We start from the raw sequence: 72,089 nt of genomic DNA, 5'->3' as shown, positions 1-72,089 counted from the left end.
CATCAGTGAAAAAGTACATTCGCTAACCACAAAACACCAAATATTATATCCCAGTCAGAAGTAAATTATTTGGCTTAGCGACTTCAAATTGTCTAAAAAAGCTGAAATTCTGGGTTTTTGATTGCAAAAGTGAAGCCTTTTAGCTCAATACTTCTTATAGATTTACAGGCTGGCTTCACAATAAGTGTGTTTTCTGTGCTTGTGGTGCAGCAGAGACATTTAAAACTACTACAACATCAACAAATGGCCTATGAGACAAATGCATAAGGAAAAATATTAAGAACAAACCATGAGCTCTGAAAAGAAAAGTCGTATTGCTTCGGCTTCGCTTTAAGTTAGGACTGATGCAGAATTTTACAAAGGCACTTGACAAACAGGTTGAAGCTTTCAATCATTTGAAACAAATGAAATGAAATGAAAGGTCTGTGAGATTAAGTTTTAAGAACGTATATTCATCGGACCGCAAGTCAGAAAACTGTCGATCGATGAGATGCTTGATGCTAAATGCCCGAATGTTGAGTTACATGCTTGATCTTACTTTCAAGGACATTGGTCTTGACTTGTCGGCAACAGAAGAGAAGAGAATCATGTTTCAAGAGTGACTGCGCTGTTGGACTATTAAAAAAAGGAGGTGTAGAAGGTCATGAAAAATAATTTTTTTAGTTTCGCACCTCAATTTTTTGCCTCAAAACTATGGTGCTCTTGCCGATGAACAGGGTGAACGCTTCCACTAAAACTTTCTTACCATGGATCATTGCTATCAAGCATTGAGGAAGATTCGTCTACAAGCCTTATTGTATAAATGATGAGTGTTTTGATGTTTTATGTAAGTATTTGAATTATTTTCCGATTTTATGTATCAGACATTGGTTTTATTAGTGTTTATCAGTTTTTAGAAATAAAATCGATGCGACTAGTATCTCAGAAATGTGACGTCACAGAGAAAATCTATTTGTGCTTTTGAATTCAGCTTCCCAAAATTAGATAAATCCACCCTTTTAGAAACCTGATGCTTACAGAAGTTTCAATTTGTTGATCTTTGTATTCTTTCAAGTCACCGCATCTTCTTTATTTTCGTCCTCACAGACTCGAATTTAATTTCAGCGAGTTTAATTAAAGTCATACGTATCCTTGTGGTACGTCTGCCACTAAATCCATTGGCGAATTGGTGCTCTGACCACACACTCCTTGGTGGGAAAAGCTCTGGTCGTACGGTTCGAAAATGATTTATGCAATCAGCACTTACAACCAAAGTTTGAGGCAGTCCTAGAGACATCTTCAAAAGCTGAATAGCTACGTTATAAAATCTAAAATAACGCTCCTCGCTCACCACGAAGAGTAGGCTGCTTGGGTGCGAGCGAGAAGAACAAGGTCAGAATTTCTCTGACATGTGTCAGTTAAGAAAATAAACTTTACATGTTAAAAGTTGGCTTTTATCTGGAGCTGATAGAATTAATGTCTTTAAAACTGCCAATCTGCTCACACACCTCCAATCCTGGACGCCCAAAGAATTGGTGGGAGGAATGGTACGGGGACTCTCAACCTCGAGATGTCAGCTGAGGAGCTACTTCACCGAGTAGTAGCGGCTGCACCGTCTGGAAAGTCTGCAAAGCGGCGGGAAAGTGGTGTGCTGACCATACGCCCCTCCATAACGCATCCGCATGACGCCTCAAAACAGAGGATGAAACGGCGGTCGGTAGATATTCCTTGGACCTTCACATGCTCAACGGTATATTATACCTAAATGTTAATACCTGATGTTATTTTGCGATCTCACTGTGTTCTGTACGAGTTCTTTCACGTGTGAAATCTAAAGTTCACGTTCTCTCAGAGAATCAAGAAATTCCAGAGAATAAATATTTTTCTCTGCTCGTAATTGTTTCTCAACTTAAAAATTAAACTATTCTGCATATTAAACTGCAAATCAACATACACGGTTCCTAATTATCAAACAAATAATATCCATCTGCGATAAGAACGAAGACACTGCAACTGCCATAACACAATTTCCGATTATATTCTGACCCTTTTCATACCACACGCACTTCTCCAAATTTTACCTATCTATACTTTCAACTATTCACATAACTATTCATGTAACCTCGAAGGGAACGATCTATTGATACGTAATCAGCATGGTTTCAGAAAACATCGTTCTTGTGCAACGCAGCTAGCTCTTTATTCGCACGAAGTAATGGCCGCTATCGACAGGGGATCTCAAGTTGATTCAGTATTTCTAGATTTCCGGAAAGCTTTTGACACCGTTCCTCACAAGCGACTTCTAATCAAGCTGCGGGCCTATGGGGTATCGTCTCAGTTGTGCGACTGGATTCGTGATTTCCTGTCAGGAAGGTCGCAGTTCGTAGTAATAGACAGCAAATCATCGAGTAAATCATCGAGTGATATCAGGTGTTCCCCAGGGAAGCGTCCTGGGACCTCTGCTGTTCCTGATCTATATAAATGACCTGGGTGACAATCTGAGCAGTTCTCTTAGGTTGTTCGCAGATGACGCTGTAATTTACCGTCTAGTTAGGTCATCCGAAGACCGGTATCAGTTGCAAAGCGATTTAGAAAAGATTGCTGTATGGCGTGGCAGGTGGCAGTTGACGCTAACTAACGAAAAGTGTGAGGTGATCCACATGAGTTCCAGAAGAAATCCGTTGTAAGTAGGCTGTTTATGTTTTCTTTATGTAAGTAGGCTGTTTATGTTTTGTTATCGGCAACGTTACGTAGCGCTCTATATGAAAATCACTGGCTGTGCTGTGTGCAGTCTGTGGCTAGTTTGCATTGTTGTCTGCCATTGTAGCGTTGGGCAGCGGCAGCTGGATGTGAACAGCGCGTAGCGTTGCACAGTTGGAGGCGAGCCGCCAGCAGTGGTGGATGTGGGGAGAGAGATGGCGGAGTTTTGTAATTTGTCATGAACTGCTATATATATTATGACTATTAAGGTGAATACATTGTTTGTTCTCTATTAATATCTTTCATTTGCTAACTATCCCTATCAGTAGTTAGTGCCTTCTGTAGTTTGAATCTTTTATTTAGCTGGCAATAGTGGCGCTCGCTGTATTGCAGTAGTTCGAGTAATGAAGATTTTTGTGAGGTAAGTTATTTGTGAAAGGTATAGTTTAATGTTAGTCAGGGCCATTCTTTTGTAGGGATTTTTGAAAGTCAGATTGCGTTGCGCTAAAAATATTGTGTGTCAGTTTAAGCACTGTCGTGTATAATTGTTCTACTGGAATTTGATTACTAGATAAATAGTACAATTCTCAAGGCTGTCAATTCAACTAAGTAGCTGGGTGTTAAAATTACGAACAACTTCAGTTGGAAATACCACATAGATAATATTATGGGGAAGGCGAGCCAAAGGTTGCGTTTCATTGGCAGGACACTTACAAGATGCAACAATCCACTAAAGAGACAGCTTACACTACACTCGTTCGTCCTCTGTTAGAATATTGCTGCGCGGTGTGGAATCCTTACCAGGTGGGATTGACGGAGGAAATCGAAAGAGTGCAAAAAAGGGCAGCTCGTTTTGTATTATCACGTAATAGGGGAGAGAGTGTGGCAGATATGATACGCGAGTTGGGATGGAAGTCATTAAAGCAAAGACGTTTTTCGTCGCGGCGAGATCTATTTACGAAATTTCAGTCACCAACTTTCTCTTCCGAATGCGAAAATGTTTTGTTGAGCCCAACCTACATAGGTAGGAATGATCATCAAAATAAAATAAGAGAAATCAGAGCTCGAACAGAAAGGTTTAGGTGTTCGTTTTTCCCGCGCGCTGTTCGGGAGTGGAATGGTAGAGAGATAGTATGATTGTGGTTCAATGAACCCTCTGCCAAGCACTTAGATGTGAATTGCAGAGTAATCATGTAGATGTAGATGTATATGTAAGTGCAATAAAAGCCTTGGCCAGGCGCAACATAAAGTATTACATCAGTCATTCAGTTATACAAATACAGGACAGCTTTTAATTTCATAATGTCTTCATAGTACCAGTGGCGTTCTGACACTCCGTGGCTGCCAGAGTGCTGCACTCTGCTATGTGGCGCACGCAGTCCAGGCCGGATACTATGCTCAAGAAATTAGTCATCCCTAGAGAAATCAGTAAAAGCAGCGTTTAATACCGTGTAATTCCGTCCCTGTACTTGATAACCGCCTGGATTCGGTTATCAACTGAGACCACAAGATTGTGCAGCTGCGTCGCATTCAGGAAGTCACTTATTAAGAATTTGATTGTGGAATTCCACCAAATTGTGCTAATGCTGATCTCGGTATTTTACCCACTGTTCCAACATATCCCACAGATTTTCTATGGGGTTTAAGTCAGGACCAAAATGAGATATAATTGAGTGGGAGAGTGTTCAGAAAATCAGTCACATATTCTTCCAGCCCGTGAGAGCAATGGCCTTTTGCGAGGTGACCGATTCCAAATATTCATTGCATGCAGTTTTCGTCGCAATGTTCTGTAGCTTCGAATGGACCTTCATTCACTGCCTGGCACAATTCCTGTCGGATTTGGAAGCGAGTTTGATTCACAAGCCGTGAAACGCGTCTCCGGATTCTCTCAGTCAGGGTCTTTTCCCGAGAGCAAGTCTGACATCGTATGTCGTGGCCACGAGTGATATACCACTACCTGCAGACACGACGAACAGTCCGCCACGAAACACAACACATCCGCCACCTTCACACACCTTATCACCACGGGCAAGGCCAAACACGATTGTACCTTTTTGCTACTCCGTCACGTCCATACAACGCTCGCTTGAAAGATAAATGTCTCACCCATTACTTACGCATTATGCACAAGCAGCGGCAGTGTCCGAATGGCTGAGCACGTCACTGGATTGCTCCGTCTACTCTTAAGGCTCAACGATCTATCTGTGTGTGCACAGAGCGGTCAGTAGTTTTTTATCCACTGAGCTTATATCTTCCACAGCACTTCCAGTCACTGTAAGGCATCGCTAATATTTCTTCTACAACACTTTTATAGTAGATGAGCACAAAAAACCCAATACTTGTGATTTCGCTTGGCCACTCAGCAATGTGTCATTTGTAAGAGGAGTGAAATTAACATACTAACGGTCGTGATAGGCCAACCGTCACAAGCTCTATACATGAGGACCATTGTATAAAAGATGTAGCTTCATAGATCACCCAGATAAATGAAGCATTTACTTCCAGAACATACAGCATTCCTTATCACCGATCGTGAAAGTTACAAATCGGTAAGAATAAAAGGAATTAACAACAGAACTCATAATAAAATGAGAGGGATCACAACACAAACATGTCATAGAGTTTCCTTGTGCAACTAGTTATTTTTGCAGCGCAGGAAGATATCACTGCCAAATATCCTTCCCCCCTCCCATCCCCCTCTAGAGTGTGGAGCACTGTAAATGTCTTGGTACTTGGACTTGATCCACCAACTAGCTATTGTGTGGGTTGGGTGTAGTGGAAGCAGTGACACTGTCAGCTGCGGCTCCGATACGTCCATTAGCTGTGGAGAGGGGTCTGTTCGTGTTTGCAAAGTATGACTCATCTGCCCTGACTTGTTGTGACTTGACATGTCGACGAGGTGTCTAAGGTTGTTGCTGGTAAAATCCACGCCAATCTGACACGTTCAGATGATATTTTCATCAGCGTGCCGTTGCACAAAATGTCTATATCTCTGCTCAACACCGGAAAAGGGCCAGTGTACGATGGCTGAATGGACGACCTGATTGAGTCCCTTCGCAACCCCTCATGTGAGCAGCTCTGCAAGTCCTTATGTACAAACAACTGGTGGCCGCTGTGACGAGAAGGGGACGGGCAACATACGTAGCTGCAGTGGTGTTTTAACTGCTGCACCAGTTGCCGAAGTTCCTGTGTATCTGGCAGTGATGCTGGTACTAAATAGTCTACTGGAACCCGTAGACCACCATATACCATTTCTGCACGGACGACCTAATGTCCGGTTTTTATGCCATTCGAAGGCCTAACAGCGCCAAAGCTGTCCATTTTTCTTGGTCAGACATATGTGACCCTTTCAAGGTTCTGTCTCAACGTTCTACCACACCTTTACAGGCAATATGGTAGCTGTTTGTCTGCTATCATTAGAAACCACACAGCCTAGCTAGCTGCAGGAACAGTATGAACTCAAACTGGCGTCTTGATCAGCTGTAACATGGAGATGGCACACAGAGTGAACAATGCACGTACTCATATGTTTTTATTGTTGTTTCAGCTGATATATCTGTTATCGGTGTTAGCTCTGCCCAACTTGTACGTCTGACTATTGCTGTGAATAAGCACCTGCATCCATCCGATGGCGGAAGAGGACCTACCAGGTCGACGTGTATGTGGTCGAATCTAGCAGGTGCACCTTGAAAGTTACCGATCTCGGCGTGTATGTGATGGCCCTTTACTTCGTTGGCATAGAACACAGAAATGTGTTCACTTGTGTGTCTTTCTTCATAGTAGTTAACTCGAAACAGTCCATAAGTAAAATGACTGCAATATTGGCTCCAGAATGAGATAGCCCATGGATGCTGTCGAAGGCTGTCTTTCAGAACTTTTTCAGAATGTGTGGTCGTGATTTGTCCCAAGAAACGTCGCACTACAGCTTCGACTTAGAGCTGGATACTGGAATTCGTTCGAGTTTCAGTCCTGTACATGATTCGTTTAACAGTTGTAGCTGTGGTTCGTTGGTTTGCTCCACAGCAAGTTCTCTATAGTCTTTAATCTCTGACATTCCACAAATTAATCAGCCACAAAATTTTCTGCCCATTTTATGTGGTGACAGTTGTTACGAATTCAAAATATTGGAGCTGTCTTGATGAGCATTTTCCAATGTCATTTTTTGATGCAGAGGTAATGGGCTTACGACCTGTAAAAACTCACCAGTCGAGACTCCTTTGGTGGATGCAAATAGCTCACTGCTTCGTATGCTGTAAAAAGTTGTCTGTCATATGCACTCCACTTGTGTTGGGCCAGTAGCAGCTTCTTGGAGAAAAACTTCAGTGGTTGAAATTGTTCATTCACTTTTTGGTGGAATGCTGCACTGATTTCCAACCGACCTGCATCCACTGCAATAGCCAGTTGTTTGTAGAGAACTGGGTGAGTGAGCATAGCATTGTCTGGCTTAAAATCGCCTGGAGTTCGCTAAATGCTTTGTACATTTCTGGTGTCCACTTAAGAAGTCTGTATCCCGTGGCATCATGTCATGCGAGTGCTTCCATGAGTGGTGTCTACAGTTCGGCCATTGCCAGAAGATGTTGTCAGTAAAAATTTACCATTCTCAAAAAATGTCTGAGTTGTTGGTAATTTTCTAGTTTTGGCAGAGATTGTAGTATCGTAACTTTTTCTGCCAATGGGTGGACGCTGTCAGCTGAAACACTATAGCCCAGGAAGGTGACTTGAGTTTTCACCATGACGCCTTTGTTTTCATCGAACACCACCCCATGATCAAACATCTATATTCGTACTTGGCACAGGTGTTCCTGCACTTGAGCGTCACAAGAGAACACTAAAATATAGTCTAAGTACTCAAAATAAAATGATAGTCTTTTGAGTACCTCATCGATGAAACATTGTCATGTCTGTGATGCATTCTTGAGGCCAAAAGGCATGAATAAAAATTTGAATTATCTCAATAGCTTAATCATAGCCAGCTTTGGAACATCGAACGCTGGTGTCCAATTATATGTTTTTTTACCGTTGAGAATACTAACAACTTTTGGTCTGACCAGTGTACACATGAAGTCTTGCATGTTTGACACCGGGATCCTCTCCAGGATTGGCCTTGCATTTAATGCCCAGTAAGCTGCACATGGTTTCCCCAATCCATCTTTCTTGCAGACTAGCCGTAGGGGCAAATAACATATGCTGTCCAACTGACAAATAACTCCTGACTGTAACATTTCCTTGAAGATCTTCTTTGTCTCTATCAGCCTTTCAAGAGCTATTATGTATGTATGTATGCATGCATGCATGCGCGAGACAGCTATCCTGGCGTTGAGTGGATGTAATTTACCGCACTGTGTTTGATTTCATTGTGGTAAATCTGTTCTTTTGATCCATTTGCTGATTCTCCTCTATAGGCGCCTGAAGACTTACATGTTTCAGCTGTGTTAAATTGCTTTGATGAGAACTTATTGTCAGTTGTCTATAATACTGCATAAGTCAGATGACTCTGAGTCCCTGACACTGTACCATTGTCCATTGAGCTTAACAAATGTGCTTCCTGTACATCAAGTGCTAGCACAAAATGTGCTAATAAGTTGGTTCTTAATATAGTTTCTGAGATATCAGCGATAACAAAACACTAGGTGAACAGACTAGAGAAACCCACATCGATGATGAACACTTTTGGTCTGTAAGTGTTGCCTGTTGTCTTCAACCATTGTTATACATACTGTATGTTCCAAGGCGCATGACTGATATGGAGCGTGCTGATGTTGCAGCCAGTGTCTAGCAAGAACGGTATGTCCGTTTGGTACATATACTTTTCTTGACGTTGTAGAACGTGCACATAGGGGTGGTTGTTGTCAATGGCATGTAGACAGTCCACTCGTACTGTAGACCCGTTTGTCCTTTAGCTGAGGGCAATATGATCTGCAGTTTGCAGCGTTTCTGCCAAAACGTTTGTGATACCAACACACTTCACGCGAGTCTTTCTGCTAACGTTACGTTTTGCGCATCAATGTGCTTGCTTTGAACTGATCTTGATTTCTATTATTTGCGTCTTGTCGTCACTGCTGCATGCGCAACTGCTTTGTCAGTACCTCCATTCCGGCTCTCAGGTCCCTCCTAATCTCGTCTGTAACGCTCGGTGGACGTTGCGACTTGATGGCCGTGCATTTAGGAGTTATAGATTCAATTGGGTTCAACTGACTGCCGTCAATTTCGTTAGACAAATCCAACGATGGCACAGCAGCTGTTGCGGTTTGTAACGTCGCGAGTCTAACCGCAATAGCATTTTATTGCAGTAAGCTACCTTGCAGTTCGGGCTCGTAGCTTCGGAGTCGGTGGCGGTGACAGCCGCTTGTATCTCGGCGTGATTCACTCGCACCTGTCGCTAGCACGACCGTGGGAAGCGCTTCTTTTGTCAGTTCCAGCGACAGAATATTCGAGCCCGTAAGAATCTAAATATAAAATGACGTAAATGCTTCTTCGAATGTTGATCGGAGTGAAACAGTTTAGTCGCGAATATGATCTTGAAAGATTGACCTGATTGGCTGTTCATTTGATCAACCAATCAGAGTGAAGTCTTTCCCGCGCTCTATCAAATAGGATGTGCGCTGTGAGCAACGGCATTGAGGCAGTCGTAGTCTCGCTGTCGGACGCGCAGGTCATGTTGAATGTGTACGAAAAAATTGTATGTAAAATGAAGAAGGTACTGTTATTTCGCGTTCGGTTTATATCGCCGTGAAAGCAGATGCATTTACGGACAGATTGTGAAAATTTGAGCTTTTTGAAGGAATTATTTGGAGAGATAAACGCGTGTGAACTCTCGGCCTTTGTGAAGAATTCCGCGTGGCATATTTCGTAATCGTTTACGGAATAGTTGGCGACTAACTTCTTTTAAAGAAATCCACTGAAAAGGACCGAATGTTTTAGCTGAGTATAAACTGTGAAAATCGCGTAACAATTCGGGTTGAACTTTGGTACATTTATGGCTGTCTTGCGTGTGTACCAGATGATATGAGCTGTGAGATGAGGGCAGTGGTATTAGCTATTAGTTTTAAATGCGGGCTGATGACACCTATTTCATTTGACATCTGAAAATAAAGAACTATTTGCCAAATTTTGACATTTTTCTAAGAGATGAAACAATCGCCCTCCACCCGAAAATTGTTATAAGATATTTACATGACATTTAGCTACAGAGGTAATGAGGACTGTGCCAAAAAAAGTATTGACGATGTTTTTCTTAACGCTGCTTTTAACATCGCCAGAACAGTATTTAGGTTGCAGAGAAGCGGTTTTTTTTTTTTGACATTTTGACATTTTTCTAAGAGATGAAACAATCGCCCTCCACCCGAAAATTGTTATAAGATATTTACATGACATTTAGCTACAGAGGTAATGAGGACTGTGCCAAAGTAAGTATTGACGATGTTTTTCTTAACGCTGCTTTTAACATCGCCAGAACAGTATTTAGGTTGCAAAGAAGCGGGTTGGTGACCAGACGCCGTACGGAGGTAGGTGGAACTTTTGTGGTTGACAATACGACGAAAGAAGTAGTAAGCAGCTACGCGAATTTTAACCCAGCGACGCCCAAGGTTGATTCGAGTATTCCATACACTCTGTCTGTGGTGAGCACAAATTTGTTGGGTGATCTCTCTTCATATACTGCAAACGCTGGCCGCACTTTGGCCTGAAGTTGTTGCTGCCAAACGAGTAACAATAAATTGTCAGTCACTGCTGAGCTGTCTGCCAAGTTGTGCAGGTGCCGCCAGAACTCCGATGGTGTCCTTTCACCTCGTTTCTTCTGATATGACACCCGCCTGACTCTTGAGGTCAATAGATTTTGTGCAACGGGTAGTTCGCTCTTCTTTTATCTTGCTGTAAGCTCCGTGCACTGTAATGTCCGATATCATCGTTGTGGTTTCCTGATCTAAGCTGCTTATCACCAAGGTGAGTTGCTCGTGGTCGGTGGTCACCGTCTGTTGTAGGTTTTCCCTCACAGCAAAACACGTGTGCGGTTGAGAGAGCGTGAATGGCACTGCAGAGGCGAACCGCTGAAAATGATGGGCAGATACCTTCTTGCTACAAACTGTGACCTGTGCTACAGCATTCGCCGTTACATCTGGTCGAGACGCAGTATGTTTTAGTTAAGCTTGCAAATACTTTAAATCTTGCTTAGCATCGTCCTGCGCTTCGTCGAAAGTATCCGGCGTGTGGCGATGCGTGTGCGTTCCCTGTACAGGTTTCATGCTCGAATTTATGTGATGGCAAGCCTAAAGCCTCTATCTGGTTCCGCAGCCTGCTAATTTCCTCAGAGATGGCGTGGAAATGCGTGCCGTCTACACTCATTATCTCGTACGTAACTCAGCTACTCGCTATTTACAGCGATCGCCGAAAGGTACTGTACGAAAGCTTTTGGACGGGGTCACCAATTATGTAACTTCAAAAATCACCCACAAAAATGACGTCACGTAGCTCCAGAACGTACAAAATTCTTTATTACCGATCATGAAAGTTACAAATCGATAAGAATAAAATGAACTAAAAACTATCAGCAACAGAACTCATAATAAAGCGGCGAAGATCACAATAAAAACATGCCAGAGAGTTTACTAGTGCAACTTGCTATTCGCACGCCACACAAGTATGCAAAGAAGGTGTCAGTGCACACACCTTTCAGTTGATTACAGAGAGCACAAATGATCAACAGATACGTGCTGAACAAAATTTATTATATCGCAACCGCGTTACCTAAACCGAAATCCATATCCAAATATATCTTAGCTGTTTTATGTTGGTACGACTGAAGAAAAAACACATTCACCGTTTTCTTCCATACTGCGATCGAATGAATAACAGATTAGACACTGCAGAGGCTCATAGACAGTGTCCAGCAATTTTTATATCTAGCACATGTAGAATACTATAAAACTATCAGGTGGGAATCATGAAAGAGCTTTTCTTCCTGAGGCCAGACTCAACGACTCGCCGATTTAGGTGTTCCTCGTCATACTGCCCATCAGGATCAACTCGTAAGTAAATGTTGTGAGAGGTTTTGGCCTATAATGCTTCTGTTTTCGAAAAAAATCGAGGCAGAGGCCGTGACGAACGAGCCGTTTTGGACCCTGTCTAATCTATACAAAGCTGGAAAATAAGGAATTCTTGCTCGAACATATTTGGTCCGTAACTTTATAGGTTCCGTGAGATCGATAAATAAATAACTTCGATTCATTGGCCAGGCTTGACGCCTGAAGCCGTGCGTATGGGTTCAAAGTGCATTTCATGAAACATTTTTTCGTCTTTGTGAAGAGAATGAAAGCTGTCCCGAAATTTGCAGAGCGTTGGGCGGTGTTCGTCGTAGAAGCAGACCAGTAGGGAAATCTTATCTATTTTTCTGCAGACATAGATATGCTTAGTTTAGTAAATTTTTGTTAATGCTTTAGTGTATTTATCTGTTGTTTCGTCAACGGGCCTCCAACAGATATCGTGTGCGTAATTTCTATTGTAGATTTAAAATAATAATAATAATATCTTGATTAAATAGATAGGAGTTAGAGAAATTCCAGCAATAATAGCATAATATTTATATTAGCTTATTCGTCTTCCCATTCCCTAAAAGAGCATAATATATTTCGTGAGGAAAAAATTTTTCAACAACAATAAAATAATGTGAAGCAAAATTTCGTTGACATGTTGGCTAATCACTTTCCCTCTTGTTCACAATACATTTCTTTACTTTAAAATGAAAATATACATTAACTGCAAGAAACTTCTCGTTCTGTTACTAAAGAGTAAACAAGTTGCATGAAGTTCGATTCAAGCTACGCGCAAGGAAATTGATATAACCATAGGCCTAAAGCCTTCCCATGCCTTCTTCTAGTGCACGTCCATCACTATTTCTTCCATTTCTCGGGGTCTATTAGGTTATGAGCCTAGTATGTGTAAATAATAATTCCTCATTTTACAATGTTCAAACAATTCCACGTGGTCTTACACGGATCCTGTGACACGACCTTTGACATCGATTTTTTTTTCGAAACGTATGCGTGGTGACCTAAAGCCCTACACAAGAATTACTTTCGTGTTGTCCGCGACTAGTATGCAGAATCTCGTCGAAATCAATGGCTCGCAGGGTTTGCCCAAAAGTGCCGTAGGTTAATTCAGTCCCTAGTCTGTCTATGACCGCACGCATAATTTGGAACTGTAGTCATCTACGAGATAGTACGCGTTGTCCGAACACGACGACGATGTAGTGTGGATTCACCACATGACCATCACAAAACCCAATATAGAAGAAATGCCGAAATAATTACTGGAAGAACATAGCGGGACATTATATTATTAGCCCTACCATTTAATTTAAAGTCATTTTCATTGTGTTACGAAGTAACCAGACAAAGTATTTCCAACAGGGCCGCGACTACATAAAATTAGGTTAAAACCTATGCCACTTTGTAAACCTTATCACACACACCTTAACTTACCAAATCCAAAATCAAACTTGAAGCTGGACAATAAAAATATTGGCTTGAATCAACAGAAATTCAAACACTACAATAAGCATCAACCGGGCACATCAACCAGACTTGAGGCTAATTTCCAACGCACAAAATAAAACAATTGCTATGCATATATAATGAGACATTACATATGCTATTAGTTAACGATGAAAATATCAACTACACAAGACTCCATGATACAGGTAGCAGAAGAGCACCACAAATTGAGAGATCGAACTATAAAATCTGGTTTCACAACTTCCTTAAAATTGCGTCAACACAAGTAAGAAGCTAAATTTCACAATTTCTTTTAATTTTGCTGAGGAGAGATTAAAGTTTACCTATAGCTCTATTCATCACAAGCCGACCGGTGTGGCCGAGCGGTTCTAGGTGCTTCAGTCTGGAACCGCGCTGCTGCTACGGTCTCAGGTTCGAATCCTGCCTCGGGCATGGATGTATGTGATGTCCTTAGGTTTAAGTAGTTGTAAGTTCTAAGGGACTGATGACCTCAGATGTTAAGTCCCATAGTGCTCAGAGCCATTTGAATATTCATCACAAGGGAAGTTAGTTACTTTAATTTTCCGTTATGAAAAGCTTTTTAGTTTCACCGGAAATCGACAGTAAGAAGATAATTTTTAGTTTCTGTGGAAGTATGTGGCCACTTTGTAAAGTACCTTATTAGCAGGAATTTTAGTTTCATTTCTCTGAAGAAGTTAGTATATTTTTAAATGAACTTAAGGTTCCAAGAAGATTCGTTGAGAGACATTTTAGTTCTTCAAGAATTTTTATATTTGTAAGAAGATTTTTCAGTTGCCTGTTTTAATGTTGAAAATATTTTCCTTTTAATTTAAGTTGTAACCTTCATTAAACATGAGAACACTTCTGAATGCACTGAAGAAAAGACAACGGCTCGCAGGAGACGGTAAATGGCAAGAACAACATTTTCTTCTTTGGAGTCAAACCTTAAAAAATGAAAAATAAAACCAATGTGATAATGTATACGTTTTCTTGTTACATAGTCACATCGCTGCTTTTGATAACCAAATTCTCGTACAAGACTACAGGAATATTTTAGAATAACACAGCTGTAGGTAAAAAGCTGTCTCCGTAATTTTAAAGTCCGTAATTTAATTCAGAGCGTCTTATCTGCAAGTTTATTGCCTTCTTTGCAGCCCCTAAAACAATATATTTGCTGAGGTAAGTGATTTAGTTATGTCCGCTGCATTAAGGTACGTCCATCACCGTCATGACCCGCTGTCTGTTTAATAATAATCGTTGATTCACTCTGTCATATGTTTCAATGCACATTATCTTTGTTTTGTCTTTCGATCAGGGAAATATCTGCAAAATTCTTGTATTGTAATCAAAATTTATTGTGTGTGGAAACCAGGAAACCATGTACTAATCACAGAGAACCTGATGAACAATATTCGGAGATGAATATTCGGGCTTAATTGCCCAGAACTGCTTTTTTTACTTTTTGGGTGTCTAAATATGACCAGGTACGTATAATCACGTTACTACGTCAAATACTCTACTTTCTGTTGCAAATAATCGCAAGAATAGAGATGAAAATCGAGATATTTTTACTTATGGTGATCAGTGGTCTGTGTTATTCGTAACTACAATTAACATTCGTCTTTGTTAACTCACTGATATTTAAGAATCTTTTTATTATTTAGCATTTTTATACTGATTTAAAGTGGTCAGTATTTGCAAAGATCTTGCTCGCACAAAATATATTTTTTGGTATATTAACCAGTCAATTACTATAGTATTTATTACAAACGTGCTATAGTAAGTGCAAGTTCCATGATTTGAAGTAATAGATATAATTCTTGTCTACAGTTCAATGTCATATGTATGTATGTAATACATGTCCATGGCTCGTAATAGCTTTCGGACTTCCGCTGAAGTTTTACCATAGATTTCCAATCGGATTTAACCTTAGGGACTATTCGTTCCGTGGCAGGTTTATCCGCGCTACTAAAACTTACCATCATGAACACGGAGCGTACGTTGAAGAGAATATGACAGGCTTTGTCACTAAATTAATTATATATTCGAAAATCGTCTTGGCAAGGGTTTCGTTATGCTCGATTTTCGTTGAATATCGTATCCATTATGTAATGGACGATGTCACGCAGTTTTGATAGAGATTCCTGCATCCAAACAGCTCATTTCCGAAGTATATTGTGTCACCGGTTCTTGAATATTCATCTTGATAGAGTTTCAGATAACAGAACCGTGCGTCTTCTTGCACTTCTGAGAATTTTTGTGTGGTTGTCTTGATGTTAGTGAGTAAAATATTTACGGTATGTTCGAATCCTATAGCAGACAGATACAATACAAAGGTTGAAGTTTCGTATGAATATTTAGGATATCATGTTATCTGTTCCTAGACTAAAAGAGCTTAGAATAAAACGTTCACTAGACTGAGGAATGAACTCTGTTGCTACTGTCATGCAATAAAACCATTTTGACCAAGACTTTAAACAGGAAGTAAAGCTGTGAGGATGGCTCGTGAGTCGTACTTGGGTAGTTCAGTCGGTAGAGGACTTGTCTGCGAAAGGAAAAGGCCACGGGTTTGAGTCCCGATCCGGTACAATGTTTTAATACTCCAACTTCTGTCTTCCCATACAGCTTCCCGAAGCGCCGTGCAAGTTATTCGTGGATGTCTTAACACGCGTACTAACATTCTATTCTTTCTTGATGTCAGTACTGCCCACATGTTCCTCTCTGTGGAGAACTTCCTCATTTCTCAGCTTCTCGGTCCGCTTAATTTTCGACATCCTTCTATATCACCAAGTCCCACACTCTTCGATTTTCCTCTTTTACAGTTTTCCCACATCCTATAATTCATCTTTTTATAAGTCTGTGTTAAAAACGCACATTCGTTAAAATTTCTTCCACAAATTAAGGCCAATGTTCAACATTAGAAGAATTCCTTCGATCAGGAGTGGCCCTTTTTGTCTGTGTAGTCTGTTTTTCATGTCGTCCTTGCGTTGTTCGTCTTGTGTTATTTTGCTTCGAAGGTAGTAGAATTCCTTCACTTTGCCCACTTCGAGGTCCACCATTTTGACTTTTAAGTTGATCGGTAATCTCAGTTTTGCTTCTCCTCATTACGTTCGTTTTTCTTGATTTACTTTGAATCCATAGAGTCTGCTCATTAGGCTGTTAACTCCATTCGATAGATACTACAATGCTGCTTCACTTTTACGGAGGATAGCAATTTCTTCAGTGAATTCTATCATTGATATCCTTTCACCATGGATTTTGACCCAACTCTTGATTCTCCCTTTTATTTCCGTCATTCCTTCTTCCATGTATAGAATCAACAGTAGGGGCGCAAGGTTGCACCCACTCTTACACATTTTTAATACTAGCACTTCGTTTTTAGTCTTACATTATCGTCGTCACCTCATGGTTCTTGTTCATATTCAATATTAACACTCTTTCCCTGTATCTTACGTCTATTTTTCTGGGAGTTCAGAATTGTTTGCGTCATTTTACATTGCCGAAACCTTAATCTACTAGGTCAGCAAATCCTATGAATGTGTCTTGATTTTTCTAAAGTCCTACTTCCATTACCAATAGCAGGGTCAGAATGTGTTAAGCTGATTGTGCGATGTTACTGGCAGTTATCTGCCCTTGCTATCACCGAGAGTGGGTGGATGAAATTTTTCCGGATGTCTGATGGTATCTCTCAAGACCCATAGTTCCCATAAAATAACTGAATATTCATTTGGTCGCCACTTCCCCAATGAGTTTAGAAATTCCAGAAAAATGTTACTTCTACCTTATTTGATCCCAGATCTTCCGAAACTCTGTTAAACTCTGACTCTGATATTGGATCTTCTATGTCTTTCACATCGATTTCCATTTCTTTTTCTGTCACTTCATCAGACAGTTCCTCCCCCTCTTAGAGGTCTACAATGTATCCTTCCCACCTATGTGCTATCTCTTTTGTGTTTAACAGTGGAATTCCTCAATGTTGAAGAATATGCTTTTAACTTTGCTATATACTGCAACAGTCATTCCGACTACCATTTCATTTTAGATTTCTTCATATTTTTTCTGCAGCCATTTCGCCTTGGCACTTCCTACTTTTTTCATATCTATGTAACTTACCAGTATCTTGCTGTGTTCCTCTTATTAGACACCGGAAAGACTGAGAAAAGCAAATATCTTCTTCAGCACCTCTCTCGCTGTGACGAGATACGCCAACTACTGTCTATCGGCCTTCGACTATTTGCCCATTCCTTTGAATTTTATCCATAGTAGATACTCTTGGAGCCATGGCAGATTTAGAATATTGTGAAACATAAAGAAATGAACGTAAGCCATCAGTTGCATACTTGATCTTCATTAAAATCGCGATGCATTTCGAGACCTGAAGATCTTTTGGTGTTTACGTGTTGTTTTGTTATTCGAATGTTCGAATATGTGTGAATTCCTAAGGGACCAAACTGCTAAGGTCATCGGTCCCTAGACTTACACACTACTTATACTAAATTATGCTAAGAACACCACACACACACACACACACACACACACACACATGCCCGAGGGAGGACTCGAACCCCGGCGGGAGGGGCCGCTCAATCCGTGACATGGCGCCTCAAACCGCACGACAACTCCCCGTGGAATTTTGTTATTACTTTTACTTGGCAGTTCGTACTGGTTATACAAATTTTAAAAAATTTAGCCTTATACCAGAACAAATGTGACTCAAATTTTTAAAAAAAAGTCAAAGATAACTTACTGCTTCTGTTACTGCACTTCACATACTACAAATGCTAACAGGAGAAGAAAACTGTCTTATTTTAGACACATTTCTTTCTTCGTCAGATTAAAGTGTACTTATTTAATATACGCAGGGGGTTGACATGTAAAAAAAATAAGTTAATAATATGCTAAGCTCCTGAAGACGATGCTATAAGGTTCGAAATTGCGTTATCCCTGCTTCCTCAATTCCTTATAATTACTCCTCTCTATATCGTTACCATTACTTGATGATCTGTTGGGTGGTGTTTATTAAGTACAACTGACTGTAATATCATTATTAGCTTTTTATATCCTTTGTTGGAACGATTGTTGAATTATATTAACAAAGTTACGCTATGAGAGTCTAATAAAAGTTCAACAATCATAAAACCGTCTTGGACAACATTCCCCATTGTCGAATGACGGTTTAGTACTATTATTAAATTTCGCCTGAAAGGCGACCGTAAAGTTCAGTACCCTACCACTCGACTGCATCTTCCGATCGACTTTTCACAAAGCATCCGTATCTATAGAATCACTGCTGCACTGGCACGCTCTCAAAACAAAGCAGTCGCCAAATTCATTGTTGAACCCAGAGATGCTTAACCATACGTTGTTGCGCCTCACAACCTTCATATTTAACTTTATTTTAGTTCTGCTCCTATATACACTCGTTATCATGATCGTCAGTTATTTTGAGAAGAGGAAAACCGCGTGCGCCAGGTTTCTGAGAATCGTGTAAACTCTGTCCTGCGTATGTTCATATTTAATTTCTGAAGAGAATGTAGAAAACAGTCCAAGTATTTGCTGAAATCGACAAGCAGGTTATCCACTGTACACAGGATCTGTTCGAAACCGTGTTTCCACACAAGCGTCGTATCATCGGCGCCCCATCCCTCACTCCATCTCCCTCGCACCCCGAATCTTTAGTTACTTCTTCCTGTTCTTTTACTCATTTTACTCATGTCACAAGTATAATAATCCCTCTTCCACAGCTGAATGGCATCATCCCTGCTTTTCACGCGGTGGACAGGAATTCGATTTCTGGTGACAGCATCAATTTCAGCTGTCCCACCCATCACAGAAATGTCATCAGTGAAAATATGTCGACGGTTCTGTTAGTCACAAGAGATTTAGGAGTATTACTCGCATTTACTAGCTGCACCCGTCCACGTGTTGCTGTGACTAAAGCTAGTTAAATGGAAAAAAAAGAAAAGAGAAAGCACACATTTCTAATATGATTTCACAAGGCTTGTGGATATACAGTACAATATTTTTTGTTGTCTGGTTTGCCGACTCTAGGACATGCTACATATAATCGTCCATGTGAGAAGCAATCTGTGTCTAGGTCTAAACCGCGCCATTCTAAATATTGGCCCTGAAATTTGTTGATGGTGACTGCAAACGCCAATGGAAATGTGAATTGCAATCTTTTAAATCGAAATGGCATATCCTTTGGAGTAATAGGAGTGCGAGGAATGAGGACATCTGCACCTTTGAATGGTCCTTTCAAGATAGTTGCTCCAACTACGTTGCTCTTTCTTTTTAATTTTTTCATTTATTTTATTTATTTATTTTTACTGCAAGTCGCATATCATTGAAAATCTTTGGCTGGTTGATATTTCGCAATATGATAATTGGCGCGCCGAATTTCAGTTGCAGTACATGCGGTAGCATCGCTGGCAGATCGACTGAATTCGAAAATTCTGTTAGATAATTAACCGCTTCATCCGTTTCCACGAAAGTGTCGACGGATTGGTATGTGAATGCTTCATTCTGCCAATCGTGACGTTTATAATTAGTCTGAATACTGGAAAATACTGCGTCAACAATTCTTCTTCTGACGTCACTAAAATACAGAAGTTATGACACAATGAAATTTGTCACAGTTTCCAACAATTGGCTTGTGAATTTCTCAGCTGCTCGATCAGGTACACACGCATATTTGTAGTTGATTTCAACGTCTTTATGTGTCGCCACAAAGTAGAGTAGTTCACTCAAGCATATGTTTCGTCTACTGGTGACGATCGAGGAATTACAGGTAATGTTAACCTGAAATCTCCTGCAAGCAATAATTATGCGTTCCGAAATGGTCATATGTTTCCATACAAACTTTGCAGTGATCGATCAAGAGTCTCGAGCGATTTTTGTCTGCCATTGTGCTTTCATTTCAAACAGTGTGTTTGCATTCCTGCGATACTGTCCCCATGCCAGATGCTTTGGAAATATTGGACGTTGGAGCTTCAATGAATTGCGTGTTCAAAGACAATTTCAGAGCGGAATGAGCAGTTATTTCACCTGGTAGCAATGTCGCAGCTATTCCGAACGACGCAAGAGCTAAGGCTTGCGTCATTTTGTTATCGAATTACTTCCAGGACCAATGTAATTAGGAACATTTGACCAGTTCCTCCTGGCGGATCTAAGAAGATTTCTCCAACCTCGTAATTAACAGTTTGCATTATTTGATCGTCAATGCCTTTTTGCTCAAGCGTTAGCTTAGCAATATTACGACAAAAGATCATCCGTGGCGTAATTTTGTTCGCGACGCAATTGTACATTGAACGATGTGGGTGTAGATGTAGCAGAACGAAGCAGCATAAGACCGATTCGGTGATCTTATTCCCAGTTGGTTAAGAACTTTCTTTGCGATTTCTAAGCACAAATCTTCAGTCTTTATCAACCCTTCGTTTTGGATTTCTGCTGTGAATTTCAAGTTCGTATTTGAATTTCCGTCGCGTAGTCGACAGAAAATATCTTCAGTCATATGTAATTTTCTGTTTCTCCCATAACTTTATGGAGATGAAGAAGAGCAAGTAGTCAATATCATGATAAAAAATGCACGAATTTGATTTGTTTGTGATGTGTTGCTCGCGTCGTTAATGTATACATTGTCGGTCTTTCTCAAATAATTTCAAGAGCTCGGCATGCATTGCGTTGCAGAAAATGGCATGCTCAACACCGTTGACAATTTTCAATTTCTGGAAAGACGTTGTTGGACCAGGCACATTTACCAACAGCATGCGAAGGAAGAAGTATTTATCTCGATTCGGATGCAAGGTGTGTAGTGTGCCTATAGTAGTTTCTTTCAATATGCCAGGTTGTCCTTTGATTCGCTCTCCCGGTTTATGTAGTTCACATGATTCTCTACTCGCATTCCATATGCAATACATAGACATTCCCGAACGCAGCAGTGTTTTCACAAACACATCATTTTGACATAACGTGAAAAAAGCAGTTAACGTTGTTGCAACTAAGAAGTAAAACCGTTGTCCATTTTCTAGATGTACTGCTAAGTGAACAACAGCTGGACTTAGTTCGTGATGGGAAATCAAGGAAATCGCCATACAACTTCAGTGCTGCTTCTATATCTTCTAGTCCGATACTGTGCGATTTCGTCGATATGTATGACAGCATTCCTATCAATTCTTTTTGGTTGCACTCCGAAAAGTGTCATGTTGGTGACATTATTCACGGACAGAAAAATGTATTTGATCGCGTTACAATATTCTACGTTTATGTGCACTTTGTATGTTTTAGATAGCAAAGGCAAATATGGAACAACCCGCCGGTTGTCTGCATTAAGTGTACCATTTCGCATAAGCATACTGCTTGTTTACTGCTGTTTTCTTCTGACCTCCGTCTGTACAAACGATATCTATTGTTTCCTGTAACTGTATTAGATGCTAATGGTCGAGGATATCGGCCCATCAAGCCTTGTGCATTTGGATTCAGTGTACCGCAACGTTAATGTATCATATTTTTCGTCACAACTTCATCCAAATCCTTATCGGCGTCGGCATCGGCTATTTCAGCGGATATTGCATCGTCGCTTTCGTCTGAGGTGATTTTGTGATAAGATCCAGATTAGTGTATTGCCATTGCAGTGAGTACATCCAGCAGCACACAGACACAGAGTTTATGTTTTATCATGAAATCCATCAGCGATTCCAGCTTCTGTCTGAATACATGTGCTGTGATGTCATGCCTCTCCATCGGCGATTGCCGATGAAATAAGAGTTGTTGCGTATCGTCCCAAGCTGAATTACATGTGAATGTAATGAACAGGTCTTGAGCGCACCCAGGCATATGACATAGACTGCCTGTATATGAAGATGGCAAAATCGTTACTTGTATTACCATCATTTACAACTACATCTCGCAAAAGAACGTATTTTCCAGAGCGAAGCTTGGTATGATTAAAAGGGATAAATGTTCTGTTAGTTTTTTGCTTACGTATCTACGATATATCGGTGAAACAATTGATGGCATTTAAAAATGTGATTGTCTTCATCCTCTCGAACCATTAATCGCTACAAATAATAGTTCATCGTGCTGTATTTCTTATTCGTTTCTTCGCCTCTGACTGGATTTATCATCATTACGTTGAAGTAATATTCATCGGCACCATACCAAGAAATAACTGGATATTGCAAAGTATCGTAGCATCGATGAGTTTTTTCAGCTTTTGTCACTTGGTCTTTTCTCAGATGAAAAACATATCTATAGTTTGGAATTGGTCTCCGACTATAACAACTGCCAGCTCGTGTAAAGTCGAAGTACTGAATCTTCGCACATGTTCTTCAGCAGGCGTTTTGACAGCATCAATAACAATCTTGTGTGCATCAGATGGTATCATGTCAACTGCTGTTTGGAACAAATTCACTCAGTCGTTTTTTTCGTGAAGAAGCTCGTGCAGTTGGGAAAAGATGGAACATTTTATGCTGGTTGAAATTTCGCGGCGTGTATTCATTTCATCACTGCCATCACCAATGAAATAAATTTATAGGAATTTACGTTGGTCGTTGATCATCTAGGAGCGGAAGTTGTAAATTTGTCCCTTTACTTTGAAAGTTGGCATCAATTCAACTGTTACGATTTCTGTGCCGAACGACGTCATTTGGAAGCATACATAGTATTTCCTGATGAGAGATAGGAAATGATTTGATTCGGTGGTATATCCGGCAAAAAAAGTTTTTAATGGCTCTGCCGGTTCTTCAGGTTGATTCAGTTTAATTCTTCCGGTTCCACAACGCAATGGGGAACACTCTTCAGTTGTAGTTACAGTTTGACCTGGCAAGGTCAAACTGTAACCATCAGTTGGGTTATATCGGAATGCAGGACGATTGTGATCGCGTGATTGTTGAACATGACGTCGTGTTTGGCGCTGATCTGCTGTTTCTGTTGACGTCTTTCAGCCACACTCTGTCGCGTTCATTCTGCTGAGAACGAAGCAGATCTAAAACTGCAGAAAGCAATTAGCCTGCTCGCAGCCGTGCATCCTCAAGTCTTACTGCACTCGCTTACTCAGCACTTTTTGAACCATTCTTTGTCTGTTTCGCTCGTTCGTGATGCCCGTTCTTCCTCAGTTTGATTCGCAATTACTCGTCGCACTGCTTCCGCTCCGGGAGAACGACAACCTAAGTTTGATCTCCTACGAGGTATTATTTTGATGAACTGAAGCAGATCCACTGCACTGGTAAAGAATAAAGAAAGTTACAACAAAAACATTAAAATTGCAGAGCATTAAAAAAGAAAAAAAAACAAGAGCTAAAACGCAAAGAAAAAATTAAAAACACTAACGAAATATTTCAGTTCAAACAAAAAAAACAATTGACACGTGTCTTTTCCACCTCAAACAGCACTGAAAAAGAAAAAGAGTTAATGAACTAAATGAAAACAATGAAACACGAAAAAATAAGCTGCACTCACGAAATGAACGCAATGGTAAACGGCGCAGCTGAAGTCCAATGCAAAACGAAAATAAATTTAAATCTATGAAAATTCAATTTAACAATGCGATCGGAAACGCTAAAAATGTTTAGTGACAGCTGTCTGGCATGAGCAATGTTTGGTATTGCGTGTGCTGCTGTTACGTTCAACAGATGGTGCTTCAGTAGGTGTATAGAAACATGCGCATATTCGAATGCAACGTTGCGTCAAAATTTCAAAGCAATCGATGAAAAAAATATTTTGAACAATATATTCTCTATAGAAATTATGATAACATTTTTGTTAATATGAGTACAAGGTGGATCACAATCAGTGAAGACACTATTGTTTGGAGAAGCGAAACACCAAGATGTAATTACAATGAAATTTATTCCACCGGTTAAGGATATGACACTACACAAATGATTGGCATTACAGACCGGTACATGCACTGTGACTATGGAAATTCAGTACAGGAATCAGTGCAATCAGAGCTGCTAAATGTCGTTGCGTGGAATCAAAGAGCGCCTGATTACGCTGCTGGGAATACTCTGTCACGCGGTTTGTAGCTGCGTCCACGAAGCATCAACTGTGACTGCAGGAGGACCTGAACGAACAAGTTGCTGACCGAACATATCCCAGACATGTTCCACAGGCGACAGGGCAGGCGAACGGGCAGGTCAGGGAAGCAGTGGTACCTGTGGTTCTTCGAAGAAGTTTTTCACATCCCTCTCGACATGCTGCCGGGCGTTGTCCAACTGAGGTTTGCCATGTGCAACGGCCTGCAGGAGTAAAACCTCCCTGAAGTAGCGGTAGCTCTTCAGATTGTCCCCAAGACGTAGGAGGCGAGATCACTTGTTATACACAATGGCACCCCCAAACCATCACATCTGGCATTTATCTGCTATTCCGCTCATCAATACATTGTGCCCGATTGCGTTCACCATGGCGGCCATCATTGTAGGACAAGCTGAAGCACGACTCGTCCGAAAACACTACATTTGCCACTCAGCACATCCGTGTCAGCGTTCATGTGCCCATTGCACTCCGCACCGTTGGTGGGTTCTGGTCAACGAAAGCCGACGCAATGGCGTGCGTGTCACTAGTCCAGCCCACAGAAGACAGCATCGAATCATCGATGCAAACATGTCCACACTCATTGCAGTGCTCCAACGTCACGCCAGCACTGTGGACGAAGCTGTTTGTCTGTTATGGCCAAGCGAACAAGATGGCGGTCCTCTCGCGCTGTGGTCACGTTGTGTCATCCAGTACCCTGTCAGCGCAGTGTGCGGTCCTCTTCTCTCCTCTGATTCGAAATATGACCCATTGTTGAAGCTGTATGCCCTGTACCAACCGCAATGTCACACGGAACGACCGACCCGTCTCCCATAGACGAATCATTCGAATGCTCTCACATGCCGATATTTCATTCTGTGGTGTAGGTTACGCATAGTGGCACTTGGTTACACGTTTCCATTTCGTATGACGACTCCACATGAACTGAGCATTGCGTAACACTGATCTGTCCCGTCGTACAAAATAGGGTGCTGTTGGGCCTCTGCCATTTAAATCAACTGTTATGGTTCCGCTGTTCTGCACATCCTGTCATTGTGGCATGTTGCAGACCATTGTTTCACAGCGTTTCACTTTTTACAAACAGTAGTGTATTATATATTAAAGTTCCCATAACGTTTTTCTGTCCACATATCCAGTTAATTATGTCCCCTTATTGCATCCTTCCTATCCAACGGCGCCATCTTTATCGCTGGTAACAATACCAATTCCCGTACCTTCCATCCACTGTAGAACTGCCCCAAAGCTTTGGCCTCTCTTCTGTCCTTCATATCCTCAACACTGCTGAGACCATCTCCATCAGTCCACCTCCTTCAGCATCCTTATAACGCCGTATTCCTCGCCCTCTACCTACGCTTCAGAAATTCTACCAGCGATCCCTCCACATCCTCCTCAATCAGCTTACTTCCCAATGTAACCTTCACAAGGTCAACCCCTCCAAAACTCAGGTAAAAATTATACGGTGAACCAACCGCATGAATTTTACCTTACCATTTATGACCGTCCTATCTAGTTAACTAATACGAAAAATATCTTGGCCTGACCTTCGACTGTTAATTGATGTATAAACCTCAACTACTAACAATCCAACAGAAAGCCCACAATAGACTAAAACTTCTAAAACTACTGACAGGCCGAATTTGGGCATTACACCCCTTTGCTATTATCTGCATCTGCAAAGCCTTGATCTGACCCTTCCTCTACCCCACCCCTTCACAAGTTCTACAAGTCCCTCCAGATCCTCGAACGCCATACCTTTCGTCTCACTTTGCACATCCATTTATCTTCCCCCTCGTGGATCTTCTCCGATCTCATCAACCACTAAACCACCTCACCCACACTGAACACCTGTGGATCTCCTACACTATCCGCAAACTAGATTCCAGTAGCCCCATTCTCACCCCTCTGATCACCACCTCTGGTTTTACAAACTGTCCTTACACCTCCACACACTCCATATCCCCTCCCAACTCAATTTCAACCAACTCCCTCTCCCACAATAAGATCTGCCCCCATATTTGTCCCTCCTACCAACTTTAAATCTTCCCACTCCATCTCCCTCCATAACAGGGATCCCCTTCCCCTTTCCCTCCCCATACATCCCCACTCCTTTCCTCTTGTTACCTCTAACTTACCCTCGTCCTCACCCTCTGTCATTCCAACCTTCTGTCTTCCCACCAACCATCTCAGGAGCTACCTTCATCTACATAGTTTTCTTACCTAACAGACCCCTGTCCTTTCTACCCGCACACTTCAGCCCCACAGAACATATTTTCTCATCCCGAAATACTTCTCTCCCAGTGCATGTCTTTCAGATTTTAAGTGAGAGTGCAGTGCTTCAGTGCACGTCCTTCGAAGAATTTCACCATTCTATGATGTGGTTTTAAAATGTGTATATTTTCGTTTTTTAACTGTTTTTGATTCTTAATTAAAATAAGAAAAAGCTTAATATATTTTTTGTTATTTTCGTTATATTTTTAAATAATTCTCTTGGCTAAAGAGCAGAATATTTGACCGCTGACCCCATACCCGTAAGCGGTGTGCGGGCTGCACTAACAATAAAGGAAAAAAATAAAAATTTCTATCTCTATGTGAATTAAAATCTCAGGAACTGCTGTGGAGATTTTGATACGATTGTCACTAACAGATAGACTAACTCATGAGAAAGTTTTTGTATATAACTTATTACTGCTATGCCAGACAAATCGTCTGGTCGCAGTTACTTGATGCTCTCCGTGTGAAGCCGAGGTGTGCCGCTTGTTAATAGTATACGATAGCAGAAGCAAAAAAGCCCTACTAGAAATTGGTCTGCAAAAAAACAGTTTGCGAGATAATTGTGAATGCGTGACTGCGAGCCAGCACTGTCTTCTGCATTAATTATTGCAGTATTTAGTATATTTGAAATGATAGCAACGAGGGTTGCCCAGAAAGTAATGCAACGCATTTTTTCTCAGCTGAAAACAATGCTACAAAAGCGAAACGTTACGTATGTACGTATTATTTGAGGACTCCTGAGTGAGCGCGCCAAGTTTCTGTCACTTCCGACAAATAACAACAGGACAGTTTCAAAATGGTGTCTACAATGTACGTCACAAGCAATGTGCAGTCATAGAATTTCTCACTGCAGAGAAAAAACTGGGGAATTTTCACAAACTCTCGTGCAATGTCTATGGAGCATCTGTTGTCGACAGAAATACAATTAGTCGCTGGGCACGGAGGGTGAGGTCATGACAAGGCGGTCCAGCGGAGCTCCACTATTTGCAGCGTTCGGGGAGACCATCCACGGCTGTCACACCTGACACGTTGCAGCGAGCTGATGTTGTCATTCGCGAGGACAGACGCATTACGACTCGGCAGTTGGCGTTGCATCTGTTAATGAGCAAAGGAAGCGGCCCTAACAAGTCTGAGGACTGCTGAGCACATCGCAAAACAAAGCTGGACAGCGTTACCCCATCCACTCTGCAGCTCTGACCTAGACCCCTCGGACTTCCACTTGTTTGGGCCATTAAAGGATGCCATACGTGGAAGACATTTTAAAGACGATGAGGAGGTGACTCACACAGTGAAGCACAGGCTGCGCCACCAGGACAAGGATTGGTCCCGACTGGCATACACACCCTTGTTTCGAGCTGGAGGAAAGCCGTAGATCGGGATGGAGATTACGTGGAAAAATAGGTTGTGTGGATAAAACACTGTTCTTTCGCGTGTGTAATTCTCATTATCTTTAATAAAGAAATGTTGAAGAAAAAAATGCGGTGCATTACTTCCTGGGCAACACTCGTATTCGGTTAAGTCCCTATCTAATTGGGCTCAAATTTCACCCAACACCTATCTTATCTTGCGCAACGTTGCAGAATGTGGTACATGCTTGATGTGCACAAGCACATTTTGCTGTTGATGAAAAGCGACTTCCAATATGACAATATGATCTATTATTAATAGGTTGAGTAGGACATATACCTTGGGCTTCAGCATCACCTGACCTCAATCCTCGGGATTTTTCTGTCTGTGGTCATCTCAAAAGTGAAGTGTACTGCTCTTCCGCTGATAACCGGCCCAGCGAATTGTATGGTTTTGTCAAAATTTGCGAGACGATGCTGAAGTTTGAAAGAATTCGTAACTCAGTGCTGAGTTTTTTTACCCTGTCTACGTCCGGTACTTTAATTATTACATTCTGTCCAACTGAAAGTTTTGGAATTTTGTTACATGAGCCTGCTTTAATTTTCTTGGCCTGCAATTGGAGACCTTCTTTGGCAGCTTCTTGTATCCGTTTCACATTATTTACACTGTTGGAAGTTGTCAGCGTCTCGTCACAACCGTCAGCTGGTGCCGGTGTCTCGTTGTTTACTGTCGTCAAATCCCGTGTCTCTGGTGCTTCCTCACCTGCTGCAGCCTCACTTTCTACCTCCATTCCTTCTGTTCCAGTACCTGATTCACTGGCCTCAATTCCTTGGCCGTCATTTTCAGTTTCTTGTGAGTCAGTGGAAGTGGTGTTTAACATTGTTTTCAAGTCTTCTTCAGCGTTTATACCTTTTATTAAATCACGTGGAACAACTGAGGTCGCAATGCCCATTTTCATTGGAACCCCAAACATGGCTTCATATGCTGAACATCTGATCCCTTCATGATAAGCCCTATTTTTCGTTACATGCACAAACCTCAGTCCTTCAGACGATTTTGAAGTTTCATTTGTTTCCATCCAAGTTGTTAACATGTTTTCGATATCTTGATTTGCTCTTTCGACTGGTCCCTGAGATTGACTGTGCCTCAGTTTCCCGTGAACTATCTCTATATCATTCCACAACCCTCATAAACTTTGAATGACTTGGTTATAGAACTCTCTACTATTATCAGAATGAAGGATACTTGGGACAGCAAAGGTGCTAAAAATGTCCAAAAGATGATATGCTACGACATCAGCCCTTTTCGAAGTTAGTGCGCGGGGGATAACAAATTTTGTCAAATGCTCTTGGTATACAAGTGTGAAATTCGACTTATTGTGTGCATTTGCCCCTATGTCGATTAAGTCAATTTGCCATCGTGAATTCATTTCACTGTGTATGATAGGCTCCACTACAACACCCCCTTTCAATGTTTTTTGCTTTTTCTGAGATGGTTCACATAATCTCACATAAGTAACGATTGACTCAACAGTCACATTCCTGTACTAAAGATTCAGTTCCACAACCATCCGCGTTCGTCCGCCATGGTTTATAGCAATGTGGGTCTCATCAAAACGAAGTAATTAAGAATTTCTTCTTTTCAGAAGACACTGGTGCTATGAGTTGCTCTTCACCTCCGATGTTGAGAACATCATATCGCTTCAAACGTCTGTAGCGAACAGATTTTTTATTGAAAACGATTTTTGCATTTTTCACTTCAGTTAAGAGAGTATAATATTGCTTAGCAGTTACATAAAAACTGTTGTCCTTCTTCTTATTCACTGATTCACTTAAAAATTCGTAAAATCTGTTACGCATAACATCAATCATTCTGATGCAAAACTGCAGAAGAAACACCACAAAAACGAATCGCAAAGATGACCGTACGCAGGATGCTCGACACTGACTGAAACTTCGCAGCAGTGAGCGGACTGAGAACTCATAACTGCCAACAAAGAAACTTATCTTAACACAAAAGTGGCAACAATGAAACTTGTCTGACCCTGTACGACGTAGGCGGGAGTCTTCGATTCAGCTTTTACCAGTTTGCATTTGTAAATCCTAAGATTTACCAATGTTTGTTGCATAAAATGAGAAATTTCGGACTTTTACCAAACCGCGATGGTAAATCTTAGGTTTCGCCGCTTAATTCTAGGATTTACCAATTATCTTACTTTTACAGTAGCATATACATTGAGAGGCTAATTCCAGAATATCCAGACTAATGAAGAGGGGTCGACAAGAGGTTCGCGAACTTACACCACTTTTGCCCGACCCGCCCGGTTCTGAGCCAAAAATATACGCGAATGAAAATGATCAAAGCAGACTACTTTTCATGTTGAACTAGCACTTACTTCAGAACGTTCGAATAGTAAATATGGCAGCATTAAGTCTTTGAACAACATCCAGAATGTGGGCTTTCCACGACAGTCTACTATCTACCTGAAAACCCAGAAATTTGAACTGATCGGTTTCACTAATCATATGCCCAGTCTGTGAAATTAAAACATAGGCTTTTGTTGAACTATGTGTTAGAAACTGTAAAAACTGAGCCTTAGCGAGATTTAGCGTTAGTTTATTTTCTACAAGCCGTGAACGTAAGTCATGAATTGCACTATTTGAAACAGTGCCAACGTTGTACACAACATCCTTTACTACCAAGCTAGTGTTATCAGCAAACTGAAATATTTTAGAATCAACTGTAATACTAGAAGGTATATCATTTATATAAATAAGGAAGAGGAGTAGCCCCAACACTGATCCCTCGGACACCCTCCACTTTACGGTACCCCACTCAGACCCCACATCACAGCCGTTATAAACATTGTGAATAATGACCTTTTGCTGCCTGTTACTAATGTAAGAGGTGAAGAAATTGTGAGTTACTCCCCGTTTCCGTAGCCACGCTGTGGCTAAGCCATGTCTCCGCAATATCCTTTCTTTCAGGAGTGCTAGTTCTGCAAGGTTCGCAGGAGAGCTTCTGTAAAGTTTGGAAGGTAGGAGACGAGGTACTGGCAGAAGTAAAGCTGTGAGGACGGGGCGTGAGTCGTGCTTGGGTAGCTCAGTTGGTAGAGCACTTGCCCGCGAAAGGCAAAGGTCCCGAGTTCGAGTCTCGGTCCGGCACACAGTTTTAATCTGCCAGGAAGTTTCGTATGAGCGCACACTCCGCTGCAGAGTAAAAAGCTCATTCTAGACCTTACAATACTGTTTATAACGGGCTACTGTAGCTTGATTGTGACCGCTTCTAACATTTTGATATAGTTCCCACTTTGTTTCACACGATATTCTTATCCCATTAATCAGCTACACAGGCTGCCTTTTACTGCTAGTACCGAATTTAGAACGTTCTAATGGAAAGCAGCTCGTTATTGGCACTATAAAAATCCTGCCACTCTCATTCCTTAACAAGGTTTAAAAACCTCTCTATTGCCGTTGGATTAGCTTTCCTACATAGTTTGTAATTATATATAACATTTTTTTGAGTACAAAAACCTTTCAGTGTTAAAATTTGTGCATCATGGTCTGAAAGCCATTCATCTTTTTATTAACAGAATGTCCATCTAGTAATGAATAATGAATAAAAATATTGTCTATAGCTGTGCTACTGTCCCCCTGCACCTTTCTGGAAACAACACAGCCTGCATCAGATCATATGAATTTAGGAGATCTTCCAACATCCTACTTCTTGCACAATCACATACATACTTAATATTGAAGTCGTCACATAAACTAATTTTGGTACTTCCTATAAAGTGAACCAAGAACCCTCTCTAGCTTGAGCTAAAATGCTCTGAAGTCAGAGTGAGGCGACCTCTAAATTACAACAATTAGAAGTTTAGTTCCACTAAATTAAACTGCCCCTGCACAACATTCATGCCTGTGCATTGCAGTGCCGTGATACGTCTACGGACTGAAATGGTATACTGATTTTTACTCCGCAAAGAACTCCTTGAAAAACAACCAGCCAATCTGTGTCCTGTTAAAGGAAGCCTCTGAATTGTTAAATTATTTAAGTGGTGCGTCGAAACACGAATAATGTCAGAGTCAATGTAAAAATGTATCAGTTTGAGGTAAGGGACCTTGGTCTGGAAACGAACGAGTTATGAGCACTTGTTCAATGTAAGAGCTGTGTCTCAAGGTAGCAAAGATGAACAAGTGCTCATAGCACTTAAGGTGTGCAATTTATGTATGTAATCAACTAGCAATGGAATATAAAAACTGGGGTACAAAGATTAATTACCAAAAAACTAGAATATCTTACTAATGATCTGAATGAGGTGTACATAATGTAGAAAAATATCAGAGATGTCAACAATCTTTTGCAATGTGGAACCCATTTTAGAAAAAGAGGAAGTTTAAATTAGATCAATATTGGAAGATCAGTAAAGGAAGCAAGGTCATTGAGATGCTCATTTCAATATTATGGAGCAGGAATGTGATAAATAGAACAAAAAATCTCACATTCAAATCGATTTTACACAGTACAGTCCTGTATGGAACAAAGAACTGAGCAACTAATCAGAGAAAAATAAACAGGCTGAAAGTATTACATTTGAATTTCTGGAGAAAATCTGCAAGGATCTCATGGAAAGACTACATGTGGACCACCAAGTGATAAAGATAATGGTATTGGAAGAAGGAATATGTGATGTGATGGATCGAAGAAAATTACAGTGGTATGTACATGTGTGAAGGATATAAGAAACAAGAATACAGAATTGATACTGAGGTGAGAAATTGACGGGAGTAGAGGGAGAGGGCGACCGATGACTTTCTGGTTCCAAACTGTACACATGACAATAGGATGATTTGTTGTGGAAGATGAGAATTCACAATACTGAAGTACCTGGAGAAATATCTCGAAGAGATAGTGCTCAGTAGTTGTGTAATACTCATTGAGAGGGCGCTCAGGGTATGGAGCCACTGGATGCATGTCTCTCAGTAAGTGAGTACCATTGGATCCACGAGTTCCCACGTGACTGCTATCAGTGTCAGATGGAAATTTGCAATTCCGTTGCTATGATGCCCGTGCAGTGGTAAGGACACGTAATACCACACAATAAATTATGTATCAAAAGAGAGAGAGAATACGTTTCTATTGAAACCAACTTTGTCAAGATCACCACTGGAAAAACGTAAATAGACACCGTCTACTTCGAATCTGTACCGTTTCTGTCTACTAAAATGCTACTGGTCCGTTAAGAATCACAGGGGAAAAACTATATTGAGGAAGGTAAAGAAATTTATGCTGTCTCTATTGGTTTGGAAAAATGTTTCAACAGAGTTCAATGGAACAAGCTGATAGACATTATGAAGAGGAAAGGAGTAGACTAGTAGGAAAGACGACTAGTACAGAATGTATATCTACAGTAGGAAGAAAGAATAAGGACTGGAAATGAAATGTCGGAAGGAAGTAGCATTGGAAGACAAAGTTGTTGCCTCTCTACCTTGCCTGTTCAACTATATCTGGGAGAGTTTATTGTGAAAGGCTTGGAGGGAAAAAGAGAAGTACGTATTGGTGGACAGAGAATACAGTGCGTAAGATTTGCTGATGACATGGTATTAGTGACAGAAAGTGAACAAACTGTCGGTAAAATGCTAAAAGATCTAAATGAATAAGGGATGAGAATCAATACAGTAAAAACAAAGAGCATGGTGATCGGCTCACGAAGAAGACTGGTAAATTTTAAGATGGGACACTTTATTATTAGCCACGTAAGAGCACTTATATATCTTGAAGTTACGATCACTGAAGACTTGAGAGGCCATCAGGCGGTGAAAACTTGCGTTGCTGAAGCGAAGGATGTATTCAATAAGAGTAGGATATTATTATGTGGCAAACTAGATAAAAGTCAGTGGAAAGATTTTGGCTAGGTTTTGTCTGGAGTGTGACACTCTATGAGGCAGAAACATGGACACTGAGACAAGAGGCTGAAAAAATGCTAGAAGCATTTTAGATGTGAATGAGAAGGAGAATGGTGAGAAGAAGTTGGATGAAAAGACTGAGTAACGAAAGAGTGTTAGAAACGTCTGATGAGAGAAGAAGAGTCTTGAAGGTTATAAGAGAAAGGAAGAACTGGAAGAGACATTCGTTGCGACAGGAGTGCTTGCTAACAGAAATTTTGGAAATATTAGTCAGTGGAAGGCGATTGAGAGGAACGAAGAGAGACAAGATGACAGACGACAGAATGGGAAGCGGAAATTACGCGGACCTGAAGAGGATGGCGAAAGACAAGAAAACACAGAGAGCTACGATGTCTTTGCGCTAAACACTAATGATGATGATTATTATTATACTGTGAGAGTGCCCACAAAACACACACACACACACACATACATACACACACATACATACACACACACATCCTACCTAATGTGAACAGCTAACAAATACTGTCGAACTAACAACCTCTGCGTGTCTTCTGTTACAAAACGTAATTAAGTGTCAGACTATTTATTTCGTATGGATATCGTGAAAAATCGGGTTCTTGCATTCTGCTGGCGTAATTTGCTATTCAGAGTAAGATAGTGTAGGTCCATTTACGTCTCCATATTTTCTTTGAAGAATAGCAGAAAAATGATGGTCTGTCAAACCAATGAGGGTAATTAAGTTCAATGTGAAAACAATTACAGCTGTTCCGATTTAGGGACGTTCAACTGATTATGTATCACCAAGGATGGGTTCATTTCTCATCATCATCATCATCATCATTTAAGACTGATTATGCCTTTCAGCGTTCAGTCTGGAGCATAGCCCCCTTTATACAATTCCTCCATGATCCCCTATTCAGTGCTAACACTGGTGCCTCTTCTGATGTTAAACCTATTACTTCAAAATCATTCTTAACCGAATCCAGGTACCTTCTCCTTGGTCTGCCCCGACTCCTCCTACCCTCTACTGCTGAACCCATGAGTCTCTTGGGTAACCTTGCTTCTTCCATGCGTGTAACATGACCCCACCATCTAAGCCTGTTCGCCCTGACTGCTACATCTATAGAGTTCATTCCCAGTTTTTCTTTGATTTCCTCATTGTGGACACCCTCCTGCCATTGTTCCCATCTACTAGTACCTGCAATCATCCTAGCTACTTTCATATCCGTAACCTCAACCTTGTTGATAAGGTAATCTGAATCCACCCAGCTTTCGCTCCCATACAACAAAGTTGGTCGAAAGATTGAATGGTGCACAGATAACTTAGTCTTGGTACTGACTTCCTTCTTGCAGAAGAGAGTAGATCGTAGCTGAGCGCTCACTGCATTAGCTTTGCTACACGTTGCTTCCAGTTCTTTCAATATGTTGCCATCCTGTGAGAATATGCATCCTAAGTACTTGAAACCGTCCACCTGTTCTAACTTTGTTCCTCCTATTTGGCACTCAATCCGTTTATATTTCTTTCCCACTGACATTACTTTCGTTTTGGAGATGCTAATCTTCATACCATAATCTTTACATTTCTGATCTATCTCTGAAATATTACTTTGCAAACTTTCAATCGAATCTGCCATCACAACTAAGTCATCCGCATATGCAAGACTGCTTATTTTGTGTTCACATATCTTAATCTCACCCAGCCAGTCTATTGTTTTCAACATATGATCCATAAATAATATGAACAACAGTGGAGACAGGTTGCATCCTTGTCTTACCCCTGAAACTACTCTGAACCATGAACTCAATTTACCGTCAACTCTAACTGCTGCCTGACTATCCATGTAAAGACCTTTAATTGCTTGCAAAAGTTTGCCTCCTATTCCATAATCTTGTAGAACAGACAATAACTTCCTCCTAGGAACCCGGTCATATGCCTTTTCTAGATCTATAAAGCATAGATACAATTCCCTGTTCCACTCATAACATTTCTCCATTATTTGCCGTAAGCTAAAGATCTGGTCCTGACAACCTCTAAGAGGCCTAAACCCACACTGATTTTCATCCAATTGGTCCTCAACTAATACTCGCACTTTCCTTTCAACAATACCTGAGAAGATTTTACCCACAACGCTGATTAAAGAGATACCTCTGTAGTTGTTACAATCTTTTCTGTTTCCATGTTTAAAGATTGGTGTGATTACTGCTTTTGTCCAGTCTGATGGAACCTGTCCCGACTCCCAGGTCATTTCAATTATCCTGTGTAGCCATTTAAGACCTGACATTCCACTGTATTTGATGAGTTCCGACTTAATTTCATCCACCCCAGCCGCTTTATTGCACTGCAATCTATTGACCATTTTCTCCACTTCCTCAAATGTGATCCTATTTCCATCATCATTCCTATCCCATTCTACCTCGAAATCTGATACATTACTGATCGCATTTTCACCTACATTGAGCAACTCTTCAAAATATTCCCTCCATCTGCCCAAGGCATCCACAGGATTCACCAGCAGTTTTCCTGACCTGTCCAAAATACTTGTCATTTCCTTCTTACCTCCCTTTCGAAGACTGCTAATTACACTCCAGAATGGTTTTCCAGCAGCTTGACCCATAGTCTCCAACCTGTTTCCAAAGTCTTCCCAAGATTTCTTCTTGGATGCTGCAATTATCTGTTTGGCTTTGTTTCTTTCTTCAACATAACTTTCTCTGTCTACCTGGGTTCTAGTATGCAGCCATTTTTGATACGCCTTCTTTTTCCTTTTACAGGCTGCCTTGACTGTATCATTCCAGCAAGCTGTTTGCTTCATCCTACTTTTACACACTACTGTTCCAAGACATTCTTTAGCCACTTCTAGTACTGTGTCCCTGTACCTCGTCCATTCCTTTTCCAATGACTGTAATTGACTACATTCAACTAACTGGTGCCTTTCCGAGATCGCTGTTATGTACTTGTGCCTGATTTCCTTATCCTGTAGTTTCTCCACTCTTATCCTCCGACATATGGACCTGACCTCCTGCACTTTCGGCCTCACTATCCCAATTTCACTGCAGATTAAATAATGATCAGTGTCATCAAAGAATCCCCTGAATACGCGTGTGTCCCTCACAGCCTTCCTGAATTCCTGATCTGTTATTATATAGTCAATGACAGATCTGGTTCCCCTGCCTTCCCAAGTATACCGGTGAATGTTCTTATGTTTAAAAAAGGAGTTTGTGATTACTAAGCCCATACTGGCACAGAAATCCAAGAGTTGTTTCCCGTTCCTGTTGGCCTCCATATCCTCTCCAAATTTACCCATAACCTTTTCATACCCTTCTGTTCGATTTCCAATCCTGGCGTTAAAATCACCCATGAGCAGAACACTGTCCTTGCCCTTTACTCTAACAACTACATCACTGAGTGCCTCATAAAAACTATCCATCTTATCTTGATCTGTCCCTTCACAATGCGAATATACTGACACAATCCTAATTTTCTTGCTAGACACTGTCAAATCTATCCACATCAGTCGTTCGTTTACGTACCTTATTGCAACTACGCTGGGTTCCATTTCTTTCCTGATGTAAAGCCCTACACCCCATTGTGCTATTCCTGCTTTGACTCCTGACAGGTAGACCTTGTATTCTCCCACTTCCTCTTCTTTCTCACCCCTTACCCGAATGTCACTAACAGCTAAAACGTCCAGCCCCATCTTACTTGCAGCCTCTGCCAGCTCTACCTTCCTCCCAGAGTAGCCCCCATTGATATTAATAGCTCCCTATCTCATTACCATTTGTTTGCCAAGTCGTATCTTAGGAGTCCCTGGTTTGTCATTTAGAGGTGGGACTCCGTCACCTCCAAAGGTCCGAGGCATTTTGCTCTGATTGTTGCCAGCATCATATTTAAAGTACCAGGGAAGCAGGTTGCTAGCCTTACTTGCCCCGAGTCCCATTGGGTTTTACCCCTAACGGCTGAGGGACTAACCGGTGGATTTGGTAGTCTTTGCCGTATGAGCACAAAGGTTCATTTCTTACCTGAAAAATTTCAGACGCTACATTTTAATGAAAGTATTCCCTTTTGTTTGCTAGATTCTCGTTTCGAAATAAATCTGCAATCTGACTCTGATTAATGGCTATACAAAATACTACTCTTTTCCAGTGAAAATCGAGTTTGTGGTTTTTGCATAGCTACTCCTGATTTATTGTGTTCTGTTTCAGGATGCAGTCTTTGCAGTGCAACGCAGAGGCGTCTAGCCAAACTTTCCTCTCAATTCCTCCGCATTGTACACGTGAAATGCTTCGAAAAGCAGGTGACTCGCTAGGCACAGTTAATGGAGTGACATATAAAGAATATTTCGACGACTCCAGTCACACAGTACTTACTCCATCACCGAAGAAACTTTCGACGTATGAACCACAAAAAGAGGAAATCTTTTATAAGGTAAGCTCAGTCTTTACTCTACATGAGGAGGACGAGGTGAAACCATCCGAACAAAAACATTCTGAGGAGTTCGTGGAGCCTGAAGACGATGAAAAAGACAAAGACGCGTTACATGTTGTTGAACGCCCAGATGTGCCCACTCCGGAGGAACATATTGTGGTTACAGAGGTTCCCACAGTTGGTTCGCAAGGAGACACTGCGTTAAGCGAAGACTTGCAGGCCACAGCTGTAGAGAAATATATTGAATTTAGCCCCAGCATGTCGCCACCTGCTTTAGAGAAAGGTCATGATTACCGTTTTGATACAGAACGCTCTAGATTATCTGACAGTGAGCATTCACTAGTATCGTCGACGAAGGTGGAAGTAGGATCTCAACCAGACTTGGGATCCGTGGACGCAAGTTCGTACGAATTGGTCTCCCTTATCGGCTCAAGCCTAGTTTCTAAGCCACTAATGGAAGCACAGAGCGAAGGAAAGTGCCAGAAGAAGAAGAAGACCTCTAAAAAACTGAGAAGGGTTTCAAAATCTGTGCCTCACGTAGTGCCGGAGGAGATGCAACATCTAAACGATTTCAGCCGAGTAGTTACACAGGAAGCTATCTACGCCGAGATGTCGTCCGGCGATGACGCCTTCGCTGCGAACCAAGACCAATACGAGGACGAAGAGGAATCGTCTTACAGTTCAGAAAGTGACGACGATGCCTCGCAGACGAACAGCCAAGAAATTGACGACCTAGCTATTGAAAGCAGCTCGAGTTTTCCTGCACCTGCAGCCCCCCCTGCTTCTGCAACGAGCAGTCCAGACGGGTCCAGCAGTGCCGCCTCCCATCGAGAGGTATCTCAGTCGAGTGACAGCACATTTCAGGACGAATCAGGAAGCAGAATCTCGTGTGGACAAGGCAGTTTGGGTTTGGAACTACTGACGGAGTCCTACATTGATCAACTCGGCCACGAGAGCAGTGAAGGGCTCATGTCGAACATACTCGAGCATCCAGAGATGAGTCTCTCTTCGTTAAGTCCAGAGCGCAATACCGACGTCGAAAACAGCAAGTCTCCATCCCCGCGCGCCACAGGATCTGCGTGCGTCTCCACCACTACCGCGAGTTCGCGACAGGAGGAACGCGAGTGCAAAGCGAGAAGGTTAGAGAGATTGGTTGAAAAGTTGTGCCATGATTTCGTTGCACAGAATCCGGCTGTGAAGCAGAACCCTGCGTCGCTGGTGTCGTACTTCGAGAACGCTGGCGCAATAATCCGTTCTCTGCCTGTTACCGAAATGAAGCGCAGTTTCAAAAATGTCTCGAAGGATATTTCGGCAGCCGCAACACCGACGGACAAGTCACAAGCTAGTTCCGAATCGTCGCAAGTTGCGTCACTGGACAGCATAAGACCCACTCGAAGATAGAGCTGTTACTTGACCAACGGAACAAACACTCAAGAAGCGTCTCTGGTCATTGAAGGGAACTTTTTTAAATCTTAAGAGGTCAATAAATTACAAGTACTTTCAAATTTGACGTTACTTAATGCAATCTGTTTTGTTTTGTAACTAAATGTTTGCTGAAACTTCCAAGCAGATTGAAACTGTGAATCGGGTCGGGACTCGAACCCAGCACGTTGCAAAGATCCCAGGTTCGGGTCCTCGTCTGGCACACAGTTTTCATCTGTGCACACAGTTTTGATCTGCCATGAAGTTTAAAATCAGCGCATGCTCCTCTGCAGAGGAAAATTCATTTTGGAAGTATGTGCTGATTTGAAACTTCCTGGAAGATTAAAGCTGTATGGCGGACCAGGGAAACTTTCGACGTAGAGTGAAATATTAATTCTGTAACATCAGAGGCTGTGGCTAAACCAGTTCTCTGCAACATTCTTTCATCCAGGAATCCGATCCAAGAACGTATGCAGGAGAGCCTCTGAAGTTTGGGAAACAGGAAAGAATCACAGGCAGAAGTGTAACTGTGAGGGCATCGTGTCTGTATGCTCAGTCGGCAAGAGCACTACCCACGAAGCGAATGGTTCAGGGTTCGAAGCACGGTCCAGAATATTTGTAGTCTACCAGGAAGTTTCAGATGACATGCGAATATATTAGACGCACATATGCTTTGTTTCTGTAGTTTCCTCTCAGATTTGTGTCCAAAGGCCTTATTACAATTTCAGTGCTCGGTCACTGACACAGCTCTCAAGGAAACCTAGCCAGGAGGTTCTATGGGATATTTGAATGTCTTTCAGAAATCGTCTTAAATGGTTAATTATGTCATTTTATCCTCATTATAGGCCTTTTTCCTCATGAATTTCAGCATTTTTTTAAAAATGGAAGTGAAATTCAAACAATTTTAAAGAACTATAAAGCTCCACATGAGTCATGTGATGCCTGTGACGTCAGTGGCTAGCACTCTGCTCTTACTGTCGTAATGCACACTCACAGTGATATTTTGTCTTGGAGTGTATGGCTCTGAGCACTATGGGACTTAACTTCTTAGATCATCAGTCCCCTAGAACTTAGAACTACTTAAACGTAACTAACCTAAGTACATCACACACATCCATGCCCGAGGCAGGATTCGAACCTGCGACCGTAGCGGTCGCGTGGTTCCAGACTGTAGCGCCTAGAACCTCTCGGCCACCAAGGCCGGCTTGGCGTGTACGTTTCGAAAAATGGGTTACAAATTTTAGGGAGTAGTACCACATTGTACAAATTCATCTATGAAAACTCCGTAAAAACTGTTTTTGAGTGTTCAAAAGAAGGAGAAGATGCAAAAAATGTGGTTGCATCTTGCTCGTAGAGTTCAGAATGAGATAGCGGTCACTATGTGTATTTATTTCTGTGAGGTTGATTGTCACGTAAGTGAGCACTCTATATCAACACAATGTCTCTTGTAAAGTAACAAGTAGTGTGTTGGACTTTTAATGCAATGTTAGAACAATCGATCCTCATTTGGAACAATTTTCTTTGTCCCTACTGTTCTCTTCGCTTAATACAATTGTTTTCTTAAATTTATTTTATTCGTAATACAGTTACGTAAGCGCTTTAAATTCTGTGTCGTATTACATTTCTATATCAGTTTTCTTTTATTCTATCAATTTGAGATGAGTCACAAGGATGGTGTTAAAGAAATGTATTTCATGCCTGATAAAGCTCTTATTCTGAAGAATCTGAGAAACCATTTAATAATTTCCGACCACATTATTCTTCCCAAACAGTTCGTTGAAGACAATAATTTGTCACTTCCGGTTGTCTCCATTGAGCCTGTTGTAAAGCTGTCTGATTTTGACGATAGAAAAATTGAATATTGCTTGTAACCTACGAGGAAATTTAGTAAGATCAGGATATTACTATAAAATGAAAGTTGGTCCTTCTTAGGCGCTTTTAAATCGTAGTGTTTCAGCGGCAGTTAAGAATGCAGTAGAACAACAGATACTTTAAGGTTCTACCGCATCTACTGCATATTTCAAAGACATAATTTTCCGGTGGTTTAAATTAATGACATGGAGAAACAGAAAATTCCAATGTGTAAAGCTGCTGAAGACAAAAATGATGATGCGCTGCAGCTACACACGAGACTTATTGCTCTGTCTGAAGATTTGAAAACTGAGAAAAGAGTTACCTAGAGAAGAGTATAGTTCTAGCAAGAGTCGTAGAAATTAACAGTCAGAACTATCTTCTGAATGAACAAATCACCCTGGAAAACCTTTTCATCATGGCTGAGCAAATAATTCAGTTCCAGATTCACGCAGTTTTAAGACAATTCTGCAACTTATTGCTGTGTCACAGCACTTCCGCCCCAGTCGCCATATTATGCAGTTTTCATGTTTGTTATTTCTGGAACAAAAAAATCTGAGTTGTTTCTGAAGAGAGAAGAAAGCAGAAAAACATCAACTTTCGGAAGGTTTCCACTACCAGCTTTCACAAAAGTCCTTTCCGATGTTACTTAAAAGTTGCCAATGTGTTTTCCTTTACTAAATAGCTACACTGTATGCAGAAAACGTCCGCAAAAATGCTAGTAACTTCGGCTAAAGTTTCTATAACACACGTACAGCTTCGTCTTGCACCTAGTCTGTGACGTCACCAGAGCTTCAGCCAGTAACAGAGCGTTTTCGATCACATAGAAACATAATGATTTTTAGGCTTTAACTACATAAGAATAACAGATATTTTGTGTGAATATTGACCGAAAATGCTTTTTTAATGTTATAATAACTCAGAATAACAACAATCCAAATCATATTTTTAATGAGCCTATTGGTCGCAGTGGCGCTTTTTTCACTTGATTTTCGATGGTAGAAATGGCCGAAGAGAAGCAGAAAGAGAAACAACGCAAAATTTTACTTTTTAAATGTAGTGTGTACGTTATAGAAGAACGTGGAGACCAAAGTATTTCATTCATTCACTTCATAAAGGTTTCACCATGTTCGAGCAGTCAGTCTACTGTGACAGTAGATCTCCTTACAGTTTTGGCATCTGATCTCTAGATGTTCTCTAAGTCCACGTTTCGAAGTAGCACCTTTGGATTTTTTCCTGATACTTTAGTGTCAAATATATTTACGAGAAAGATACTACGATTAAGAGCTGCTCTATAAATTTCAGTTTCCTTTCTGTTGCTGTTCTTAGGCTTCGGCTCATTTCTACTTCCTTTAATACGTCTAGATTTTGTGTTCTCCCCATCCAGATTGTTCGGGTCGCTAACTGCCAAACACACATTTTTTCCTCCAGTCGTTTTTTCTTTTGTCACCACAATGTACAGCTTTCGCATTCACTGAGAGGAGTCAAGACCAATGAATTTGTGAAGAATTTCCGTATTTCTACAGTGGTGTGATTACCTGTAAGAAAGTTTTTCCTGTAGCCGTAAATGTTATTTTTGCTAATGTTCTTCCTCACTTTAAATTTCTTAAATATCTATTTTCTCCTGCAGTTATACTGTAGAGTTGTTAGAATTTCCGGGTCGACTAATTTTAATACAATGAACCTTTACATTCATTTCTTATGTTTAAACCGAGCGAGATGGCGCAGTGGTTAGACACTGGACTCGCATTCGGGAGGACGACGGTTCAATCCCGCGTCCGGCCATCCTGATTTAGGTTTTCCGTGATTTCCCTAAATCGCTCCAGGCAAATGCCGGGATGGTTCCTTTCAAAGGGCACGGCCGACTTCCTTCCCCGTCCTTCCCTAATCCGATGAGACCGATGACCTCGCTGTCTGGTCTCCTTCCCCGAAACAACCAACCAACCAACCATCTTATGTTTAATATTTTTGCTATCTCCCATTACCTCATCTTTCTTCTTCTTTTACTCCGTATTTTTTCTATTTTAATGCCTAGATACCACATGGAACATTTCGTCCGGTTTTTTTGTGAACCTGCAATTCTCACACTGTCACCAGAAAATGTGTGCTGAGTATCTTTTTAGTACAGAACTTAATTAATTTTGTTTCCTCTTTCAGTATAGTTATGGAAGCAATGGCAGCCCTTCCTTATTTCTTTCCTGATTTTAGCCGTAGCTCCTATTCAGTTTCGTGCTATGTGTTTTGTACACCGCATAAAAAATTCTTCTGTCCTTCCAGTCCAACGCAGTTATACTCATAGTGGAAAAAGTAGCTCCACATTCAGCCTACTTTTCATTGCTACTCTTCCTTCGAGCAGCATAGATAATGCTGTAATTGCGTCTCTTGTTTCTGTACTCATTTTTCTAATAAGAGACTGGTCTGCTCCAATACAGTGATGTATTTGTTTTTTACTCTTTTTTCCGATGTACATGAATATCTTTGAGGCATGAGGTTAAGTAGGTAGTGTCCCGTAATTTTTGGAGTCAACGGTCTATGATTTTTTGGGGTATTTATTGTTCTTGTTACGAAATCCTCAGTTAAGTTTCCTTTTTCTATCATTGATGAATTATGTTTGACAGATTTTGCTACACTTATTCTCCTACATTTTTTATAAATGCTGCTGCGATGTAATAAACGACGATTGCTTTGTCTGAAGCGCAACTTGAAAATCATATTTTGTGACAGGAAGATCCCACTCTTCTCACACACTGTTATCTTTGTTTTGCATAAAGTTATTTTCACTTTAGAATGTTTTGTCGCTTTAGAGTTCTTCCATGTAGTGTTTCCATTGAGCATCCTCTTCATCATTATTCATAAATAATTCTCCATCGTAATCTGTGGTTGTTACAGATCTTGTCCTATGTGTACATTTATAATCTCTAACCGTCCAATAGTCTCTGTGTTGTCTTGCTGGTGTTCATAGCGTCTGTCTACGTGAAATGCTAAATACATTGAAACTAGTAAAGGGCAAATCTGAACATGAACTGTGAACGGAAATTGCCGACACAAGTAATTAAAGGTTAACTGTCTCACACTAAGTTTCTGTTACTGACTGCCTCAAATAGCAATATCTCGCAAACCATGTACTTTAGGACGTGTTTTACTCTGAAAATGATCCCTACTACAACATCTTGCTGTATGTTTGCTTTTTCTCAAAACATTCAGAAAAGCGCTACGGCTTGAGGACTAGATAGCGAGAAATGGAAACGAACATCACGGGAACGAAATCCTGTCGCTATTAGTCCGCTGCAGTAGCCAAAGCTTGCCTGGTTCTTATGCAGCGCCAACAAACATTTTGCCGAATGCCCAGTTTGTTACACGTCTCTGCTTTATAAACATAACGCACGAGGCAGCCAACTTAAGAAAATATGCATAAAAATTGCCAGATCGCCCACCGGCAAGAAAATGTAGCAATATGTTTAAGAGATATTAAGAAATTCACTCTTCTGGAGAGAGATTTCTGTTGTGTTGGCAGAAGAGCCAACACCGTGTTACGAATGGAGGCCGAAATGCACGCGTTTTAGCTCACGCAGGCTGGCGTGAGGAGGGAAGAACTATACTGACGTGAGGTGTGGAACATGCCAAGGAATTAGAATTCAGAAAGCGGACGTAATTAGTTTGATACTTAACTTTAATGCATTAATGATGAACGTCGCTCTTGACGGTACATGATTCACAATATTATCTGTTCAGAATACATTCATAGTAACTGAATATGGCGCCTTGCTAGGTCGTAGCAAATGACGTAGCTGAAGGCTATGCTAAACTGCCGTCTCTGCAAATGAGAGCGTATGTAGACAGTGAACCATCGCTAGCAAAGTCGGCTGTACAACTGGGGCGAGTGCTAGGGATTCACTCTAGACTAGTCCTGCCGTGTGGCGGCACTCGGTCTGCAATCACTGATAGTGGAGACACGCGGGTCCGACGTATACTAACGGACCGCGGCCGATTTAAACGCTACCACCTAGCAAGTGTGGTGTCTGGCGGTGACACCACAATTTCACAAGTGTGTGTTGCTTGTAATCCGAAGTGACGTGGCAAGTGATCTGGCTCGTGATATGGCAAAAGTTTTGTACCCAGTTTACAACTTCATTTGGAGTAGCCGAAATCCATGAAAATCCGCGTATTAGTAACTGATACATTAGTTACGTCTATGTGATTATATAATATCTTCGATAGTAGGTTCCTTATATGACGCAGACACTCGTGGATAGCTCGTAAAAAAAGGATACCAAAGCTGTAACTCTTCCAGAAAATTTTGTAATTTAAGCAACCAGATACGATGCTTCATTAGCGTCATCTTCAGTCCCCTATGCAGAAAAGGAATGGAGACATTGAAACATTGGCGAACAGAGAATAGCTACTATACTGTATATATTGAACTGTACTCCGTGGCCTTTATTCATTCAACGAATACACTCGCAAACTCACGACAGTAAAAGTAGGCTAATGACGAAAACAACCGCTAGCAGCAGTTGTAAGTTTGGAATGTGCAGGTCGAATAAACAGAAGTCCGCGATATCCATTTCAATATACAGGGTGGTCCATTGATAGTGTCCGGGCCAAACATCTCACGAAATAAGCATCAAACGAAAAACTAGAAAGAACGAAACTCGTGTAGCTTGATGGGGGAAACCAGATGGCGCTATGGTTGGCCCGCTAGGTGGCGCTGCCATAGGTCAAACGGATATCACCTGCGTCTTTTTTAAATAGGAACCCCCATTTTTTATTACATATTCGTTTAGTACGTAAAGAAATGTGAATGTTTTTGTGGTGTCACCGCCAGGCACCCCACTTGCTAGGTGGTAGCCTCTAAATCGGCCGCGGTCCGTTAGTATATGTCGGACCCGCGTGTCGCCACTATCAGTGATTGCAGACCGAATGCCGCCACACGGCAGGTCTAGAGAGACTTCCTAGCACTCGCCCCAGTTGTACAGCCGACTTTGCTAGCGATGGTTCACTGACAAAATACGCTCTCATTTGCCGAGACGATAGTTAGCGTAGCCTTCAGCTACGTCATTTGATACGACCTAGCAGGCGCCATTACCAGTTACTATTGATAGTGTAAATCATGTAACGTCAAGAGCGACGTTCAACATTAATGGATTAAAGTTAAGTATTCCACCAGCTACGTCCGTTTTTCTAAATTCTAATTTCCTTGTCCTGTTCCAGACCTCACGCCAGCCTGCGTGAGCTAAAACGCGTGCCTTTCGGCTTCCTCTAGTAACACGGTGTTGGTTCTTCTGCCAACCCACAACAGTTTTAGTTGGACCACTTTTTTCGCTTTGTGATAGATGACGCTGTAATAGTCACAAACGTGGTATCACGTAACATTCCGGCAGTGCGGACGGTATTTGCTTCGTGAGACATTGTGTTAAAATGGACCGTTTACCAGTTGCGAAAAAGGTCGATATCGTGTTGATGTATGACTATTGTGATCAAAATGACCAACGGGCGTGTGCTATGTATGCTGCTCGGTATCCTGGACGACATCATCCAAGTGTCCGGACCGTTCGCCGGATAGTTACGTTACTTAAGGAAACAGGAAGTGTTTAGCCGTATGTGAGACATCAACCACGACCTGCAAAAAATGGTGATGCCCAAGCACATCAGTAGCAGACAAATTGCGTGAGAATCGGGAATTTCAAAAACGTCAGTGTTGAGAATGCTACATCAACATCGATTGCACCCGTACCATATTTCTATGCACCAGGAATTGCATGGCGACGACTTTGAACGTCGTGTACAGTTCTGTCACTGGGCACAAGAGAAATTACAGGACGATGACAGATTTTTTGCACGCGTCTATTTAGCGACGAAGCGTCATTCACCAACAGCGGTAACATAAACCGGTATAGTATGCACTACTGGGCAACGGAAAATCCACGATGGCTAAGACAAGTGGAACATCAGCGACCTTGGCGGGTTAATGTATGGTGAGGCATTGTGGGAGGTAGGATAATTGGCCCCCATTTTATCGATGACAGTCTAAATGGTGCAATGTATGCTGATTTCCTACGTAATGTTCTACCGATGTTACTACAAGATGTTTCACTGCATGACCGAATGGAGATGTACTTCCAACATGATGGATGTCCAGCACATACCTCGCGTGCGGTTGAAGCGGTACTGAATAGCATATTTCATGACACGTGTATTGGTCGTCGAAGCACCAAACCATGGCCCCCACGTTCACCGAATCTGACGTCCCCGGATTTCTTTCTGTGGGGAAAGTTGAAGGATATTTGCTATCGTGATCCACAGACAACGCCTGACAACATGCGTCAGCGCATTGTCAATGCATGTGTGAACATCACGGAAGGCGAACTACTCGCTGTTGAAAGGAATGTTTTTACACGTATTGTCAAATGCATTGAGGTTGACGGACATCATTTTGAGCATTTCTTGCATTATTGTGGTATTTAAAGGTAATCACGCTGTAACAGCATGCGTTCTCAGACACGATAAATTCACAAAGGTACATGTATCACATTGGAACAACCGAAATAAAATGTTCAATCGTAACTACGTTCTGTTATTTTAATTTAAAAAACCTACCTGTTACCAACTGGTCGTCTAAAATTGTGAGCCATATGGTTGTGACTATTACAGCGCCAGCTATCGCAAAGCGAAAAAAGTGGTCCAACTAAAACATTCATATTTCTTTACGTACCACACGAATATGTAATAAAAAATGGGGGTTCCTATTTTTAAAAAACGCAGTTAATATCCGTTTGACCTATAGCAGCGCCATCTAGCGGGTCAACCATAGCGCCATCTGGTTTCCCCCTTCAAGCTAGTTGAGTTTCGTTCTTTGTAGTTTTTTCGTTTGACGCTTATTTTGTGAGATATTTGGCCCGGTCACTATCAATGGACCACCCTGTTCAAATGGTTCAAATGGCTCTGAGCACTATGGGACTCAACTGCTGTGCTCATAAGTCCCCTAGAACTTAGAACTACTTAAACCTAACTAACCTAAGGACAGCACACAATACCCAGCCATCACGAGGCAGAGAAAATCCCTGATCCCGCCGGGAATCGAACCCGGGAACCCGGGCGTGGGAAGCGGGAACGCTACCGCACGACCACGAGATGCGGGACCACCCTGTATAGTACGCATTCTATGTGTGCCAATGTTTGTATACCTCCATTTTTAGCATAGGGGCCTGAAGATAACGCTAACAAAGGGTCGAAACTGGTTACTTAATTAATAAAATTTTAGGAAGAATTACGGCTGTTGGCCCCGTCTATAGATTGTGCCACTTGTGGAGTTCTATATTTCTGAGTATGGTGATCAGGGTACATGTGCGGAAACCGGGGACTGTGGTGGCGTGTTGCTAACATTGGAAGTTAGCCTTTTCTGGTCGAGCTCATTCATGTTAATGAAATGGATTTTTTGCTATCGCCTCGTGCTAATCTTTACTGTGTTGTTTGCTGTGTTTTCGAGACACACAGAAAACGTTGGAAGAGGACCTGGTGTTTTTCCTACTAGTGTTCTCCTGCAGGAGAGATTAAATATCTGAAAGCAAACAGATATTTAAGTTTTAGACTGTGCATAAATAAGAACGTAAATACCATACATAAACGCGTTACAATAAAAATCGTTTCAACAGTAAAAAAGTCAGAATTATTTGACAAGAAAAATAAATTTCCATGTTATTTGGCTCTTAGCACTGCAGTCATGGACTGTGCGGCTGGTGTCGGCGGAGGTTCGAGTCCTCCCTCGGGCATGGATGTGTGTGTTTGTCCTTAGGATAAGTTAGGTTAAGTAGTGTGTAAGCTTAGGGACTGATGACTTTAGCCGGCCGGAGTGACCGAGCGGTTCTGGGCGCTACAGTCTGGAACCGCGCGACCGCTACGGTCGCAGGTTCGAATCCTGCCTCGAGCATGGATGTGTGTGATGTCCTTAGGTTAGTTAGGTTTAAGTAGTTTCTAAGTTTTGATGACCTTAGCAGTTAAGTCCCATAAGATTTCACACACATTTGAACATTTTTTGGCTCTTAGCAAGGAACCAACATACGATGGATAAACAAGCAAAGACGTCATCTACTGCATTCTAGATTCGGTTTTATGTGTTTGGAAGCATATATTTTCTCGTGCAGGTAAACGTATGTGTTTTGAAATATTTGGAAGCATTGTTTCAGTTCTTAGGATTGCAGTGAATTCATCACACGACTTTTCACAAGAACATCCGCCATAAATTTTGCTGTGCCCATTAATAAACAATATTACCATTGTTTGATCCTAAATTTTGTTGTTATATTTCGATTTTTTCGTAATAAGCGTAGTCCCTTATGATCTCACTTTCGCCAGTCGGGTGCCAAACCGCACAGCAGACAGCTCTCACAAAACACGCTATTTTGGTGCTGGCGTGTAAACGAAAATGACAACTCGAAACGGACGAGGCTCGGTAAGGAAATAAAACGCCAGGGGTGCTGCAGTAGACTCACTTTTTTTTCGAGTAGTCAATTGAGACATGGTTGATCGTGTAAATGGCGCTTTAGTATGCAGAACGACTGTCAGCAAATAAGTTAATGCATCCAGATATTATGACCACTTGCTAAAGAGCCTGTTGGTTCACCATCGGAAAGCAATATAGCAACGTTCTGCGTGGCATGGATTCAACAAGTCCTTGGAAGTTTTCCAGAGGTATGTGACAGATATCTATGCATAAGTGACGTAATCCCCATAAAAGACGGGCCGGCGGCTTGTGGACGTGGAGCTGGCTCCCGTTAGCTTCCATATAGCCCCCATCAGGTTCATATCAGGCGAAGTTTTTGGCCAAGGCATCAACGTGAGTTCACTATGTGTTCATTTTAACTGAAGATAATGAAATATCTCGAAAACTACACATCAGTCCAAAACCTTATAATTACAATCTGTTTGTCTGGGAGGGGGACATCAAATGATACCACATTCGACCACCCACCCCATTCAATGCGCGGGTGGCGGGGGACAACTTTGAAATCTTCAATGGGAACCCGAGTTTTTTATTGTAGATTACGATTCTACGGCAAAATTTACATACGTTTCGTCCGAAGCATTTTCTTCGTTTCGCCACAGATGGCGCTGTAATAGGAGGAATAGAAATGGGTACACAATCGTAATTTACGACCTGCTAACACTGGACTAGCATTCGGGAGGACGACGGTTCAATCTCGCGTCCGGCCATCCTGATTTAGGTTTTCCGTGATTTCCCTAAATCACTCCAGGCAAATGCCGGGATGGTTCCTCTGAAAGAGCACGGCCGACTTCCTTCCCTAATCCGATGAGACCGATGACCTCGCTGTCTGGTCTCCTTCCCCAAAAACAACAACAACAACGACCTGCTACTCCGTGGCCCTTTAATATCCAATGTCACGTGGGACGCCACCTCCATGCCTTGAGGGTAGGAAACCCAGTATTTCATAACTTCTAACTAGAAACACCATTCGCAACGTTGTATTCCTCCGACGTATGAAACAGGGGCTAGTCGACGTGCAGCCGTGGCTCTAGGCGAGCGCTACTCTACTTTTCCAGTGAAAGTAAGTATTCAAACGTAGTACCGCCAACTTCAACACTCTTAGTGATTCGCTTTTCAAATGAAACTATACAGGACAGAAGCATATCTGCAGGAACGTCAGCACAGGAGTTTCTCATGCGATCGACCATGCCTTCACGGCCTGCTGGCACTTGCTGGTATCTAAAATGACTTTTATCTTACTAATATGAATATTTATATGTGTTTGGAGAGAGAGAGATTGATTGTGATTGAGACTACTTTAAGTCGCAACTGGTACCTGAATTTTGGTTGTGGCATCCTTAAATGATCAGCTTCTGCACCAGTTGGTGACTATTATACACTCCTGGAAATGGAAAAAAGAACACATTGACACCGGTGTGTCAGACCCACCATACTTGCTCCGGACACTGCGAGAGGGCTGTACAAGCAATGATCACACGCACGGCACAGCGGACACACCAGGAACCGCGGTGTTGGCCGTCGAATGGCGCTAGCTGCGCAGCATTTGTGCACCGCCGCCGTCAGTGTCACCCAGTTTGCCGTGGCATACGGAGCTCCATCGCAGTCTTTAACACTGGTAGCATGCCGCGACAGCGTGGACGTGAACCGAGTGTGCAGTTGACGGACTTTGAGCGAGGGCGTATAGTGGGCATGCGGGAGGCCGGGTGGACGTACCGCCGAATTGCTCAACACGTGGGGCGTGAGGTCTCCACAGTACATCGATGTTGTCGCCAGTGGTCGGCGGAAGGTGCACGTGCCCGTCGACCTGGGACCGGACCGCAGCGACGCACGGATGCACGCCAAGACCGTAGGATCCTACGCAGTGCCGTAGGGGACCGCACCGCCACTTCCCAGCAAATTAGGGACACTGTTGCTCCTGGGGTATCGGCGAGGACCATTCGCAACCGTCTCCATGAAGCTGGGCTACGGTCCCGCACACCGTTAGGCCGTCTTCCGCTCACGCCCCAACATCGTGCAGCCCGCCTCCAGTGGTGTCGCGACAGGCGTGAATGGAGGGACGAATGGAGACGTGTCGTCTTCAGCGATGAGAGTCGCTTCTGCCTTGGTGCCAATGATGGTCGTATTCGTGTTTGGCGCCGTGCAGGTGAGCGCCACAATCAGGACTGCATACGACCGAGGCACACAGGGCCAACACCCGGCATCATGGTGTGGAGAGCGATCTCCTACACTGGCCGTACACCACTGGTGATCGTTGAGGGGACACTGAATAGTGCACGGTACATCCAAACCGTCATCGAACCCATCGTTCTACCATTCCTAGACCGGCAAGGGAACTTGCTGTTCCAACAGGACAATGCACGTCCGCATGTATCCCGTGCCACCCAACGTGCCCTAGAAGGTGTAAGTCAACTACCCTGGCCAGCAAGATCTCCGGATCTGTCCCCCATTGAGCATGTTTGGGACTGGATGAAGCGTCGTCTCACGCGGTCTGCACGTCCAGCACGAACGCTGGTCCAACTGAGGCGCCAGGTGGAAATGGCATGGCAAGCCGTTCCACAGGACTACATCCAGCATCTCTACGATCGTCTCCATGGGAGAATAGCAGCCTGCATTGCTGCGAAAGGTGGATATACACTGTACTAGTGCCGACATTGTGCATGCTCTGTTGCCTGTGTCTATGTGCCTGTAGTTCTGTCAGTGTGATCATGTGATGTATCTGACCCCAGGAATGTGTCAATAAAGTTTCCCCTTCCTGGGACAATGAATTAACGGTGTTCTTATTTCAATTTCCAGGAGTGTAATTTGGAGGAAGTTATTGTTCTTTAAGGTTTAAAGTACGACTCTGTTGGTTACTTGGCCGTATTGCGGATAGCTTTGAGCCCAAGTTTTCGTAGCTTTTCATACCTAAGGGACCACTGTCGTAAGTAAATAAGATCAAACAGAAATCTGCTTTCGTGGGAAAAGGAGATTGCTTGGCACACAAACTTCTTTCAAACTACACGTCCTACTACTTCAAAATTGGTCAGTGTAGTTCAGCGCCATAAATTATGTCGATTGAGAGACAGCGATGACAATGAAGTTCACCTTCTTTTACACAAACAAGATATTTCTATTCTTCACGTCCAGAAAATTTGTTTACAGAAATGTTTGGCAACTCTTACACCTTGAATCACATTTACATTTATGGTATTTACATACATTACTGACCTTCTCAGAATAAAATCAGGCACAATTTAATTTTAAAAAAAGCAGAGAGGCACATATAACATTACAGGACACGTTATCTTTTAAATATCACCACAGGAAGAAATACAGATCACAAGACAAATTCAGTTTATAAACAGAGCTAGTTCCGCCTAATACTGATCACAGCCCATAGTGCCAGTCAGCTGTACACTCGAACAGAAGATGTAATCAACCACACTGCTCCAACACGATATGCCAAAGCATAATGAAAAACATCACATTACCTCCTGTTGCTGAGCAGACAAAAAGAGAGCAGCGGTGTGTGCTTGTTGTTCTCACGTCCTCAATACGAAATTATTACCGCATTCATGCAAAACTCTCTCTCTCTCTCTCTCTCACTCTCTCTCTCTCTCTCTCTACCTCTCTTTCAGTGAATGTTTTTGTAGTGATCCTCATTACTAATTCATACCAATGTCACGCTTTCTATCCACAGTAGTGTCAAAACAGAATACGGCAGACAACTTCTAACGACCACTCCTTGCCCAGCACTGTCTGCATGCTCTCAACCACAACAACTACAACACTCTAGCTGACTGCTGCAACAGTCAACTGCCACTTCCTCGTTAAGAGATCTAGCCTGCCCAAGTAAGGCGACTATATCCTCGCTGTTCATTGGCTGAGTCCAACTCGATTGAAAGACGACGGACAAAGACCTAAGGGTAGCCAATATAGCAGAGAAAAAGCGGAAGTTGACCAATGTGTTACCAATAAAAAATCAGAATTGCGTGCCATTAATCCTCCTATAAATAAATGGAACAGATGGAAGATGACTGAAGTAGACAATTTTCTACTGTCATGTTCCTCGAGTCACTGTAAGGTTCTGGCCATGCGAAACGAACATTTATCCTGCTGGAAGATCCCATCGGCCTCGTGGAAGACACAAAGCAACAAGGGATCAGTTGATCCTCCATAATCTTCACATAATCCATAGCAGTTGTGGTGCCTGCGATTACTATCACAGATCCCATGGAAATACATGTGAATGTCTCCCAGTAGATAATTCTGCCCCCACCAACCTACGACCGTGGCACAGTGCACGTTTCGAGAAGCCTTTCACCTGGATGGCGGTGTACCCTGCAGGCTTTCAAATAACTACACACCCTCCGACTCAACGTTGCAATATTAAAAGTTTTGGCTTGTTTCGTTGTCTAGGGGCTGGGATACGTAGTTGCCGCATTACAGACCAAGTACTGCTGAATCTACAGTATACAATATGAATATACACATGAATCGAATGGTCGACGGTTACTATCACACGGCAATTGCGAATTATGAATGAACCATATAAATTTATAAATGAAAGATTGCAATTAAATAAAACCTGCAGGTACTATCTTAACGTCTTTAAATGAAGAGTACGACAGTAGAAGTACTTTTGAGAACGCGGTATATTTCTGCAAAACACTTATTGGTGTCGACGGTCCAGCAATTAAATAAATTATAAGTTGAAAAACAGGGAAACAATAGATTCCTACTGCACGTAATTAGTTACAAACGACAAAATAGCTCGCGAGATATTCACTTCTGAACGCTCACTACTTCTTCGCTGTAGAAGCCACGGAAGTCACACATGAGCACGGGTCGGCACTCCGAAATATTTCTACCATCCGCGACCATGCGCAAACTGCTCCACTGTCCAAGTCTTTCCGCCGACTGAGCTTCCGTCGCGCTGTACTGTCAGCGTCCAGCACTCACTCCCGTGTCGTGTGCAGTCCTGTCCAGAACTGCATGTATCCTTCTTTCCCGAACTCGCTTCCATCCAGTCTCCCCATTCACGAGCGCTATGATAGGCTAGAGCGCTCGCGCCATGTCTTCAATCCAACGTACACTCGCAAACATATTTAAACACATACGAAATACTGGAGATATATTTAAATAACTTGAAATTAAATAAATATACCTACGGCTTGACCATAAACACGCTCTAACACACATACATAAACAAATTAAACCAATATATATCAAAGGAGTAGAACAAAAGGTAGGCCAGTAACCTAATGTCTATGTGCTTTCTAACACACAGTGAATATTTAACCAATTTCTTCATGAATAGTATATATCGTATATAAACAAAGACATAGATGAATAAATATATTTATAAGCATGCTGCTACCGTTTTTGCGTGTAATTGTGGAGTACTTACCGCCTGACGCGATCGATAGTAATCGGCCACTTTGACCTCCAGAAACTTATGTACTACTCAACTTACATGCCTGTAATTCATACCAATTTAGGTTTACACTAATAGCTTTCTAAAGATCCTGCGATCGACAAAATAGGATGAAACGTTTACATTTTGGAAATTCGTTGCTCCGTGTTGTTGTTGTCGTTGTTGTGGTCTTCAGTCCTCAGACTGGTTTGATGCAGCTCTCCATGCTACTCTATCCTGTGCAAGCTTCTTCATCTCCCAGTACCTACTTCATCCTATATCCTTCTGAATCTGCTTAGTGTATTCATCTCTTGGTCTCCCTCTACGATTTTTACTCTCCACGCTGCCATCCAATACTAAATTGGTGATCCCTCGATGTCTCAGAACATGTCCTATCAACCGATCCCTTCTTCTAGTCAAGTTGTACCACAAGCTCCTCTTCTCCCCAATTCTATTCAATACCTCCTCATTAGTTATGTGATCTAGCCATCTGATCTTCAGCATTCTTCTGTAGCACCACATTTCGAAAGCTTCTATTCTCTTCTTGTCTAAACTATTTATCGTCCACGTTTCACTTCCATACATGGCTACACTCCATACTAATACTTTCAGAAACGACTTCCTGACATTTAAATCTATACTCGATGTTAACAAATTTTTCTTCTTCAGAAACGCTTTCTTTGCCACTACCAGTCTACATTTGTTATTTTGCTCCCCAAATAGCAAAACTCCTTTACTACTTTAAGTGTCTCATTTCCTAATCTAATTCCCTCAGCATCACCCGACTTAATTCGACTACATTCCACTCTACTCGTTTTGCTTTTCTTGATGTTCATCTTATACCCTCTTTTCAAGACACTGTCCATTCCGTTCAACTGCTCTTCCAAGTCCTTTGCTGTCTCTGACAGAATTACAATGTCATCGGCGAACCTCAAAGTTTTTTATTTCTTCTCCATGGATTTTAATACCTACTCCGAACTTTCCTTTTGTTTTCTTTATTGCTTGCTCCATATACAGATTCAATAGCATCGGGGATAGGCTAAAACCCCGTCTCACTCCCTTCCCAACCACTGCTTCCCTTTCATACCCCTCGACTCTTATAACTGCCATCTGCGTTCTATACAAATTGTAAATAGCCTTTCACTCCCTGTATTTTACCCCTGCCACCTTCAGAATTTGAAAGAGAGTATTCCAATCAACATTGTCAAAAGCTTTCTCTAAGTCTACAAATGCTAGAAACGTAGGTTTGCCTTTCCTTAATCTTTCTTCTAAGATAAGTCGTAGGGTCAGTATTGCCTCACGTGTTCCAACATTTCTACGGAATCCAAACTGATCTTCCCCGAGGTCGGCTTCTATCAGTTTTTCCATTCGTCTGTAAAGAATTCGCGTTAGTATTTTGCAGCTGTGACTTATTAAACTGATAGTTCGCTAATTTTCACATCTGTCTACACCTGCTTTCTTTGGGATTGGAATTATTATATTCTTCTTGAAGTCTGAGGGTATTTCACCTGTCTCATACATCTTGCTCACCAGACGATAGAGTATTGTCATGACTGGCTCTCCCAAGGCTGTCAGTAGTTCTAATGCAATGTTGTCTAATCCGGAGGCCTTGTTTCGACTCAGGTCTTTTAGTGCTCTGTCAAACTCTTCACGCAGTATCATATCTCCCATTTCATCTTCATCTACATCCCCTTCCATTTCCATAATATTGTCCTCAAGTACATCGCCCTTGTATAGACCCTCTATATACTCCTTCCACCTTTCTGCTTTCCCTTCGATGCTTAGAACTGGGTTTCCATCTGAGCTCTTGATATTCATACAAGTGGTTCTCTTTTCTCCAAAGGTCTCTTTAATTTTCCTGTAGGCAGTATCTATCTTACCCCTGGTGAGACAAGCCTCTTCATCCTTACATTTGTCCTCTAGCCATCCCTGCATAGCCATTTTGCACTTCCTGTCGATCTCATTTTTGAGACGTTTGTATTCCTTTTTGCCTGCTTCATTTACTGCATTTTTATATTTTCTCCTTTCATCAATTAAATTCAATATTTCTTCTGTTACCCAAGGGTTTCTACTAGCTCTCATCTTTTTACCTGTTTGATCCTCTGCTACCCACTATTTCATCCCTCAAAGCTACCCATTCTTCTACTGTATTTCTTTCCCCCATTCCTGTCAATTGTTCCCTCATGCTCTTCCTGAAACTCTGTACAACCTCTGGTTCTTTCAGTTTATCCAGGTCACATCTCCTTAAATTCCCACCTTTTTGCAGTTTCTTCAGTTTTAATCTACAGTTCATAACCAATAGATTCTGGTCAGAGTCCACATCTGCCCCTGGAAATGTCTTACAGTTTAAAACCTGGTTCCTAAATCTCTGTCTTACTATTATATAATCTATCTGATATCTTTTAGTATCTCCAGGGTTCTTCCATGCATACAACCTTCTTTCGTGATTCTTAAGCCAAGTGTTAGCTATGATTAAGTTATGCTCTGCGCAGAATTCTACCAGGCGGCTTCCTCTTTTATTTCTTAGCCCCAATCCATATTCACCTACTATGTTTCCTTCTCTCCCTTTTCCTACTCTCGAATTCCAGTCACCCATGACTATTAAATTTTCGTGTCCCTTCACTACCTGAATAATTTCTTTTATCTCATCATACATTTCATCAATTTATTAATCATCTGCAGAGCTAGTTGGCATATAAACTTGTACTACCGTAGTAGGCGCGGGCTTCGTGTCTATCTTGGCCACAATAATGCGTTCACAATGCTGTTTGTAGTAGCTTACCCGCACTCCTATTTTTTTTATTCATTATTAAACCTAATCCTGCATTACCCCTATTTGTTTTTGTATTTATAACCCTGTATTCACCTGACCAAAATTATTGTTCCTCCTGCCACCGAACTTCACTAATTCCCACTATATCTAACTTTAACCTATCCATTTCCCTTTTTAAATTTTCTAACCTACCTACCCGATTAAGGGATCTGACATTCCACACTCCGATCCGTAGAACGCCAGATTTCTTTCTCCTGATAACAACGTTCTCTTGAGTAGTCCCAGCCCAGAGATCCGATTGAGGGACTATTTTACTTTTTAAATTTTCTAACCTACCTACCCGATTAAGGGATCTGACATTCCACACTCCGATCCGTAGAACGCCAGATTTCTTTCTCCTGATAACAACGTTCTCTTGAGTAGTCCCAACCCAGAGATCCGATTGAGGGACTATTTTACCTCCGGAATATTTTACCCAAGAGGGCGCCATCATCATTTAATCATATAGTAAAGCTGCATGCCCTCGGGAAAAATTACGGCCGTAGTTTCCCCATGCTTTTAGCCGTTCGCAGTACCAGAACAGCAAGGCAATTTTGGTTATTGTTACAAGGCCAGATCAGTCAATCATCCAGACTGTTGCCCCTGCAACTACTGAAAAAGCTGCTGCCCTCTTCAGGAACCACATGTTTGTCTGGCCTCTCAACAGATACCCCTCCGTTGTGGTTGCACTTACGGTAAGGCTATCTGTATCGTTGAGGCACGCAAGCCTACCCACCAACGGCAAGGTCCATGGTTCATGGGGGATACTAAACTTTAAACTAGTAAAGATATTGAAGATCTAATTACACCTGTAAGTAGGCTGTTTATGTTTTCTTATTGGCAACGTTACGTAGCGCTCTGTATGAAGGTCACTGGCTGTGCTGTGTGCAGTCTGTGGCTAGTTTGCATTGTTGTCTGCCATTGTAGTGTTAGGCAGCGGCAGCTGGATGTGAACAGCGCGTAGCGTTGCACAGTTAGAGGTGAGCCGCCAGCAGTGGTGGATGTGAGGAGAGAGATGGCGGAGTTTTGAAATTACATATATTATAACTTTTGATGATATTAAGGTAAATACAGTGTTTGTTCTCTATTAAAATCTTTCATTTGCTAACTATCCCTATCAGTAGTTAGTGCCTTCTGTAGATTGAATCTTTTATTTAGCTGGCAATAGTGGCGCTCACTGTATTGCAGTAGTTCGAGTAACGAAGATTTTTGTGAGGTAAGTGATTTGTGAAAGGTGTAGGTTAATGTTACTCAGGGCCATTCTTTTGCAGGGATCTTTGATAGTCAGATTGCGTTGCGCTAAAAACATTTTGTGTCAGTTTAAACACAGTCGTGTATAAATTCTTCTAAGGGGACGTTTCATATGTCGACCCTTAGCCTAGGATACCTCACTGGAATCTTCTGATTTTTTCTTGTAGTTTGTGTAATTAGTGTAGATTTTGTTTATTGCTAGTGCGTAATTGTAGAGAGAATCTCCTTTGTAGTTGCAGCCTTTCATTGTTGTACAGTAAAACAGTTGTGGCATGCATGTAGATTTGCACCAAGTATTTCGCAGCTGCAATTAACTAGATATTATTTTCAGTACTATGTTAATGTGTTCTCTTATTTTTGCTCTTCAAATTGTGCTTTTCTGTGTTATCGTGTGAAATATTGTGACAATAATGACGTGTGAAAAACGTAACACTAGGCTTCAAAGTAAACTGAGAATTAATAGTGACGACGAGCGTAGCTTATCAGAACCACTGGGTAGTGAATTAACAGACATTCGAAGTAGTAATTTGGTAATTGTGCATAGGGAGATGGAGCGGGCGGCAAATAATGGTGTAGACAGTCAAACAGGTAGTAAACAGGGAAGCATTATCGATCGATCGGTCGGCAACAGCTTGCCTCTGGAATCCGAAATGATAGGACACAATTTTGCAAATACTGTAGATTCAGGTTTTGCGTCCTCACCGTTTTCTCAAATGAGTCAAGACACATTTTCTGCTTGGCAAAATGTGAATGTTGCCGGTGAAAATGCACTGCCAAAAAGCATAGAGAAACAGATTCCAGACACTAACACATTATTATTGCAATTAATGCAACAAATGGAACAAAATCAGAGACAAATGGGACAGAATCTTCTAAAGTTAGACACAATGGAACAACACCAGAGACAAACACAGCAACAGTTACACACAATGGAACAAAATCTTCAAAAGTTACACACAATGGAACAAAATCAGAGACAAACACAGGAAAAGCTTCAAAAGTTAGACTCATTGGAACAAACTCTCGAACAAACACGTGAAGATTTAACTGCTGAGTTACATAACATTGAATCGAAATGTCAGAAAGTGTGTAATGACGTAAAAACACAAATTTGTGAGCATTTTCTACCTATTTTTTCGCGTCATGAAAATGCATTACAGAATCATGAAGCAGCCATAAAAGAACTGCAAACCATTGTTCATGAAAATCATGAGACCTTGTGGGCTAAAATTGACTCAGTTGCATCTACCGATTCGGTTACGCAACTTGCAAAAACTCAGGAAAACTTAAAAGACATAGTAGATTCGATTTCAACACAAATGGACACTCTGAAGCTTGGTTCAAAAAAACACACTGAGGAAATGTGTTCATTATCAGAGAAAGTAGTTGAAATTTCGGATCAGCTAAATAATTTATCTACGAAGGTAGATGATAATCTGAATGACACAAAACCAGTAGTCTTTAATGACACAGAAGAGAGCGAACAAATTAGGAAACTGAAACAAAACCTGAAACATCAAACAGAAATCCGGGAAGTACAAGATCAGCTGACACAGGTAATACAAGAATTACGTATTTCAGAAGACACTCGCGCTCCAATTCGGGAAGAGGGACATAGAAATACGGAACAGCCACAAATTAATAACACAAGGCACTTCGGAAATTATGAAAGAATTTGGCAAGGTACACCGAATTTTGAGATGGAACCGCCGAAACGACGTAACAATGACCGACATGCGACTCGCCGACATGATGATTTTGATTATAAGCTGTTCATTACTACACGTAAATTCAAAACGTTTAAGAATTCTGCCAACGACATTCATCCACAAGCGTGCCTCCATCAATTCTCTCATTGTTTTCCTCCCAACTGGTCATTGGAGCACAGGTTAGAATTTATGTGTGGCTACTTGGAGAATGAACCAGCTGTAAGAATGCGATCGGTCATTCATGATTGCCACAGTGAAGGAGAATTTTACCATGCCTTCCTCTCAGCATATTGGTCACAAGCTACACAAGACTGAGTAAAACATAGCATCATGATGATGAAACACTTTGAACAATCTGAATTTTCCAGTCTTGTCAAATATTTTGAAGACATGTTGCATAAGAATCAGTACCTGTCAAACCCATACAGCCCCTCAGAACTCGTCCGCATTTGCTTAATGAAATTGGCTGAACATTTAAGAAATATTATTTTGGCAGGACGTTGCAAAGACGACATTGAAGCTTTTCAGGGGCTCCTACAAGAATTAGAAATTGACACAGACAGTCGCCGGATGCAAAAACAGGAAAACAATCACTACAGGTCACATATGTCACAATTCCGTGACGACAGAAACAATAACTGGACACGACAAAGGTTATTCTTACAACGTAAATCGTGACCAAAACAGACACCACCCGTATGACAACCACTGGCAGAGTAATAGTTACAGAGAAAGATCGCATTTCCGTAGTAATGAATATGACAGAGATAACCATAGAAACAGACAATATGGTAATCAGAACTATTATTATCAAGGGAGACAGAATAATTTCAGACGCAACAGTTCAGTGCGCAGTTATGATTCAGGGAGAAATTCTCCACCACGTGACCGACACGAAAGAAACTGTGTAAACTACCGACAAAACGACAGACCTGAATTCCATCACAACTGGCGAGCTTTAAACAGAGCTGGGCCCTCTCGGCAAGGCGAATTTGTGGAAGTTAGGCCTCCTAATCCCAATAATGACGCACGCCAACAAAGAGACAATAGGCAATGACTCGCACCGCAGGCATACATGTGCGCCGGCTGGCTCCCAGAAAAATATCTGGTACTGCTAATGAGATTTTAATGCAACATTTTGGTTCACTTGAAAATACATTCTGGATTTAAAGTACTTTCTGTGAGATACCAGATGAGACAGTAGTTAGTTTATGTGACAGATAAAGGATTTTATCACGACACTACTAATGAGACACAATTTACATTGTTGCTTTTGCGGTGTTTCTGTTTCATATCTGCACAGTTGTTCTGAATTCTTCTGGAAAGTAAAACATGTTTAGTAGTAACTTTTGTGGTATAGCTACAATGAGACAGCCTTTTCCGTAGCACTACAATACGCTACAGCACAGTAACTTCTTCATCACAACAATAAGCGTAATAACTAAGAAGTCTATACGCAAAGCATTTCACTTTTGTTTATCATGAGGTAAGTACACTGACTTCTGCAGAACTTAGCTTTTGGAGGACGATAACTACGACACTTCCACAGAGATTATCTTACAGCAAGACGCACATCTAGCGCTACAGGACACGTATTTGAGTGATTAATTTTGTACTTAAAACATTTATTTTTGAAGATTTTTGAATTACAAAGAAAGTTTTCCGTGATACATTTCATTCCATTGCTGTAATCTGTAACACCTGAGGGTATAATTACAATAATCCTCAGAGGGGTACACGCCTACTTCGTGTACCATATGTTTGGCAAGCACAAGGAGCCCTAGCTAATATGGTATTTGCTTATACAACTTTACACATCGGTACTATATTTCTCCAACACAGAATTACACAGCTATCTGATCATTTAACTGAGAGATAAACATGTTTTTTACTACGTCAATGACAGATGTTTACGTAATTACACCGTTGGGTAACTTCACACTTACGAAATTGTATTTTGTCTGTACTTTGTGAACTCTTCATATTTTTTCGGAACCATTGTGATACTATGAGAGCTTTGAATGATGTATTTGGGATGGGATCATTATTTTTAAAGTACATTTGAGGTAGATGACACTATTGAAATGAGCAGAGAATTTTTTTAGGTTTTGACATTATTGCAGAAAGCTACGACGTTTTTGAGGTTTGACTGAGGTGTTATGATGTTATTATTATGACGACGATGTTTATGATGCATAAGCTGATGCTATAAGAGTTATTTGATTAATCTACGTATCTGTTATGATGAAATATTGAAGAAGTGTCGACGAATAAGGTAAGGAATAATGAGTAGTGGTTAGGGACGCTGATTTGTGAAAAAGGATGTTGGAAACCAAGAATTGTACTTTAAGAGTTATGAAATGTGTGTAAATGCGTGAATGTATCACAATGCCGGCGAAAATTTTTTTGGACACTGTTATATTCATAGGATTTTGTTTCTACACATTTGCAACGTAAATTCTCGATCTGTGAAAATTTTATATGAGATGTCACTGTAGCGGAAACTGCTGTCGTAAATATTTCCGTAAGAAAGTTAAGTGACCACCTGCACGTGCGTCGTGGGCACCCAGGTGTGTCAGACGCCTGGAGAACAAGCCATTAGAGTGCGTGCCTTCCCAGAGGCACAGGTAGAAAAAAACAAAAGAAAAGGGGAGGCCATTAACCTCGCTGTTGACATTCCTTTGTAGAGGGCATCGCTAATGCGACACGCTCGTTACTTGAAAACATATGATTACTCGTACTTTGTGCTAATTACTGAAATGCTTATGAATTGATGGGAAATATTCGTACATCTGCACACCTGATTATGACAAGTGTCTTTCTACAAGAGTTGAGAGAATTTCTACTAACTTATGAAATGTCACATGACTATTGAATGATATTTTTATGCTTTGGTTTGCGTAATTGCTTATTTCATTTGATATCTGGTTTCCAGCTGTGTTGCAGCATTGCTTTGATAAAATAAAATGCATTTGCTAATGTGAACACTTTCTGTCAACAGATCTATTAAATAATAATTTTGTAATCCACATTCTTTAAAAAAGGAGCACTTGGAAAGGAAAGAACAATTAGAAGGGACTAGTAACAGTAATTGGACACATAATATTCTTTTCAAGTATATGGTAATATTTTTTTTACAATAAGTTGTTGTGGTACACCACTTTAATTACATAGACATAAAGATGACCACTTTAATTACATAGACATTAAGATGACCACTTTAATTACATAGACATTAAGATGACCACTTTAATTACATAGACATTAAGATGACCACTTTAATTACATAGACATTAAGATGTGAATATGCATTTCCCTTGTCTGCATTGTTGTCTTTTAGTGTAATGTTTTTTTTTGCTTGAGCTATGTCATGTTTAGGTATAAGTTGCTGCTGTTTGCCAGGCATAGTGTTATTGAATTTGACTTTGTATTATTCTGTTAAGCCAGTTTTACTAATTATTTATTTTTATTGTTTGCTGCTCATTGCCTTATATTAGTTGTAATTTCTTAATGCTGCTTGCTTCGCAAATCTGCGTTTTTTTTCATTGCTGTTTATATTAATTGTTTTATGTGATGCTGCATTGCCTCGTCCCTTGGTATATATATCTGAGCTCAGTAGATTTAAGTTAGCTTAAGAGGGGTAGACTATATAAGAAACTAACTATGATGACTTGGAAGAAATGTATTGAGAAGCTATATGAAAATGGTTTGGGCAAAAAAAAAAAAAAAAAAAGGATACTGTACAGTGGAGAAAAACTATTTTGACAGAGGATGTGAACAGAATACAGAAAGCAGGCTTAGATAGGACTTTTGGGAATAATGATGAACGAAGGGAGATCTCCATGCAAAATACTGCAGTAAAACAAACCCTGTCCTTTCCTTTTGTGTTATCCCACGATGTGTTTGTGTACCCTTGTGTATTTGTTTTCTTCCTGTCTCTGTGTAGTTTCATAGAATTTTTTCTTCTTTTAATATTAAGCTACATTCACTATGATGAGGAATACTGTTATCCTCAAATATAATTGGCATTAATAATATGCTATTTACTTTGTAAAGATGTTAGACATTATTTATTCTGTTTTGTTTTAATGCTCATGTGTGAAGTTGATGTTTCGCAAGTTATTCTGATCTTTTATGTATGTACTCATGTCATAATTCCTGTAACACTGATGTATATGTTAGTTCAATTCTTTTGTAAAGCCCCTATTACCACAAATGTTATCTGTATTATTATGTTTTTAATGGTGTATTTTGTATCTTTGTAATTGTATTTTTATGTTATAATATTGTAATTGACACCAGTTCATCTAATTAAGTAACTTGTACGTTACATTTCACTGCACACGCTTCTGTTGGTCATATTATATGGACAATATGTGAGAAGTAGGGACTGTTAGTGTGTGCACGTGTGTTAATAATTCAGCAAAGGACTGGATAACAGCATTGCTCGTTCTAAGGACAATTCCAAAAAACTTTGTGAGTGCACAAGTGATGGTTATGGACTTGCTATATTAACTGCAAGACTCTTCACTGGTGAGTGTGCACCCGCACAGTTACAACAGATGGCTGCTGGTCATCTCTACAAGGACTACAGTGGGTCTACACCTTTGATGACTCACCAATACCATTATTTCTACAAGGACTGCAGTGGGTCAGCACCTCTGGTGGCCCACCAATACCACAATCTCTACCAGGACTACAGTGGGTCTACTCTGTGATGACCTACCTACCAATCTTCTTCAAAACGTCGAATGACTCTGCTGTGGATTTGCTCTGTTGTGGCCCATTACCTCTCAGCATGTCAAGTGTCAGCACAGTCTTTCCGTTGGAAGGACAACACTACTTCTTCACGACTGCATGGAAATCCACTACTTCCGTGTGCATTGTCTTTTACTGCTCAGACTTAGAAAAAAAACACTGAAATTTTACTGTGATGAACAATCTGGACTGTCTTTATGGACTGTGAGAAAATTTTAGCTGTTGACCAACATTGTATTAATAAGTGTGTGCATTTGATATCTTTCTTACTGTAATTATGAAAAATTTTTTCAAATCTGTATTGGCCAGTGCCCAACACATTTTGTAAAATTTTTTGTGGGGAGCATGGGGGCTATGTAAGTAGGCTGTTTATGTTTTCTTATTGGCAACGTTACGTAGCGCTCTGTATGAAGGTCACTGGCTGTGCTGTGTGCAGTCTGTGGCTAGTTTGCATTGTTGTCTGCCATTGTAGTGTTAGGCAGCGGCAGCTGGATGTGAACAGCGCGTAGCGTTGCACAGTTAGAGGTGAGCCGCCAGCAGTGGTGGATGTGAGGAGAGAGATGGCGGAGTTTTGAAATTTAATATATTATGACTTTTGATGATATTAAGGTAAATACAGTGTTTGTTCTCTATTAAAATCTTTCATTTGCTAACTATCCCTATCAGTAGTTAGTGCCTTCTGTAGTTTGAATCTTTTATTTAGCTGGCAATAGTGGCGCTCGCTGTATTGCAGTAGTTCGAGTAACGAAGATTTTTGTGAGGTAAGTGATTTGTGAAAGGTATAGGTTAATGTTACTCAGGGCCATTTTTTTGCAGGGATCTTTGATAGTCAGATTGCGTTGCGCTAAAAACATTGTGTGTCAGTTTAAGCATAGTCATGTATAAATTGTTCTAAGTCCAGAATCGTCGTGCGGATAATGGTACTGTACATGTTTCTTTTTTGAGGTATCATGATTGCTCTGGCTACTATTAATTTCTATATGAACTTTCAAACATCTGCCATTAAGGTTTCACAAAGTCCGCCTCCTTTGGCACTCCCGGCATAAAAATCTCCTTCATCGACACAAAGCACCGTCCTCGTCACGGGCTCAACATAGAATTCCCAGCCACGCGGCTGGACCCCTCTAGCTTCGGCCAGCGTCCGGCACCACGTGGTCGGCCTGCCGAGCTTCCCGCGCCCACCAAGCGGCCCGGGCGGCCACTTACAAGGGAACCCCCCCCCCATCGCAACCCCCTCAGATTTAGTTATAAGCTGGCACAGTGGATAGGCCTTGACAAACTGAACACAGATCAATCGAGAAAATAGGAAGAAGTTGTGTGGAACTATGAAAAAAATTAGTAAAATATACAAACTGAGTAGTCCACGTGCAAGATAGGCAACATAAAGGAGAACGTATGCTCAGGAGCGCCGTGGTCCCGTGGTTAGCTTGAGTAACTGCGGTACGAGAGATCCTTGGTTCAAGTCTTCCCTCGACTGAAAATTTTACTTTCTTTATTTTCGCAAAGTTATGATCTGCCCGTTCGTTCATTGACGTCTCTGTTCACTGTAATAAGTTTAGTGCCAGTGTTTTGCGACCGCACCGCAAAACCGTGCGATTAGTAGACGAAAGGACGTGCCTCTCCAGTGGGAACCGAAAACATTTGATCGCAAGGTCATAGGTCAACCGATTCCTCCACAGGAAAACACGTCTGATATATTCTATACGACACTGGTGACGGCATGTGCGTCACATGACAGGAATATGTTGTCGACCCACCTAACTTGTACACTTAGTGAATGGGTAAAAAGGTTCTTCTACCTTGCCCGATTTAGGTTTTCTTGTGGATGCGATAATCACTCCCAAAGAAGTGATGAAAACATAAGAGTTTGTCACATAAACTGAAAATAAAAAACTAAATTTTTCACTAGAGGGAAGACTTGAACCTAGGACATCTCGTTCCGTAGCTGCTCTCGCTAGCCACAGGACCACGGCGCTCCTACCCGTTCGCTCGCCTTGATGTTGCATATCATCGCATGGACTACTCAGTTTGTATATTTTACTAATTTTTTTCATAGTTCCACACAACTTCTTCCTGTTTTCTCGATTGATCTGTGTTCAGTTTTTCAAGGCCTATCCACTGTGCCAACTTATAACTAAATCTGAGGGGGGTGCGATGGGGAGGTTCCCTTGTTAGAATATTTTCAGGGCGCCACGACTCGCCCGTTACCTCACAACCCAGACACAACCATCGACCTAGTGCAATAAGAAACGTGATTCAGCCGACCACGTGAAAAGTTTCCATTGATCCATCTCGATGATGCCGTGAAAACTGCAGTGGTTATCGATGATGTCGTCGGGTCAATATGGCAACACGCAGGGGTGATCTGCGACGAAACCACATGTTCAACAATGACCGCTGGACGGTGTGCTCTGAAACACTTTTGCCTGTAACAACATTGTCTTCTTTAAACGGATCTGCCACGAATTCTGTTTTACAGGATGTGCAGACCTGCGACCTCCACGGTTTCTGAGAGACATGGACGTCCAACAGCTTGTTGCCTACTAGTGGTTTCTCCGCCCTTCAACCTCTTTTCACATATGCGCTCGACAGTAGCGCAATTGGCGCCGACAAGTTTCACCGTTTCCGAGATGCGCGTTCGCAGGCGACAGGGCATAACAATCTCCCTGTCTGTTCATTTCTGTGATTTCCACAACGCGTTATTGGATATATACAATTAGTAATTAATGTTCCAAGCTTTCTATTACTGTAAGATTACTTGGTACCTACAGCATCATCGTTCATACTCGTACTCTCCAGCTTAATCCACTTCCAATTAAAGGGTGCAATTTTTATTTGCTGTGTTCAGTGAAAATGCTTTCTGTCATACCGAAACAATGAGGAAATTGAGTTGTTGATGTATCAAATCTTTCGGTATCCCGTCTTTCTCTTCAAACAATTCTTTAATTCTTTCACTTACTCCTACAGAGTGTACTCACTTAGATTTTATCTTAGGAGAATAAGCTACACCATCAGAAGGTGGGCTTATCAAGATCCGTATTTTTGATATTGCAGTTTACATCAACGAATACTGTATCCTGCTGGCCCGTTCTTTAAAATTTCATCGTGATTTCACATCCACTGATGAATAGAGGTCCCTTTCAGATTGCCTCATCCGATACTGTTCACGGCCATAGGAGTTCACGTTACTCCTGCGTGTTCTCTGATTTTATCTACCCTTGTCACATTACACTGTCGTTTAGGTCTTCCTTATCTCTTGCAATTGGGCAAAGAACTACCAATCCAACTACCAGCCGTGTCCCCAGCCGTGTCCCCATGTCCGCTCACCTCATTTAATTCACGTCGTGACTACGTCTTCCAGTCTCGTCTCTTACCTAATCTATTTTTATTCCTGTCTCACCTAGTAATTCTCGATTATCATTCCTTCGTTGCTCACTGATGAACCCTTAATTGTTTGTGATTTTTCAGTTTGTCCCGAACAGTTTCTTGCTCGAACAGTCCACGGGTGTACTGCCGGTCCATAGTGTCCAAAGGGCACAATATTTCGGCGATCAGACATGTCGCCATCGTCAGATGCGCTGACGAACTATTCGTCAGCGCACCTGACAATGGTGCCATGTCTGATCGCCGAAATATTGTGCCCGTTGGACACTATGGACCGGCAGTATACCCGTGGACTGTTCGAGCTTAATTTTTTTAAATTTGTTTCTTGTTAAAAATTAATGTCTCACTGCCATTAAGCGAAAGTTAGTAATCTTACAATTTCTGAATATCGGAAGCTTACTTTTAAAAATTCTTTACCAAAAGCCCTCCATTCCGCTTTCACTCTGCTTTCATCTCCCCTAAATACAAAAAGGTAACCAAAAATTTCTATGACTTCCGTCTACATCTACATGGCTGCTGTGCTATTCACCCTTAAGTATTTGGCAGAGGACTCAAAAAACACTTTCAGACTACTTCTGAACAGTTCCACTCTCAAATAGCACGTGGAAACTATAAACACCTTAACCTCTCTGTGCGATATAAGAAGATAGTAACTGTTCTCGAAAGAACAGGTACCATTGATGACCGTGCAGCTTCTCTAGAATAAATGACGATTAATTGAAACTCTCAGCTGCCGACAGGAGTTGTTGATATACCTCGATGGGGACAGCTGAAAATGTGTGCTTCGAACGGGACTCGACCCCAGGACCTCCTGCTTATATGGCAGACACTGTATCCATCTTTTCCACCGAGGACATAATGAATAGCGCCACTGCAGGGACTTATCCCTTGCACGCTTCAACAACACCTGTCAGCAGCTGGGCGTTTCAACTAATTATCATTTATTCTAGAGAAGCTGAAGGTTATCAATGGTATCTGTTCTTTCGAGAACAGTTACTATCTTCATATATATACCAGAATGAGATTTTCACTCTGCAGCGGAGTGTGTGCTGATATGAAACTTCCTGGCAGATTAAAACTGTGTGCCCGACCGAGACTCGAACTCGGGACCTTTGCCTTTCGCGGGCAAGTGCTCTACGAACTGAGCTACCGAAGCACGACTCACGCCTGGTACTCACAGCTTTACTTCTGCCAGTACCTCGTCTCCTACCTTCCAAACTTTACAGAAGCTCTCCTGCGAAACTTGCAGAACTAGCACTTCTGAAAGAAAGGATATTGCGGAGACATGGCTTAGCCACAACCTGGGGGATGTTTCCAGAATGAGATTTTCACTCTGCAGCGGAGTGTGCGCTGATATGAAACTTCCTGGCAGATTAAAACTGTGTGCCCGACCGAGACTCGAACTCGGGACCTTTGCCTTTCGCGGGCAAGTGCTCTACGAACTGAGCTACCGAAGCACGACTCACGCCCGGTACTCACAGCTTTACTTCTGCCAGTACCTCGTCTCCTACCTTCCAAACTTTACAGAAGCTCTCCTGCGAAACTTGCAGAACTAGCACTTTCATATCAGCGCACACTCCGCTGCAGAGTGAAAATCTCATTCTGGAAACATCCCCCAGGCTGTGGCTAAGCCATGTCTCCGCAATATCCTTTCTTTCAGGAGTGCTAGTTCTGCGAGTTTCGCAGGAGAGCTTCTGTAAAGTTTGGAAGGTAGGAGACGAGGTACTGGCAGAAGTAAAGCTGTGAGTACCGGGCGTGAGTCGTGCTTCGGTAGCTCAGTTGGTAGAGCACTTGCCCGCGAAAGGCAAAGGTCCCGAGTTCGAGTCTCGGTCGGGCACACAGTTTTAATCTGCCAGGAAGTTTCATATCAGCGCACACTCCGCTGCAGAGTGAAAATCTCATTCTGGAAACATCTCCCAGGCTGTGGCTAAGCCATGTCTCCGCAATATCCTTTCTTTCAGGAGTGCTAGTTCTGCAAATTTCGCAGGAGAGCTTCTGTAAAGTTTGGAAGGTAGGAGACGAGGTACTGGCAGAAGTAAAGCTGTGAGTACCGGGCGTGAGTCGTGCTTCGGTAGCTCAGTTGGTAGAGCACTTGCCCGCGAAAGGCAAAGGTCCCGAGTTCGAGTCTCGGTCGGGCACACAGTTTTAATCTGCCAGGAAGTTTCATATCAGCGCACACTCCGCTGCAGAGTGAAAATCTCATTCTGGAAACATCTCCCAGGCTGTGGCTAAGCCATGTCTCCGCAATATCCTTTCTTTCAGGAGTGCTAGTTCTGCAAGTTTCGCAGGAGAGCTTCTGTAAAGTTTGGAAGGTAGGAGACGAGGTACTGGCAGAAGTAAAGCTGTGAGTACCGGGCGTGAGTCGTGCTTCGGTAGCTCAGTTGGTAGAGCACTTGCCCGCGAAAGGCAAAGGTCCCGAGTTCGAGTCTCGGTCGGGCACACAGTTTTAATCTGCCAGGAAGTTTCATATATATAGTTAAAGGCTACATATCCATTGACCTTCGTGGGAATCGTCACCTTAGTGTGCGCGAGAAATGAGTGGATGGGCAAATATCTATTAGGTACATTACGTATGTAAATTGTGGACACTTGGGTGTGTGGGTCTCACAGGAATGTGGGTCTCACCTTTCGAAAAAATTGTAACTAGTTAGTTACTGCACATTTCAAAATTTTGAAAAGAAATATTTATTGTTTTCAATGAATTCTTTTAGCAGATTACATAAAAATTTAACCCTAAAACTTAAGTCTCAGTAGCAGATGTCACTTTCCCATATGAATGTCGTATTCAATGCCGAGAGTTAAAAGTCACCCACAACGAAACAAACAGGCA

General features: G+C 41.6%; 1 protein-coding gene across 1 annotated transcript; it reads left to right on the top strand.

Moving 5' to 3' along the window:
- Positions 1–38,027: 38,027 nt before the first annotated feature.
- Positions 38,028–39,575, top strand: LOC126095636 (uncharacterized). Its single transcript, XM_049910398.1, has one exon. It carries the CDS (start codon positions 38,028–38,030, stop codon positions 39,573–39,575), a length of 1,548 nt encoding a protein of 515 aa, XP_049766355.1.
- Positions 39,576–72,089: the final 32,514 nt, after the last annotated feature.

This window comes from Schistocerca cancellata, chromosome 8 (genome assembly GCF_023864275.1).
Source record: "Schistocerca cancellata isolate TAMUIC-IGC-003103 chromosome 8, iqSchCanc2.1, whole genome shotgun sequence".
Taxonomy (NCBI): Eukaryota; Metazoa; Arthropoda; class Insecta; order Orthoptera; family Acrididae; genus Schistocerca; species Schistocerca cancellata.
The sequence above is the reverse complement of the archived record's forward strand: the minus strand, read 5'-3'. Positions and strand labels throughout refer to the sequence as shown.

Bases quoted from the DNA above. Each gene is read 5' to 3' on its own strand.
- LOC126095636 (XM_049910398.1), top strand. From the start codon at position 38,028: ATGCTTCGAAAAGCAGGTGACTCGCTAGGCACAGTTAATGGAGTGACA.